This window comes from Phyllobates terribilis, unplaced genomic scaffold (assembly GCF_046119375.1).
Source record: "Phyllobates terribilis strain yellow unplaced genomic scaffold, ASM4611937v1 Scaffold_1__5_contigs__length_1240528914, whole genome shotgun sequence".
Taxonomy (NCBI): Eukaryota; Metazoa; Chordata; class Amphibia; order Anura; family Dendrobatidae; genus Phyllobates; species Phyllobates terribilis.
In genome coordinates, this window is record NW_027362761.1 from 818,692,804 (window position 1) to 818,764,892 (window position 72,089).

Sequence of the window (72,089 nt, forward strand, 5' to 3'; positions counted from 1 at the left end):
CTGTTGTAGGCCAGATAACTAGAACTGTGGTTTTGCAGTTCCACGGTTCAAATCTCTGTAATATCCTGCTTTTGGCATTTTTTCCTTAAAAAGAAAACAGTAATAGTGTCTCCCTGACTGTTCAGACACAAATATATCTGTTTAAAAGATTCTGGTGTAGGCCACATAACTATAACTGTGGTTTTGCAGTTCCACGGTTCAAATCTCTGTATTATCCTGCTTTTGGCATTTTTTCTGTAAAAAAAAACAGTAATAGTGTCTCCCTGACTGTTCAGACACAAATATATCTGTTTAAAAGATTTTGGTGTACGCCACATAACTATAACTGTGGTTTTGCAATTCCACGGTTCAAATCTCTGTTTTATCCAGCTTTTGGCCGTTTTTCCATAAAAAAAAAAACAGTAATAGTGTCTCCCTGACTGTTCAGACACAAATATATCTGTTTAAAAGATTCTGGTGTAGGCCAGATAACTAGAACTGTGGTTTTGCAGTTCCACGGTTCAAATCTCTGTAATATCCTGCTTTTGGCATTTTTTCCTTAAAAAAAAAAACAGTAATAGTGTCTCCCTGACTGTTCAGGCACAAATATATCTGTTTAAAAGATTCTGGTGTAGGCCAGATAACTAGGACTGTGATTTTGCAAATCCACAGTTGAAATCTCTGTATGATCCTGATTTGGCCCTTTTTCCATAAAAAAAACAGTAATAGTGTCTCCCTGACTGTTCAGACACAAATATATCTGTTTAAAAGAATCTGGTGTAGACCAGATAACTAGTACTGTGGTTTTGCAGTTCCATGGTTCAAATCTCTGTATTATCCTGCTTTTTTCCTTTTTTTCATAAAAAAAAACAGTAATAGTGTCTCCCTGAAGGTCCAGACACAAATATATCTGTTTTAAAGAATCTGGTGTAGGCCAGATAACTAGAACTGTGGTTTTGCTGTTTCACGGTTCAAATCTCTGTATTATCCTGCTTTTGGACGTTTTTCAGTAAAAAAAACAGCAATAGTGTCTCGCTGACTGTTCAGCCACAAATATATCTGTTTAAAAGATTCTGGTGTAGGCCAGATTACTAGAACTGTGGTTTTGCAATTTCACAGTTCAAATCTCTGTATTATCCTGCTTTTGGCCTTTTTTTCCGTAAAAAAACAGTAATAGTGTCTCCCTGACTGCTCAGACACAAATATATCTGTTTAAAAGATTCTGGTGTAGGCCAGATAACTAGAACTGTGGTTTTGCAGTTCCACTGTGCAAATCTCTGTATTGTCCTGCTTTTGGCATTTTTTCCATTAAAAAAAACAGTATTAGTGTCTCCCTGACTGTTCAGACACAAATATATCTGTTTAAAGATTCTGGTGTAGGCCAGATAACTAGAACTGTGATTTTGCAGTTCCTCAGTTGAAATCTCTGTATGATCCTGATTTGGCCCTTTTTCCATAAAAAAAACAGTAATAGTGTCTCCCTGACTGTTCAGACACAAATATATCTGTTTAAAAGAATCTGGTGTAGGCCAGATAACTAGTACTGTGGTTTTGCAGTTCCATGGTTCAAATCTCTGTATTATCCTGCTTTTGGAATTTTGTTACGTAAAAAAAAAACTGTAATAGTGTCTCCCTGACTGTTTAGACACAGGTATATCTGTTTAAAAGATTCTGGTGTAGGCCAGATAACTAGAACTGTGGTTTTGCAGTTCAACGGTTCACATCTCTGTATTATCCTGCTTTTGGAATTTTTTCCGTAAAAAAAATCAGTAATAGTGTCTCCCTGACTGTTCAGACACAAATATATCTGTTTAAAAGATTCTGGTGTGAGGCCAGATAACTAGAACTGTGGTTTTGCAGTTCCACGGTTCAAATCGCTGTATTATCCTGCTTTTGGCCTTTTTTCCGTAAAAAAAATCAGTAATAGTGTCTCCCTGACTGTTCAGACACAAATATATCTGTTTAAAAGATTCTGGTGTAGGCCACATAACTAAAACTGTGGTTTTGCAGTTTCACGGTTCAAATCTCTGTATGATCCTGCTTTTGGCCTTTTTTCCATAAAAAAAAACAGTAATAGTGTCTCCCTGACTGTTCAGAGACAAATATATCTGTTTAAAAGAATCTGGTGCAGGCCAGATAACTAGAACTGTGGTTTTGCAGTTCCACCGTTCAAATTTCTGTATTATTCTGCTTTTGGAACTTTTTCCGTAAAAAAAAACTGTAATAGTGTCTCCCTGACTGATTAGAGACAGATATATCTGTTTAAAAGATTCTGTTGTAGGCCAGATAACTAGAACTGTGGTTTTGCAGTTCCACGGTTCAAATCTCTGTAATATCCTGCTTTTGGCATTTTTTCCTTAAAAAGAAAACAGTAATAGTGTCTCCCTGACTGTTCAGACACAAATATATCTGTTTAAAAGATTCTGGTGTAGGCCACATAGCTATAACTGTGGTTTTGCAGTTCCACGGTTCAAATCTCTGTATTATCCTGCTTTTGGCATTTTTTCCGTAAAAAAAAACAGTAATAGTGTCTCCCTGACTGTTCAGACACAAATATATCTGTTTAAAAGGTTCTGGTGTAGGCCAGATAACTATAACTGTGGTTTTGCAACTGCACGGTTCAAATCTCTGTATTATCCTGCTTTCGGCCTTTTTTCCATAAAAAAGACAGTAATAGTGTCTCCCTGACTGTTCAGACACAAATATATCTGTTTAAAAGATTTTAGTGTAAGCAACATAACTATAACTGTGGTTTTGCAATTCCACGGTTCAAATCTCTGTTTTATCCAGCTTTTGGCCGTTTTTCCATAAAAAAAAACAGTAATAGTGTCTCCCTGACTGTTTAGACACAAATATATCTGTTTAAAAGATTCTGGTGTAGGCCAGATAACTAGAACTGTGGTTTTGCAGTTCCACGGTTCAAATCTCTGTATTATCCTGCTTTTGGCATTTTTTCCGTAAAAAAAATCAGTAATAGTGTCTCCCTGACTGTTCAGACACAAATATATCTGTTTAAAAGATTCTGGTGTAGGCCAGATAACTAGAACTGTGGTTTTGCAGTTCCACGGTTCAAATCTCTGTATTATCCTGCTTTTGGCATTTTTTCCGTAGAAAAAAGAAACAGTAATAGTGTCTCCCTGACTGATTAGACACAGATATATCTGTTTAAAAGATTCTGTTGTAGGCCAGATAGCTAGAACTGTGGTTTTGCAGTTCCACGGTTCAAATCTCTGTAATATCCTGCTTTTGGCATTTTTTCCTTAAAAAAAAAACAGTAATAGTGCCTCCCTGACTGTTCAGGCACAAATATATCTGTTTAAAAGATTCTGGTGTAGGCCACATAACTATAACTGTGGTTTTGCAGTTCCACGGTTCAAAGCTCTGTATTATCCTGCTTTTGGCGTTTTTTACGTAAAAAAAAACAGTAATAGTGTCTCCCTGACTGTTCAGACACAAATATATCTGTTTAAAAGATTCTGGTGTAGGCCAGATAACTATAACTGTGGTTTTGTAGTTCCACGGTTCAAATCTCTGTATTATCCTGCTTTTGGAATTTTTTTCCGTAAAAAAAAACAGTAATAGTGTCTCCCTGACTGTTCAGACACAAATATATATGTTTAAAAGATTCTGGTGTAGGCCAGATAACTAGAACTGTGGTTTTGCAACTGCACGGTTCAAATCTCTGTATTATCCTGCTTTCGGCCTTTTTTCCGTAAAAAAAGACTGTAACAGTGTCTCCCTGACTGTTCAGACACAAATATATCTGTTTAAAAGATTCTGGTGTAGGCCACTTAACTATAACTGTGGTTTTGCAGTTCCACGGTTCAAATCTCTGTATTATCCAGCATTTGGCCTCTTTTCCATAAAAAAAAACAGTAATAGTGTCTCGCTGACTGTTCAGACACAAATATATCTGTTTAAAAGATTCTGTTGTAGGCCAGAAAACTAGAACTGTGGTTTTGCAGTTCCACGGTTCAAATCTCTGTAATATCCAGCTTTTGGCCATTTTTCCATAAAAAAAACAGTAATAGTGTCTCCCTGACCGTTCAGACACAAATATATCTGTTTAAAAGATTCTGGTGTAGACCACATAACTATAACTGTGGTTTTGCAATTCCACAGTTCAAATCTCTGTATTATCCTGCTTTTGGCATTTTTTCTGTAAAAAAAAAACAGTAATAGTGTCTCCCTGACTGTTCAGACACAAATATATCTGTTTAAAAGATTTTGGTGTACGCCACATAACTATAACTGTGGTTTTGCAATTCCACGGTTCAAATCTCTGTTTTATCCAGCTTTTTGCCATTTTTCCATAAAAAAAAAAACAGTAATAGTGTCTCCCTGACTGTTCAGACACAAATATATCTGTTTAAAAGATTCTGGTGTGGGCCAGATAACTAGAACTGTGGTTGTGCAGTTCCAAGTTTCAAATCTCTGTATTATCCTGCTTTTGGCATTTTTTCCGTAAAAAAAATCAGTAATAGTGTCTCCCTGACTGTTCAGACACAAATATATCTGTTTAAAAGATTCTGGTGTAGGCCAGATAACTAGAACTGTGGTTTTGCAGTTCCACGGTTCAAATCTCTGTAATATCCTGCTTTTGGCATTTTTTCCATAAAAAAAAAACAGTAATAGTGTCTCCCTGACTGTTCAGGCACAAATATATCTGTTTAAAAGATTCTGGTGTAGGCCACATAACTATAACTGTAGTTTTGCAGTTCCATGGTTCAAATCTCTGTATTATCTTGCTTTTGGCATTTTTTCCGTAAAAAAAACAGTAATAGTGTCTCCCTGACTGTTCAGACATAAATATATCTGTTTAAAAGATTCTGGTGTAGGCCAGATAACTATAACTGTGGTTTTGCATTTCCACTGTTCAAATCTCTGTATTATCCTGCTTTTGGAATTTTTTTCCGTAAAAAAAAACAGTAATAGTGTCTCCCTGACTGTTCAGACACAAATATATCTGTTTAAAAGATTGTGGTGTAGGCCAGATAACTAGAACTGTGGTTTTGCAATTCCACGGTTCAAATCTCTATATTATCCTGCTTTTGGCAATTTTTTAGTAAAAAAAAACAGTAATAGTGTCTCCCTCACTGTTCAGACACAAATATATCTGTTTAAAAGATTCTGGTGTAGGCCAGACAATTAGAACTGTGGTTTTCCTCTTCCACGGTTCTAATCTAATTTTTATTACCCTTTTTCCATTGATGGTGCGAGTGTAAGCTATTTTGCTTCATTTACAATGTGCAAGGCGCGTGGCAAGGGACGTGGAACTGAACGTTCTGGTGTGGTGCGTGCAGAGGACGGGGCCGTGGCCAAGGTGAAAATGTGCCACAACCAACAGCCACATCTTCTCGCGCCCACTTCTTGACCAAATTACTAGGGAAGCACACTACAACACCAGTATTGCGAATTAATCAGTTTGAACAGGTTATTAATTGGATAGCAGATAATACTTCCAGTTACCTGGGCACCACCACCTCCGGTTTGTCTTCCACACGGTCAAGTTTTAGTAGCCGTGAGTCTCGACCGCATACTCCTTCTCACCCTGTTGCTCCTTCCTCCCACCATGCCGAGTGTCGTCAGACAGCAACTGATCCCACACTTGGACACTCTGAAGAGCTGTTCACTGATCCATTTCCATATTTCTGCCTCTTGCCTGCTCCGCTTGAAGTGGTGGAAGAAGCGATTCTATGTAGCGATGCCCGAATATTTGAACAGCCACAGCCACAGGAAGTCGACGCTGGCAAGGTGGACGATGATGAGACACAATTGCCACGAAGTGAGGAGGAGGATAGTGGTGCGCAAGTGGAAGAGGAGGAGGTGGCGGATGATCTAGTAACTGACCCAACGTGGCAGGAGAACACGCAGAGCGAGGCCAGCAGCACACAGGGGGAGGGAGGCAGAGTACCCCAACAGGCAGGAAGAAGCAGTGTGGTGGCCGCACACAGAAGGCGTGAAACAGTTCCCCGTAACACCAACACGAGGGACGTTGCCAGTACAACCTGTAGGACTTCCAGAGTCTGGAATGTTTTTAAAGACTCTGCTGATAACCCCAAAAAGGCCATTTGTACCACCTGCCATGCCAGCATCAGCAGGGGTGACAAAACTACCAGCCTAACCACCACCAGCATGATCAGGCACATGTCAGCAAAGCACCCGACTTTGTGGGCATACCCCAGGGTCCACGACCAGTGTCAGCGGGTGTCACCACTGCTTCTTCCGCTGTTGTGCGTTTAAGAGAACCCCCTGTTGTGCGTGCAAGGCGATCCCCTGTCCATACTGCATGCAAAGATGCCCCCTCCTCTCAGTCTTCACTTGTTATGGCAGTTTCTCAAGAAACAGCATCAACATCCACGTCCACATCCCACCGCAGCGTTCAATTGTCCATATCCCAGAGCTTTGAATGAAAGTGCAAATTCGCAGCCAACGCACCACAGGCCACAGTCCTAAATTCGCACATTTCACGACTGCTTGTGTTGGAAATGCTGCCTTTTAGGCTGGTGGAGACAGAATCCTTCCGCAACCTTATGGCGGTGGCCATCCCTTGGTACTCGGTTCCAGCCAACACTATCATCCCCGGACTACACAAGCACGTGTCCCAAAACATCTGCCGTGCCCTCAACAACGCAGTTACTGGGAGAGTCCATCTGACAACGGACACATGGACAAGTGCTTGTGGCCAGGGACAGTACATCTCCCTGATGGCACACTGGGTAAACATAGTGGAAGCGGGGACCCAGTTAGACCTTGGCATGGAACACATCCTCCCCACACCGAGGATTGCGGGACCTATGTCAGTCAGAGTTGCCCCCACAGTGTACAGCTCCTGCGCATCATCCTCCTCCTACTCATGTTCAGCCTCCATCTCAGATATCACCACATCAGTTACAAGCTGGAAGCACTGCAGTACTGCCTCAGCCAAGCGGCAACAGGCTGCGCTGAAACTCATAAGCTTAGGTGATAAACCTCACACTGCTTGTGAGTTGCGGACAGCTGTGAAAGAGCAGGCAGATCTGTGGCTGAGACCGCTGAACCTATAACCAGGCATGGTCGTGTGTGACAGTGGCCGTAACCTGGTGGCGGCTCTGAGGCAAGGCGAGATCACACACGTGCCTGGCTTATGTACTTAACCTCGTGTTTCAGTGATTTCTTAAATCGTACCCCAAGTTGCCAGATCTGCTTGTCAAAGTATGCCGCCTGTCAGCTCATTTTCGGAAGTCGGCTGCAGCTTCCGCCGCCCTTGCTGTGTTGCAGCAGCGTTTGCAGCTTCCGGCACACCGACTGGTGTGTGATGTCCCCACACGTTGGAACTCTACCCTCCACATGTTGCAAAGGATTTGTGAGCAGAAGGGAGCAGTTGTGGAGTACCAGCTGCAACAAGGCCGTCGATATTCAGGCCAGACTCCACACATAAGACCTCAGGAGTGGACCTGGATGTCTGACATATGTACCATCCTGACAAACTTTGAGGAGTCCACCAAGATGGTGAGTGCCAATGACACCATCATTAGCGTCAGCATCCCACTTGTCTGTCTTTTGCAATGCTCTTTGCAGAGAATTAAAGAGGAGGCATTGCAGCCAGAATATGATGAGATGGATCAAGAAGCCGTAATGGGCGATTACACACAGCCCAGCCTCATCTCATCTCAACGTGCATTGGGGGACAATGAGTGAGAGGAGGAGGAGGAGGAGGAAGAACAGGAGCTGGTATCATGCGCTGTAGACGGTAGTACCTGTACAACTGTCATACCATTGGTTCAGCGTGGGTGGCCTGAGTACACTGGAGAGGAGGAGGAGGAGGAGAGCATGGTCAGTCGTCATCTTGGTGAGGACACGGAAGTCTTGCCCGTTACCAGTCTGGCACGCATGGCAGACTTTATGTTACGCTGCCTTAACCGTGACCCTCGCGTTGTCAAAATGTTGGGTGACAGTCATTACTGGTTGGTGACACTTTTAGACCCCTGCTACAAGGAGAACTTTCACTCTCTTATTCCTGAGGTGGAGAGGTCTACAAAAATGTGGCAGTACCAGAAGGCCCTTGCTGCAGAACTGTTAAAAAAATTCCCATCTGAACACGCTAGCAGCAGAGGTCACAGTTCGTTGACCAACCAAGGCGTACAGAGGAGAGACGCAACTCCATTCCAGCAGAGGCAGGAGAACACTGTCAACATTCTGGGACAGTTTTCTGAGACCCGCCCAGCTTACAGGCCCTGAGGCGCAGGGTACTCTCACCAGGAGTGGAAAGTTTCAAAAGATGTCGAGGGAGTACCTTGCCGACCGTACCAGCGTCCTCCTTGATTCCTCTGTGCCTTTTAATCATTGGGTATCCAAGCTGGACACTTGGAATGAACTCGCTTTGTATGCCATGGAAATCCTGACCTGCCTGCCGCTAGCGTGTTATCTGAGCGTGTTTTTAGTGCCGCTGGGGGAATTATAACTGATAAGTGCACTCACCTGTCAACTGACAATGCTGACAAGCTGGCCCTTATCAAAATGAACAAGGGCTGTATTGGGCCAGACTTCTCATCACCACCAAATGACAGCAGAGTAACATAAAGTCAAATCCACTGTGTTATTTCGGGAGGTGTTTTCCCATGCACCGCTTCACACCCACACATGGGTATACGCTTCCTCATTTCGGCTGTATTTTGCTCTTCTCCTTATCCTCAGCCTCCACTACCACTATACCACCAGGGTGACCGTGGTCCATGTTGCCAGCATTGCAAGTTCCTCCGTCCTAATTTTTGGCAGCTTTTGCTTGGTATGCATAAGGAAAGACTATGGGAGACCCACTCCCCAATAATGGGAATAATGTTTTTAATATGCTGTACTGCATGGCTCTTGTTTGCCAGCATTGCAAGTTCCTCCGTCCTAATTTTTGGCAGCTTTTGCTTGGAAGGCATAGACAGAGACTATGGGAGACCCACTCCCCAATAATGGGAATAATGTTTTTAATATGCTGTACTGCATGGCTCTTGTTTGCCAGCATTGCAAGTTCCTCCGTCCTAATTTTTGGCAGCTTTTACTTGGAACGCATAGGCAAAGACTATGGGAGACCCTCTCCCCAATACTGGGAATAATGTTTTTAATATGCTGTACTGCATGGCTCTTGTAAGGGGCATTAAAACCATCTTGTTAAACCACTCTGAACTCCACAGCTCTTCCAAGGGGCATTAAAACCGTCTTGTTAAGCTACTGTGACCTCCACCACTCTTCCAAGGGGCATTAAAACCATCTTATTAAGCTACTGTGACCTCCACCACTCTTCCAAGGGGCATTAAAACCATCTTGTTAAGCAACTGTGACCTCCACCACTCTTCCAAGGAACCTTCATACCGTCTTGTTCAGCTACTGTGACCTCCACGTCTCTTCCAAGGGGCATTGATATTGTCTTTTTATTCCACTGCGACCTCCACCACTCTTCCAAAAGGCATTAAAACTGTCTTGTTCAGCTACTGTGACCCCCACCATTCTTCCAAGGGGCATTTATATTGTCTTTTTATTCCACTGTGACCTCCACCACTCTGCCAAGGGGCATTAAAACTGTCTTGTTAAGCTACTGGGACCTCCACCACTCTTCCAAGGGGCATTAAAACCATCTTGTTAAGCTGCTGTGACCTCCACCACTCTTCCAAGGGGCATTGATATTGTCTTTTTATTCCACTGTGACCTCCACCACTCTTCCAAGGGGAATTAAAACCATCTTGTTAAGCTACTGTGACCTCCACCACTCTTCCAAGGGGCATTAAAACCGTCTTGTTAAACCACTCTGAACTCCACAGCTCTTCCAAGGGGCATTAAAACTGTCTTGTTAAGCTACTGTGACCTCCACCACTCTTCCAAGGGGCATTGATATTGTCTTTTTATTCCACTATCACCTCCACCACTCTTCTAAGGGGCATTAAAACTGTCTTGTTTAGCTACTGTGACCTCCACCACTCTTCCAAGGGGCATTAAAACCATCTTATTAAGCTACTGTGACCTCCACCACTCTTCCAAGGGGCATTAAAACCATCTTGTTAAGCTACTGTGACCTCCACGTCTCTTCCAAGGGGCATTAAAACCGTCCTGTTAAACCACTCTGAACTCCACAGCTCTTCCAAGGGGCATTGAAATTTTGTTTCTTATTAACTCTAACCTCCAAGACTCTTCCAACGGGCATTGCATTTCCTCCTAATTTTAGTCAGCTTTTGCCTTTCAATGCATAGGTGAACACTATGGGAGACCCACTCCCCAATAATGGGTAGAAGGTTTTTAGTACGCTGTAATCCACGTCTGTTTCAAGGGGCATTGCACTTCCTCATAATTTTTGCAAAGCCTTCCATTCACTGCTTAGGCCAACAATGTACAGGAGACCCAGTTGCTATAAATGGAAAAAACGGTTTAGTTAAGGCCCTCTGACCTCCATGTCAGTTCCAAGGGGCATTGGAGTGCCTCGAAATTTTTGGTAGGCATTTCACTCCCTGTATGCCCTATAACTGTGTAGCCAAACTGCTCCTTTTGGTACAGAAACATATCCTACAAGACATGTGTGGTTGACTGGCCGGATATTGATGTGAATGGTCCCTGTTCCTCCTGCTCTTTCTCCTTTGCCACCACCTCATCCATCATTTATCACCTGAAGCTTTGTTTTAACGGGAGTCAAAGAACTGGAATAGTAGCAGGAAAACATCCAGCAATCCTCGGAGGAGGTAGGATATGCGCCAAAACGGTGACCACCTCAGGCCTAGCCACTACTACATACATGCGCTTGCATTCCAAGGAACAGAAAGCTAAGGAGATGGATGGCCTCATGATCATGAATAATTTACTCGCTGTGTAGGAGGCCGACCACTGCTGATGTCTACCTTCTGAACTTTGTGTTGAAGCCTGATTGACCCAGGACCCGCAATCCTCTATGTCTGGAGGACATGTTGCATCCCAGTGTCCAACTGTGCCCCGGCTTCCACAATATTAAGCCAGTGTGACGGCGTCAGTCAGATGGACCATCCCTGGCCACATTCACTTGTCCACATGTTTGTGGTTAGGCTGTTCTTCAAATAGGGGCGGCTTGGGACCGTTTATCGACACCCGGCTGCCCCCAGGCGGCTGGGGACCGTGTGTGGGCACTCGGCCGCGGGGCGGCTAGGGACCGAGTTTGGACACCCAGCCGCCGCCTCGCGGCTGGGGGCCAAGCGTGGACACCCGGCCGCCGGGCGGCAGGGGACTGAGTATGGATACCAGGCCATCGACGCAGCCATGACGTGGTGGCCAGATTCCGCCTCCACATTCCTAAAAGGCCCAATTTCAAGTGCAAGAAAGCAGTATGGTATTGCAGCCTGGGTGTGGGTGGGTGGCAGGCTGCATACTTGCGCTTGCATTGCAAGGAATGGGGGAGGTACAATTGAACACTGCCCTGGGACAAGGACTTGCACGGGGATAGTTGCAAGTCTGCATGTTCTGATGCGGCAAGGATCACTTCTGATGGGCACACTTTTAGGCAGTGACCTGGGAGTCAGAGATGCTTCCAGGGGTTTTCCCCATGCTGTTACCATGTCTTTTCAGCACTGTATGCATGTGTCACACAGCACATGGCCAGATAAGGTTGTAAAATGGTAAAATGACATTTCCCGGTGAATGCATTTGTCACGGTTGAAAGCAATACAAAAGTGCAAAAACGCATAAAAAATGCTACTTGTGAACATAGCCGAAGGTGTGAAGGAGTATTTTTGTTTTTGGTTATTTATTTTACCTTATACAGAAGTCTTTATCATGGAAAGGATGTTGCTTAACATATTTTACAGGAAAGCAGTTTCAGTTTCGTTTTTGAACGTTTTATTGTGAGCCCGTAAAAGTGGCTTAATACCTCTGTGTGACGCCCTCCCTTAGCAAATGGGGGAACACTCGGAGCCGGGCCTTGAAGATGTTGTGGGGATGCAGTTGTGGCCTAGACCCGTTCCGTGCCCAGGGCTGTCACATGAAAAATGGGCTTCTGGATGAGTGGTTGTTCGACTACGCCACCTGTGGTTTCTGGTGAAGGCCACCAGCGCTGCAACAGCCCTCTGAGGCTGATGTTGTGGCAGCTTGGTTGGTACTACTCCTCACAGGCGGAGTAGGCCTCAGGGCAGTGATTGATGAACTGTGTGGAGGAATGGTGGGTGCAGTGCCGCGCAGGAATAAGCAAACGGAGGCGGTGAATGAAGTCATCCGGGTCTTTACTCACTTTAGATGCACTTTCAGCCGCAAAGCTTCTCTCTGCTACACACGGCGTACTGCGGCCACCAGGAAGGGGGTTCGGCACTTCCCAGGTAGATCAGGAGCACCTATCAAGACCCCGCTGGTGTGTTCCTCTCCTTAGTAAGTTCTCCCACTGAGTCTTCTCCTGACGGTGTGTGGTATGAATGTGGTATAAGGCCGGTTCCCACAGGCTAAATGCAGGTTGAGAGATACAGGTGGCGACTCCGCTCTGTCCGTATCCCCCTGGGATCCACAAAGCCTCCGGGCTTTTCTGACTGAGACGTGAAGTGACAAAGTCAGATATTGGGGGCCGGTTACCCCTTTTGCAGCAGGAATCCCTCTGGCTAGGCCAGAGTGAAGAATACAGGTGGCTACTCCACTCCATCTGTATCCCCCTGGGATCATTTTGCCTGTGGAGCCTATCTCCTCTGCTCCCCTCCAAGGCCTTCTTAGAACAGGACCCTGACTGGGCAGAGACACTTGTTAACTTTGTCCCACTCCTCGTCTCATGGCCAGAGAATGAGGACCGTGAATCTTCAGCCAGCTACAGACTCTTGCTGGACCCTGACAGAAGACCACAATCAAAAGACCTTGAACTTAAGATGGCCATATATTATATATGATTCTATAAGTGCTTCCTGTAAGTGTTTCCTCCACCCTCACCCACTGCTTGGTTACCCCTATCTTTGGTTCCCCCACTCCACCCTCACCCACTACTTGGTTCCCCCTATCTTTGGTTCCCCCCATCTCCTCTATCCCGAGCCGGAGCAGCACCCTGGTGCATTTAGGCCCCCTACAGGACAGGAGTGGTGTAGTGTTGAGTGTGAAGTGAGGTCCTGAGTGATGCTCCATCCTTACCTGGAAGAGGAGATACCACACCTCTATCTGAGGTGCAGTACCCCTGTGGCGACTGAACCCTCAGCGGCGCCACATCTGACCAATTTGTTGACTGCAGTGACCTGGGGGTCAGAAATGCTTCCTGGGGCGATCCCCATGCTGTCCCCATGTCATTTGAGCACTGTCACTATCGTTTTGGGCACTTTTTAGGCTTTCTACAGACTGCCGGGAGTGCCGCCGCAAAAATGCTCGGGTCTCCCATAGACTAACATTGGGCTCATTGCTCGGGTCGAGCACCCGAGTATCACAGTGAGCTCGGCCCGAGCTTCGAGCACCCGAGCATTTTAGTGCTCCCTCAACACTAGTAAGGACAAAGAACCTGAACCCAAGGATTCATTGCTTGCTGAAGTTTCAGTTCAATCAATATGTTACCAGCAGAAGATTATCTTTAGGTGACTTGGTGTCACATGCCAAGCAGTCCAGACAGTCTGTGTAACCCAGACCCTACCACTGATTAATAGCTTGTTGACAAATCAGTGTACACAGGAAGATGCCAATCTAGGGTGTGGGTGGGATTATACATAAATCAGCATTCTGAGAACTACAACATCATCAAATCCCTTAGTTAGATTTGAGCCCAGGACCCCAGTGTTGCAAAGCAATAGTGCTAACCACTGAGCCACCACGCTGCCCTTTAAGTACACTTACTCCTGAAAATTGTCATCCCTTTCTGTTAAAAAGCACTGTGGCATAATTATATTTTTAATGACAAATTAAAATAACACAACTCTTGAATAGAAAGTAAATATTTTATTATGATTTTTACATATTCCATGGAATACATTTGAAGCTGCAAATATAAGTTTCTACTTTCAGATAACACTTCATTAGATTTTAACAAGATGAAGACGTTGTCACTCTGGGCATTAAGTTATCCATAGATATGCAGACAGCTTTCAGAAACAGACATCATTTCTTGTTCTTGCTAATGGTTATGGCTCAGAAAAGTTCATCAAAATACAGAAAAATGGTTGATTTGCCATTGATATGTAATTCTTCATATTGTCAAGTTTCTTTGTCATGCAGAAGTCATTTGGAAAATGTTTTGTATTTACTGTCTGTATCCTAAGGAAAACTCTGTAAATCCTTGTATAATTTAATGAGGAAAAATATCCGTATACTGAGGTTATCTATTGAGGTTACATACATAATACATATTTATTTCTAATTTCTGTCAGCTCTCACAGTAATAGAAGAACCTATAATACACTCAAAAAAGTAAAAGGAGATACCTGAGTTGGACAATCACATAAGACTGATCCAATGAATATTTAACAGTATGGTTAACAGAGAAATTTTATTGAATGATCAAAGCTTTTGACCTTTCATAAGTGTTAAACTTATGGCAATTCAACAATTAAAACAAACATATTAACATATTATAAAACCCATGATAAAATGTGTTCACTCTCCTTGCTTTTCATCTATTGATTATAATATTGTTGATACTGTTGAGCGTAGAGCTGATAGAGATGGTTTCTGTAGTGATAATCATCCTCATACTTTCCATAATTATCGCCTTTTACTCCTCTAGGATCAATTTCATTCTCATGATAATAATAGCCATGTTCATCATAGTACCCATTATTCTCAGGTTCATATACATGAGCAGTGCCGGCAGCACCACCGTTGCTACCTTCCTCTGCACCTAGGTTATCATAATCACTGCTCTTAGGGAGTTCAGTGGGATTGACAGCTGTTTCCTTAAGTTGTTGAGTTGCAGGTTCAATGGTACCAGCTTGTGTGGGCTGCACTTCGGTACTGCTCTCCTGGGCTGTGTTTGACTGTCCGTCATCAGTTGTGGTCTCATTCTGGCTTGCAGTGCTATCTTCTACCTATTAAGGGAAGAAAACAGGACAGAGTATAATCAAAATGCACAATCTGGTTGAGTCAGTATGAAAGTCTTCTGCTAGTTGTCAGTTGTCAGCGCGTAGGTAGAAACCTATCAATCCAGGGCAGCAGGGCAAGAGAAGCTGCTGGAGACCCACCTGTCTGACTTGTCTCCAGTGTGACTCACTCCCCGGTGACTTTTAAAATATGTTTTTCTCGGAAACATCATTTCAGAGCATTTTAGAGTCAAACATACCTGGCTGAGATCATGCAGCCAGTGTCTGATAGGTGCCGCCTGTGGATTGGGCAGCGTGTATCAGCTGTCAGGTTCATTTTATGTAATAATTACAGACATCTTTTCTAGCATATCTAAGGTACTATCTACAATAGATTAGCCTGAGTTTTTTTGTCAGACACAGACAGCCAGAGAATCGCATTGCTGAGACTGATGGAGAGATGATTACGGCAGTCCCTACTTTTGTCGTTACATCAATCAGAAATGTTGTCAATGCTCACAGGCTTAAATAGCAAGGAGCAGGGTTCTTTTTGATCCTGGTCTTGAAGCACTTAAAGTAGGAGAAGCTGCTTTCCCCACTCGGAATCATGGTGCAACTACTGCTGTCGTTTTGCATTAAAGAAGCACTACCATTTTTATGTTAAAACTGTGCACATGTATATGAAGTGTAGTGTGGATGTGTTAAAATACTCATCTAACGCCCTCTTCTCAGGGACCGAACTCTGTTTTTCTCAGTGAAATGATAGACTAGCCAGATGACTCTATGCTCTATGCGTGAGCCAGAAGTCTCTTTTAGGACAGACACACTGCCGTGTTTCTAATGGGAAGATTGCATCGTAAACCTCGTACTGGATGTCTGCACTCTTGACAGCTGCATAGAAATACATCATGCTATCAGGCTCAGGTCAGAAGAGGTGTTAGCCAGTCCGTTTAGTGCAATTCGATCACCCCAGGAGTTATACGGAAGTCTATTTCTGCCCTTACAATGTAAATCTATGGAGCCTCGTTTTGACCTCATTGGGATTCCATTGTAAATGCCACTTCCGGATCACGCAGAGCTTAGTGTGACCTGGAGAGTCTGAAGATCGGTGACGTTACTGAGAAGAGGAGAATAACGGCGCTGGATACTGGAGAAGGCCGAGGTAGGTGAGTATATTAACACACTGACACTACACTACATGCATATATACAGATTTAATAAAAAAAACATTGGAGAGCTGCTATAAGGAGTTAAAAGCTATTATAGTAAAAATGTCATAAAAATAACGCACGAACGTAATAGGGTATGTGCACACAATGTCTTTTTCATTTGGATTCCGGTTAAAAAAAAATGGCAAAAAGAATGAACATATGCACAGCAAATGACCTGCTCTACATATATTCCGTCTTTTGCCACTTCTTTTAAATGCTTAAGGCTTTGAAAGGTGTGAAGAGGCTAAAAGAAGTGTCTTGTACATTGTTCTGACCTTTATGTGATATATGGAATTTAAGAGAAAACAGCACCTCAAAAAACGTCTTAAAAAGCATCAGAAAAAACATTTCAGGAAAAACTGTGATGGCGTTTTCCTGAAGCATCTTTTTCTTCAAAACAATGCAGGTATACTGTATTGTCGTCTACAATGTCAACGGTAAAAGGAAATGGCACACTTTTCATATAGTCAGTTAACGCATAGATGCATGTGGAAACATAATAAATGTTTCATAATAAACATAATAAATATTAATGTTCATGAAAAGAAAAAATAATGCTATATTCTTCTAAAAAGTTTCCATTAGTATTAATTTAGCAGTACCCCACAATATTCCACAGCATTACTAGGAATGCTATTGAGAGGTCACGTGTGGCACCCTTGTCAACAACATTCATGTATAGTAACATAGCAACATAGTTTTTAAGGTTGAAGGAAGACTAAGTCCATCTAGTTCAACCCATAGCCTAACATGTTGATCCAGAGGAAGGCAAAAAAAAACCATGTGGCAAACACTAAGCTCCACATTGGGAAAAAAAATTCCTTCCCCACTCCATACGACAATCAGACTGGTTCCCTGGATCAACGCCCTATCAAGGAATCTAGTATTTATAACCTGTAATATTATACTTTTCATTACAACATCATGCGGCAGAGAGTTCCATAGTCTCACTGCTCTTACAGTAAAGAATCCTCGTCTGTGATTATGATTAAACCTTCTTTCCTCCAGACGTAGAAGATGCCCCCTTGTCCCCGTCTCAGGCCTCAGAGTAAAAAGATCAGTAGAAAGGTCTTTGTACTGTCCCCTCATATACTTGTACATAGTAATAAGATCACCCCTAAGCCTTCTTTTTTCCACAGTAAATAACCCCAAGTGTAATAACCTGTCTTGGTATTGCAGACCCTCCAGTCCTCTAATAACCTTGGTCGCTCTTCTCTGCACCCGCTCTAGTTCAGCTATGTCTTTCTTATACACCGGAGACCAGAACTGTACACAGTATTCTAACTGTGGTCGCACTAATGACTTGTATAGAGGTAAAATTATGTTCTCCTCGTGAGCATCTATGCCTCTTTTAATGCATCCCATTATTTTATTTGCCTTTGCAGCGGTTGCCTGACACTGGCCACTAAACGTAAGCCTGTCGTCCACCAATACACCCAGGTCTTTTTCAGTGACAGTTTTGCCCAGTGTTTTACAATTAAGCATATAATTATACATTTTATTTTCTCTGCCCAAGTGCATTACCTTACATTTATCCCCATTAAAGCTCATTTGCCATTTATCAGCCCAAGCTTCTAGTTTACATAGATCCTCCTGTAATATAAAATTGTCCTCCTCTGTATTGATTACCCTGCAGAGTTTAGTGTCATCTGCAAATATTGAAATATTACTCTGTATGCCCCCTACAAGGTCATTAATAAATATGTTAAAAGAAGGGGGCCCAATACTGACCCCTGTGGTACCCCACTGTTAACTGAGACCCAGTCTGAGTGTTTTCCATTAATAACCACCCTTTGTTTTCTATCACTGAGCCAATTCTTAACCCACATACATATATTTTCCCCTATCCCCATTGTTCTCATTTTATGTATCAACCTTTTGTGTGGAACCGTATCAAAAGCTTTTGAAAAGTTTATATACACAACATCCACTGCATTTCCTTGGTCCAGTCCAGAACTTGCCTCCTCATAAAAACTGATCAGATGAGTTTGACAGGAACGGTCCCTCGTAAACCCATGTTGATATTGGGTCATGAGGTTATTCTTCTTCAGATACTCTATTATAGCATCTCTTAGGAAACCCTCCAGGATCTTACCCACAGTAGAGGTTAAGCTTACCGGCCTATAATTTCCAAGTTCAGTTTTTGTCCCCTTTTTGAATATTGGCACCACATTTGCTATACGCCAGTCCTGTGGTACAGACCCTGTTATTATGGAATCTTTAAAGATTAAAAATAATGGTCTATCTATGACGTTACTTAATTCCTGCAGTACTCGTGGGTGTATCCAATCCGGGCCCGGGGATTTGTCAACTTTAGTGATTTTTAGACGCTGCCGTACTTCCTGCTGGGTTAAGCAAGTGACATTTAATGGAGAATTTTTGTTATCACTAATCATGTTTTCTGTCATGCGATTTTCTTGTGTAAATACGGTTGAAAAAAAATCATTTAGCATATTGGCTTTTTCCTCATCCTCATCCACCATTTCACCCAGACTATTTTTAAGGGGGCCAACACTATCATTTTTTAGTTTTTTACTATTTATGTAGTTAAAGAATATTTTGGGGTTATTTTTACTTTCTCTGGCAATTATTCTCTCTGCCTCAATCTTTTCTGCCTTGATTTGTTTTTTACATAATTTATTTAATTTTCTATATTTATTTAATGCCTCATCACTACCTACTTGCTTTAGTTCTCTAAATGCTTTCTTTTTGTCACTTATTGCGCCCCTTACAGCTCTATTTAGCCATAGTGGTTTCCTCCTATTTCTGGCATGTTTATTCCCAAAGGGTATATATTGTGCACAGGTCCTATTCAGGATGTTAATAAATGTCTCCCATTTGCTTTGTGTAGCTTTATGTTTCAGGATATCGTCCCAGTTTATTGCACTAAGATCATCTCTCAACCATTGGAAATTAGCCTTCCTGAAGTTTAGTGTCCTTGTAACCCCTCTACTACACATCTTATTAAAGGTTACATGAAAACGTATTATTTTGTGATCACTATTACCCAAGTGACCCCCAACTGGTATATTTGATATGCGGTCTGGCCTATTGGTTAATATTAGGTCTAGCAGTGCCCCCCTTCTTGTTGGGTCCTGAACCAGTTGTGAAAGGTAATTGTCTCTCATAGTTGTCAAAAACCTATTACCTTTGCTTGAACTACATGTTTCTGTCCCCCAATGTATTTCAGGGTAGTTGAAGTCTCCCATAATAATGACTTCTCCTTGAGTCGCTGCTTCATCTATTTGCTTTACGAGGATATTCTCCGCTACTTCCATTATTTTTGGAGACTTATAACAAACCCCTATCAGTAATTTATTATTTTTTCCCCCTCCCCTTATCTCCACCCACAGGGACTCTACATTTTCATTAGATTCACATATATCCTCCCGCAAGACAGGTTTTAAGGATGATTTTACATATAAACACCCCCCCCCTCGCTTGTTTGTACGGTCATTTCTGAACAGACTATAGCCCTGTAAATTAACTGCCCACTCATGGCTCTCGTCCAGCCACGTCTCAGATATCCCTACCATGTCATAAATATTTTCCAACAAATGTGGTATGATGTGATGTAAATCCTTACCCTACCGCCACCTGCTGCTTTACTGTTATCGATGTTTTTATTATAAATAGTGTTTGACGTGGTCCTAAGGAGAATAAATACGAATGTGTGGGACAAAAACCTAGACTACAATTATACATTAAGACAATGGGGAAAAGTTAATAGAAGTAGTACAAGAGGAAAATGGCCAGCTAATCAAAGCAGCAGAAGCAGCAGACCAGATTCTTTCAGAAGCCTTTTGAAGAGGAAGCAAGCAACCAATTTAGTTGTTATTGGTAACTGCCTGCCGAATAAATATAATGATGGTTTGTCACCTCTGGAGCAGAGGTTCCTCCGTTCTCCTCCTCGGCACCTTCAGAGTCAGCTTCTTCCTCTGCCCCATTTCCTTCTGATTCCTCTGCTCCTGTTTCTTCTGATGCAGCATTGTTTCCATTTTCACCAGCATCCACGGATTCCTCCTGCTGTAATAAGATAAATTAATAACCTGATATTATAGTACAAAAATGTGAATGTCTTTATTTTACAGCTTTACTCCTGCTAACATCTGCCTTTCTCCAATTATTTATTGCGGATTCTGTCGTCATTACTAGAAAAGTCATCTGGAATGTATTCAGCCATGACTGTGGATCTCGGCCTTTTGTTGTGTTTGAGGTTAACCTCTATGGTGGTTTAGAAGTGAGAATACATTGCTGGGAAAAGATCCTTATAATGAGTCATAAAACCACAGGATTTGAAAACAGGATGGAAGATTGCACACTATTTTGTTATGTATTCTTGACAAACAAATTTAGTAAATTGAAATTTTCATTTAAAAAACTTTATCATGGGTAGGAGTAGACAAATTCATACTTTAAAACAGGGAAGTCAAACTCAAATATACAGAGGGCCACAATAAAAACTATTTTATAAAAAAAAATAATTATTTTGGCATTTCTGTATTCTGAGAGCTATAACTTTTTTATTTTTCCACTAATGGAGCTGTTTGGCAGCTTGTTTTTTGCAGGACATGATGGCGTTTTCAGTGATACCATTTTTATTTACAATCGTCTTTTTGATCGCATTTTATACCACTTTTTGTTTGGCGGTGTGATAAAAAAGCATCGTTTTTTGCCCCGGTTTTTTTTTTTTTTCTACGGTGCTCACTGAAGGGGTTAAATAGTGTGACAGTTTTATGGGTCTGGTCATTCCAGACATGGCGATACCAAACAGGTGTATTTTTTATTATTTTTTTTTTATTTACATAAAGTTACAAATTTATTTATATATATTTTATATTATTATTATTTTCTGATTTTATTTTTTTTATATTTTTGTAATTTTTTTTTTTACTTTTTTATTCTTTTTTGCTTAGTCTCACTGAGGCTTTCATTTTTAGCAGTCTGATTGCAGTTACTCTCAGTTCTGCACTGACACAAGTTAGTTAGATTATGCACTGCGCATGATCTAACTAACTTGCTAGTGCCTGGTGATCCGGATGTCATCATGACAACATCGGGTCACCATGGCAATGATGACGTTGCGGGAGCACCCATCGGAGTGTAGGGGGGCTCTCGCTAGCGATCGCAGCATTTAGGGGGTTAAGGTGCTGGAAGTGGTGCGGGCACCTCTCCTGGCACTGAGTGCCGGGTGCCAGCTATCAGAATCAGCTGACATCCGGCAACAATCGCGTGCTCTGTGTGTGTAAAATTGCCTGGATGTACTCAGTATGTCCAAGATTGGGAAGCACTTCCCAACCAGGAAGTAGTGAGTACCTCTAAGGTTGGGAAGGGGTTAAAATACGAGCATTTTTATGTGTTCTTGGGAGTGTTTTTTTATGTCTTTTTACATGTGTTTTTTCCATTCATTTAAATAGATGAGAAAAGTAGTAAAAACGCTGAAAGGATTGTCGTAAGGGCAGATTTGAAAAACAAAATGCTTTGATCGTTCAAATCCGCAAGGAAAAAATAAGCAGCATGTGCATGAGAGTTCATAAATCTCATTTACTTTGCTTTTACTGTAAAATACTGTGTTCTTTCTGTGACAAAAAAAAAGCATCAAAAGCAACATGGGAACAAACCCTTGAAATTCTTGGTATATGTAATTTTGGACATTGAATAAAACCCTCCTTGTTTACATTCAGAGGATAGAACTCTTCCCAGTGTGATGATTACACAGGTGAACACCTTATTATTACACACAACTCTGGTAACTATACTGTGATCATCAGACCATTACCCTGTACAAGAAAACAATGAAGGTTTCCTTTCATAGGTTTGTAGCAAAGACTTTGATGAAACTGAGATGAATTAATATACACGAAGTATATTAAAAATATTAAATTGACGGTTACTCTTTTACACTTATTTTGTGTGCAGATTTCTATTTCATAAATCAATGGTACACATGAAAATAAGAAACTTTGTAATATATCTTATCAGAGGGATTTGCTTCTTTCTCTGACAGAATTGATCAGTTATTATCAAAATTCTCAATTCTGAGTTAAAATCTTTATTCATTGAAGACAGACTTTCCCATTACTGAGATAGGAGATGAGAGCTGCTACTGATAGGATTCTACGTAGATGGAGGGGGAGGATCTAGAAGTATTTCCCCTCCCCCATCCTCCACCTCCTGTTAGAACTCTCCTGTTAGGTTTTTTTTAGTTTGCTGGTCACATGACCATTTTTGCCTATTTAATCCGGCTCCGCCCTCCTGGTCTTGCTGGACTTCATTGTATTTACTACTCTTGAGCTAGCTTGGTGCACTGTTGCCGTTCTCTGTTAGTTTTGCTAGGTCTTCTGACCTCTATGCTTTTTGTTGTGTGTTTGTCTTTGAATGCTACTATTTCTGCTAGGAGGTGTCCAACTTATCCCAGTCCCTAGTTCATAGAATCATAGAATCATAGAATCATAGAATGGTAGAGTTGGAAGGGACCTCCTGGGTCATCTGGTCCAACCCCCTGCTCAAAGCAGGATTCACTAAATCATCTCAGACAGATGTCTGTCCAGCCTCTGTTTGAAGACGTCCATTGAAGGGGAACTCACCACCTCTCGTGGCAGCCTGTTCCACTCATTAATCACCCTAACTGTCAAAAAGTTTTTTCTAATATCTAATCTGTGTCTCCTCTCCTAGTTCTTGTAGGGATCCCTCCCTCACATCTATAGGTCTTCATACAGACTAGCCGAGGACTTTAGCGGGTCTGATCGCAGGATCAGGTTCCCCGTTACATCGTAGGGATCTAGTTTAGTTCTATTGTAGGGACAGTTCTCCTGTCTTTCCTTAGTCCCTGTAGCAGATCATAACACCTCCTATCTAGATAGAATCTTTTCAGTAGTATCTGCCAAGTTTGTACCAAGTTTGTATCATACTTTGTTGGATAGGTGATACCTTGTTGATCGATGGGTCTAAATGTTGTGATCCCCATAACCAAGTCCCAAGAACAGGTATTTCCTTCTCTGTCTAGAGATAATTGATTAAAGTGATCTGCTATCTTCAAAACAGAAGTCCAAAAAACAATGAATGCAATGGTGGTGCAAATGTTCATCTGTCTCTACATTCAGAGAAGGCATTATTTTTTTAATTAAGTGAAGGTTATCCCCTAACCTATGGTTTTCAAAATCTCTGCTACTAGTCAATTAAAGTAAACTTTCATTGTTACTTTCACAGGATAAAAATGAAACTCGTTAACGAAAAAACATGTTTAATATTGACTAAAACATGTTTTATATAGACATGTGAAGGAGACCTTAAGGATCCATTCACATGTATCAATTATAGTGCAGCAGTCAGCTGCAGAATTACTATGCTGCATAAAGTGTGGCAAAAAAGAACAAAACAGTAGCAAATATGTGTAGATGTATGCTCTTAAAGCCACAACGCTTCTAATTACAAAACAATTTCATTGGCAGTGGGGGCACATTATTATGCACTCTCCATCATTAGCTTTCTACTGTAACTTCTATGCGTAAGTTACTATTGTATAATGTGAACCCATAGGTGTATCTAGGGGAGGCAGCTGGGGCATGTGCTTTGAGCACAGCCTTCAGGGGGGGCACAGTCGGGCCGCCTAATACAGTGGTTTGAAGTGTCTCCCCCAGCGGCTGCATTCTGCCGCTCCCTGGACTGGGAGTCGGCCGTTCTCTGAGCAGAACATGCAGCGTGCTGACTCCCAGTGCTCAATTGCACTCGCGTCTTTCAGATGTCAGTACAATTGAAGCCCTGACTGCCGGGTCAGAGCGACGTCAGCAGTGTGATCTGTTCATATCATCACGCTGCTGATGTCACTCACCGGTGCCCAGAGGTGGTAAGTGCTCCACATTAATGGAGCTGAAGAGGGTGGGGGAGATTTATAGTGTGGGGGCTATTTACAGAGGTGGGGGCTATTGACAGAGGGTGAAGGATATTAACAGTGTGGGGGGCTATTTACAGAGGGTAGGTGCTATATACAGACTATGGGGGTTATTTACAGAGTGTGGGGGCAATTTACAGAGGGTGGGGGATTTAGAGTGTGTGGGGCTATTTATAGAGGGTGGGGGCTGTTTACAGAATATGGGGTCTATTTATAGTATGAGGAGGCTATTTACAGTGAGTGGGGTTATTTACAGAGCGTGGGGGCTATTTACAGTGTGCAAGGGCTATTTACAGAGGGTGGAGGCTATTTACAAAGGGTCAGGGGGATTTACAGTGTATGGGGATATTTACAGAGGGTCGGGGGGATTTACAGTGTGAGGCTATTTACAGTGTGTGAATGCTATTTACAGAGGGTGGGAAGATTTACAGTTTGGGGGCTATTTACAGAAGGTGGGGGAGATTTATACCGTGTGGGGCTATTTACAGAGGATGGGGGCTATTTACAGTGTGTGGGGCTATTTACCGAGTGTGGGGACTATTTACAGTATGTGGGGCTATTAACAGTTAACAGTGTATGGGGGCTATTTACAGAGTGTGTGGGGGCTATTTACAGTGTGTAGGGAGATTTACTGTAAATTTGAGGACACAAGTTTGGGGAGCAAGAAAAGGACCGGTGCAGACACAATATGGGGAGCGGGAGAAATTTGAAGACACAATATGAGGAGCAAGGGGTTAGTTGGGGGCATGTATGGGGGTATAAATGCAGACACAGTATGGGGAGCTGGGGTAATGGGTGCGGACACAGTATGGGGAGTGAGGGTGATGGGTGCGGACACAGTATGGCGAGTCGGGGAATGTATGAGGAGGCAGTATGGAAAGTGAGAGTGTAAATGTATGAGGAGGGAGGGGGAAATGTGTGAGGAGACTATTGAGGGGAATAGTGTGAGGAGACAGTATGGTGGGAGAAAAGTGTGAGTGGGCATAGAATAGAGACTGAGTAGTGTGGAGGGGGTGGGGGTAGCATGGCGGACAGTGTAAGCGCACAGCCAGGAAGGAATAGTAAGCCAAGGAGGGGGAGTGTGGTGAGGGGGCACAGTACAGAGACTGGGCCCTATAGGAGGGATACAGTGTGACAGGGCAGTGTGAAGAGGGGGCCCAGTATGAAAAGGAAAGGGCAGTGTGTAGAGCATGTACCATAAGAAAATGTAAAAATAGAAGTTCCAGCGGAGATCCAAAAGTTAAAAAAGATTAAGTTTGTTCACAAGTAGTTAAAATACACAGCAGCAACACGACCGGCTAGTGTGAATACCAACGCGTTTCGACCACCTAAGGGGTCTTACTCATGGCTTCAGTACTGCACGCTGTCAGGATTCTCTGGTGCCGGCAATACATACATGCAGTCACGTGCCGACTAGACATGTGCGGCCTCACTCAATGAAAATGAATTGAGCGATGCCGGACAAGTCTAGTCAGAATGGGGCCAGAAGTATACAAATCACATACTTTTGCAATTGAGAATCCTAAAAGAATTCAGAAGCCTCCAGTCACATAGAGTGACTACAGACTTTCATCTCAAACCTGGATAAGCCCTTTAATTATAAAATGAAGCCATGTAGCATGACAATCCTAACAGCGTGTAATATACTCACTGTCCGGATTCAGCTCTGCCTGCTGGTTCCAGCAGTCATCTCATGGCCACTTCTCTCATGTGCGATTTTCATATTTACGGGCACGTGACAACTATCTTTTCTTCCTGCTTCTCTGTTTTTCACTGAACATTGAGAGAATTAGGGAGAGCAGCTCGTCGGCACATGACAAAGTGGACAAATCGCATATGTGCTTGGGGCGGGGGTGTGCCAAACTGAATTCTTGCCCTGGGTGCTAGAAAACCTAGATACACCTCTGTGTGAACTCTAAGGTACATTTAAGTAGACAAAATTTCATGCACCTTCATTCAGTTGGAGGAAACAAACCTACATTTTTGAATGTTTTGTAGTATTTTAGCGGGATGTTGAAAATGCAAATACTTTCATTGCAAAGTAATAAATTATAGATTGATGATGACACTATCTATGGTTGTTCCAATTTTCTTTTATATGATTTAAAATCTTCTGGGAATTACAGTCTTGAATGGAGATGTAAGTATGATTTAGGCTGTATGCCTACAATTAATTTTTGGTGAGTTTTTGACACTGCGTATTTTTGCTGCATCAAAAACGCAGTCCCTTACAGTACCAGCAAAGTGAATGGGATTTATAGAAATCTAATTCCCAGTGTGCTTCTTTTTTACTAAGTGTTAACTGATCTGCTAGTTTCAGATCTGCAACATGTCAATTTCCCTTGTGGGTACACTGAGTTTTTATGTGCAGGTTTTTCTCATAGACTTGCATTGCATGCGGAAAATCGTCACATGAAAAACACATGTGCATTTCTGTAGCACTAATATGTTATTCGCACATGACTATGTCAATAAAATATTGGCAAAGCCAAATAACACAAAGCATCAAAACAAAGCAGCTTTTTTTAAAACATGACACACCAACAAGACACAAAAAACGAAGCGTCAAAAACGCAGTAAAAATGCATGTAAAAATCACACTCAAAAACATAATTTACTTATTACGTGCACAAATAGTGCAGAATATCTTCAACATCAAAAACTCACCAAAAGCTATTCAAGGAAATGTAGCCTTAAGAGGAGCCGCTACTTTAACACTACTGGCATGCCTGTTTTTGTAAATGCTTGTATTTCCCATGAAATAACCATTTGGGAGTGCCTTTTCTCACCACTCTGGTGAATGCCTGCACCATTTCTCTGTCTTCCTCCTAAATGTTTATGAATAAATTGACAACTGGGTGTTATCATCCACCATGTGTCTTTACACAGTCTGCCACTGTGAGCTGTTTGTGCCATGTCAGAGAGTGTAGAGACATACCCCCAACTCATCAACCCCAGTTATAAATTTATTGATAAATTTCTAAGATGAAAAAGCAGATGAACAGTACAATGCAAAAGTATTGGAAAAATGCTCTAGAACTGTAATTTCATTGAGAATGCAAGTAGTCACTAAAACAGACATGTTAACTGTGGTGATAGGCAGGCCTGTATTTGCTACTAGGGCGGCAGGTTGCAGGTGACGGCACAAAAAGAGAGGGAAATTTTTTATTTTTTTTTATTTCTCCCCTCCTCTGTTGATAAATCCGCTATCTGTTTGGAGGAGGGGGAAGCGCGCTACTTTGTATTCACGTCTTTAAGACGCAAGTACAAATAAACCATGGACACAGGGAGCTGATTGACCCCGGAAGTACTAGCACCTGCACTTTCGGGGTCAGAAGTACCAATCAGCTCCTTGCTCTGAGGTGCTGTGGCATCCAAACGCTGCTGACGTACCTGCAGAGCGATGAAGTCATCTCACCGCGCTGGAGACGTCACAGCAGGGCGCTGCAGAGGACAACAGACACCTGGGCTCAGAGGAGGACAGGAGCCATGAGGAGAACAGGTGGAATAAAGCCACTGGAGCCAGTGGCAGGACAGACACAGGAGCAGGTAAACTCTCATAATGTCATGCACAGTGTAGAAAACACACAGGAGCAGGTAAACTCTCATAATGTCACGCACAGTGTAGGAAAGACAAAGTGCAACACGAATCGATGAGGGGAAGGGATCCGAGACACTAAGGACAGAGGGGGGTGGAGACCTCCTAGCCTGATCTGATATCACCCTATCCTTCCCTACCATCCCTATATTGGTTGCACACCAATCGCCGAGCAGGAACCTAAAACCCTGTCTCTCCCTAGACCTAGGGTCTGACTAGGGAACGTTGGGGATGAGCACTAGACAGTCCCCATTAACATTAAAGACTGCAAGGGGAGGCAGACATGGGCTAAGTAGCTTAGCTTGAGTCAACTTTAGAGAGATTGCACACACGTCCTCTAAGCACCAGAGAGGATGTAAAAACTGCACTTGCTCCAAGCCTTCACAAGGGGTCATATGAATATCACCGGCGCCTCCCTATTGCAAAGAGAAGGTATTTATACACCCAGGCCAGGGTGCTAATTAGCAAGAGGAAAGAGGAAGGTAGTCACTGGGTCCTAGAGTGAGACAGATCTAAGAAGGTGTCTGTAATGCCAAATGGAGAGATCTCCTGCAGCCAACTGCAGAGCGACTGTCTGTTACATCTTACACACCATCACACATAGAGCTGAAGATTCAGGGATTTAGGGGAGCTATTTCTGTAGACTGAGTTATAGGGGGGCTATCACTGCAGGCTAAGGGTTAGGGGGGCTATTTCTATAGACTGGGGGATAGGATATGTGGTTCTTTTACTGTAGACTGGAGGTTAGGCGGGGGATCAATTTAGGCTGTGGGTTAGGGGGGCTATCACTGTAGGCTGGGGTTTAGGGGAGCTATTTATGTAGACTGGGGGTTAGTGGGGATCACTGTAGGCTGGGGGGTAGGAGTGCTATTACTGTAGACTGGGATTTAGGAGGGCTATTATTGCAGACTGGGGGTTAGGAGATGCTTTTATTGTGGACTGGGGGTTATGGGGCCATCACTGTAGGCTGTGGAAAGGGGGGATCACTGTAGGCTGGGAGGAGGGGGACTATCACTGTAGACTAGGGTTTAAGGGGCTATTACTGTAGACTGGGGGTTAGGGGGCTATTACTGTAGACTGGAGGTTAGAGTGGCTTACAGAATGAGGGAGTAGTGCAAGGGACAAAATGGATGGGGGACAGTGTAAGGACTCAGTATGGTGGGGGATCATTGTAGGCTAGGGGGTAGGTGGGGCTATCAGTGTAGGCTGTGATTAGGGGGTATTTTTGTAGACCTAGGGTTGGAAGGGGCTATTACTGTAGACTGGTGGCTATGGGGGCTTTTACTGTAGACTTGGTTGGGGGCTATTACTGTAGACTGAGGGTTAGAGGCTATCACTGAAGGCTGAGGTTAGGGTTTTTTTTTGTTAACTTGGGGTTAGGGGGCTATTACTGTAGACTGGGGTTTAGGGGGGCTATTATTGTGGACTTGGGGTTAGGGGGGTTATTACTGTAGACTGGGAGTTAGACTAGAGGTTAGAGTGGCTTACAGAGTGAGAGAATAGTGTAAGGGACAAAATGGATGGGAGACAGCGTAAGGACCCAGTATGGTGGGGGACCAGTGTGGGCAGGTCAGTATGGAGAAAGGGCAGCATGGAGGCCCAGTATGAAGAGGGGTAGCATAGGGGACTCAGTATGAAAAGTGGGGTAGTGTGAAGGGCTGCAGTATGGAGAGGATGCAGCGTGGGGGTCTCATTGTGGAGAGGTGGCACCATGAGGGGTCTCATTATGGAGAAGGGGCAGCATGAGTAGATCAGTATGGAGAAAAGGCAGCATGGGGGGTCAGTATAGAGAGGGGCAGTGTGAGGCCACAGAATTGTGAGGGGCAGCTTGGATGGAGTGGGGACAGCATGAGAGGGACATTGTGAAGAGGGGGCAGCATGATGTGGGGACAGTGTGGAGATCATAGTTCATAATTGAGGAAGGTGTGGTGGATTTGTATAATTGATAAGGGTAGACAGTGTAGTGTTTTAGTTTATAAGGGGACAGTGTGATGGTCATAGTACACAAGGGTGGACAGCATGGTGGTCACAGTATATAAAGGCGGATGGTGTGGTGGGAATATTTTATAGGAGATGATAGTGTGCAGGCCATATACCAGAGGGACAGTGTGGGGTAATATTTTTTTGTAGGGACCACAGTGAGGAGCAATTAATTTTTTCAGGGGTACAGCATAGGGTTTATTTATGGCACAGCATGAGTGGCTATTTTTATTCTGGAACATTATAATGACACTGTTATCTTTAAGGGCACCATGTCGGGATGTGCTACAGAAGACCGGAGAAGATGGAAGTCTGCAGAAATGAGCAGTGGATGTGAAGTCCTTATGAAGTCAGATACATAAGAAGACTGCGATCGGTGAGTATATTATCACACAAACATTACACTACACTAGCACAAGTTTAAGGGAAAAAAATTACTGGAACGCTTTTTTAATATTTGTAGAAAAATCTACTTTTATTTATTATGCAAATGAGGGCGCTTCGGTGCACAATTGGCATAGCTTATGCTTTGTACCCCCTCTTTTTGTATATTAAGGCCAATCTTTTGTCTTTATTGACAGTGCTCTGTTGGTAAAAGTGAGTGCTGTCTAAAATCAGCTTGCAAGTCTGTGCTTGCACACTGACACTGGATGAGAGCAGCAGCATGCTCCAAGTGTCAGTGTGGGTGCACACAATGTGTCTGCAGGCTCATTCTGATGCCTGGTTCTTGTCTCTGACTGCTCTTTGAACAGCTTTAGTAAAGTGGTGGGGTGTTGAACTAGAATACATCATGTGCACATAACAAGGCCATCTCCTCCTCACTGAAGCAATTTGCTTGTTACTCTTCTAGGGTATCAAGTGGCAGCCACAGGATTGCAAGAATTTGGCATCAGTATGCGCCCACAGGCACAGTGCGTGAGCTGGCAGGACTCACAAGTCTGCAGTCACAGACTTGTCATTCTAGACCGGCCAACCCCTTTAAGCTAAGCTACGTCCCCTATATAAATATGTATGCAGTTTAATTGGCATTTTGGGGGCTGACAGACTCCCTTTAGGTAAGCAGAAACGTTATTTCACCCTACAAACAAACATTTTACTTGTGCATTGGGTGATTGACAGTTTGTTTAGATAGACCATTCGGTTTCTGATTATTGGTAGCATTGGACATGCACCTCAAAGAGTAACTAAACTTTGGGGAGTTTTTTATGTTTATACCCAATAAATAAATCTGAGAAGATTGGTAGGAAATCTGACAAAAGTAATAATAAATTAAAAATCTATGAAAATTAACAAATGAAAGTCAGTCATTGCTTTTCAACCCCGCTTCCACAGGATTTTTAAAAAAAATTAAACTCATAAAATAGGCCTGGACAGAAATGATGGTACTCTTAACTTAATATTTTGTAGAACAACCTTTTGAGGCAATCACCGCAATCAAATGATTCCTGTAACTGTCAATGAGACTTCTGCAGCTCTCGACAGGTATTTTGGCCCACTCCTCATGAGCAAATTGCTGCAGTTGTCTCGTGTTTGAAGGTTGCTTTTTCCAGACGGCATGTTTCAGCTCTTTCCAAAGATGCTCAATAGGATTTAGGTCAGGGCTCATAGAAGGCCACTTCAGAATAGTCCAGTGTTTTCCTCTTAGCCATTCTTGCCATTCTTGGGTGTTTTTAGCTGTATGTTTTGGGTCATTATCCTGTTGCAAGACTCATGACCTGCGACTGAGACCAAGCTTTCTGACACTGGGCTGCACATTTCTCTCTAGAATCCCTTGATAGTCTTGATATTTCATTGTACCCTGCACAGATTCAAGACACCATGTGCCTGATGCAGCAATGCAGCCCCAGAACATTAGAGCCATGTTTCACAGTAGGGACAGTATTCTTTTCTTGATATGCTTCATTTTTCCGTCTGTGAACATAGAGCTGTTGTGCCTTGCCAAAAACTTCCATTTTTGTTTCATCTGTCCATAAGACATGCTCCCAGAAGCTTTGTGGCTTGTCAACATGTAGTTTGGCAAATTCCAGTCTGGCTTTTTTATGATTTTTTTTCAACAATAGTGTTCTCCTTGGTCATCTACCATGAAGTCCATTTTGGATCAAACAACGACGGATGGTATGATCTGACACTGATGTTCCTTGAGCTTGAAGTTCACCTTTAATCTCTTTAGAAATTATCCTAGGCTCTTTTGCTACCATTCGTATTATCCGTCTCTTTAATTTGTCATCAATTTTCCTCCTGCGGCCACGTCCAGGGAGGTTGGCTACAGTCCCATGGATCTTAAATTTCTGAATAATATGCGCAACTGTAGTCACAGGAACATTAAGCTGCTTGGAGATGGTCTTATTACCTTTACCTTTAACATGCTTGTCTATAATTTTCTTTCTAATCTCCTGAGACAATTATTTCCTTTGCTTCCTCTGGTCCATGTGGAGTGTGGTATACACCATGTCACCAGACAGCACAGTGAGCATCTGTAGCCCTATATACAGGCCCACTGACTGATCACAAGATTGTAGACACCTGTGATGCTAATTAGTGGACACAACTTTATTTAACATGTCCCTTTTGTCACATTATTTTCAGGGGTACCATCATTTCTGTCCAGGCCTTTTTCATGAGTTAAATTTTTTTAAAAATTCTGTGGAATTTTTGACCACGTGTGTATGTGCAGCAAGTTCAGATGTTCATTCTTTTTAGCATTTAATTAGCGCTTTTTCAGGCAGGTTACATAGTAGATATGCCTTTAATAGATGTTTTGTGCACATATTCATAGTTTGATTTGTCAGTAGTGGGAGGGACCAGTTAAAGTGCCTAGGACAGGATGAAAGCTATATACAGCCCTGGTGACAGATCTCCTTATAGTCATCAGCAGTAGTACTTTGCTTTGTGAAAAGAGAATATTGTCAATGATTTATTTAAGAAAGTTATTTATACATGTATATTTGCATATTAAACAATAACAAAGTAAAAATAGATTGCATATACATACCTCGTCAGAGCTATCTTCATTTTCTTCTGAAGAATCGCTTGCCTGGAAAATAAATTATAATATGTGCAACTATAAAAATAGCCCATATAAAAAAATATGTTTAAAAGCAGTTTTATGACAACCCCTTGAAAAAATAAGAGGGTATGATCTTCTTCTCGAGAAAAAAAGGTTCATTCTCCCGAGGAGAGAGGCCTTCTTTACCATGAGAACTATTAGGGTCTGTTCAGACGATCAGTAAATGCTGTGGATTGGACGCAGCACACTTGCGCTTCGTGAATTCCGCAGCGGCCAGATGTTAGAGCATAGTGAATGGGATTTGTACAAATCCCATGTCCACTATGTGTTCCTGTGTTCCTGCGGCTTACCCGTGGAGACGGACATGCGGCCCGTCTTCACAGACCGCAGCATGTCAATTTGTCTTGCAGAGACGCTGGTCTCCGCAAGAGAAATTCTACCAGTGCAATGGCTAGGATGCGGTGAATCCGCATGTGTTCAATGAACACATGCGGCTTCACCTGCGTGCAGCGCTTTGAACGCAGCATCAAGTATGCTGCATTCAAAGCGCTTCCATTCCTGATGGTGTGCACATACCTTTAGGCCGGGGTCGAACAAGCATAGATTATCTCATGTGAGAGAATTGATCAAATATGCTAATGACATTCGGCTCAAACTTTGACAGTTTACTGTGATCCAATTCTCTTACATGTCAAATTTGGAGCACTCCTTTCCCTAACAATGTCATTTTCATGGCGACACGTGTGGGGTTTCGCTTCCCTATCCACTCCTGATCCTTACTACAGACTCAGGCTTGATATTTCTCTGTTTATGCACAGGCTGCCAGCACTATTTTACATAGTGTATATATCTCTCTTTGCTACATGCCCTGACAAACATCAATTGTCTCTGCATGTTTGTTTGATGCTTTGCTTGTTGCTTTATGGTGTATTTACATGTGTCAGCTCTATCAGTACCCAGGTGTTTTTTGTCATCCAGGCTAGTATTTCTTGTTGGTACTATATCTGATGTCCTGTGCATTGTTTTGCTTTATTGTACGATATGCCTATATGCACTAACACTTTAAATATTCTTGCATGCATTGTATTTACCTTCATTCTTTTGGTTGATTTAATTTTCATGTCCATTTGGCATTGACATTCTCTCGGCAATATATTGTGTCTCCACGTATTTTCATTAGCCTGTTGTCTGTCTTTAGGGTGGTTTGGGTTATCACAACCCTATTATGGGATCTGTGATTAGTACTTTCTGTTTTTAAATGTTTTTATGGTTGCTGTTTTGTCTTGGCCCTTGTGTACCAATAAAGGCTGTTTGCATTTTATTTAGCGGTCCCCTTGTGTTGCATTTTTCCTTCTTTTGTTTTTCAAATTTGGAGCACAGGTGTGGAGAAGATGCAGAATTGAATCTCTCCATCTTCTCCATTGTCTCAGTCCGTGGATGTCAAACTGCACTAGGATGACATCCGAGTGCAGCATGACGTTCAACATGCACCCAGAGTCACTCGCAGCATGCTGCGATTTTTTTCACAGACCAATACAGTCTGTAGAAAAAAATCACAGATTTGTACTGCCCCATAGTATAACATTGGTCCGAGTGCTATCCTATAAAACATGGGATAGCACACCTCCGAGTTATATACTCGTGTGAACGAGCCCTTATTCTATAAAACATTCTCCCTCAGGAGCTGGTCACAGTGAGAACCATTGATGGTTTCAAAAAAGGCTTTAATGCTTTTTTTTTATAAGAAAATAACATAAATACTTACTTATATACAGTAAATGTTTAAAATTCTTTTACTGCATGTTGATCCAGTCGATTTACACTCAGAATCAGGATAAAATGTGCTCTTCAGGGCAGACTGAATCATGAATTATGGATGTACTGTATACACTATTCTCCTTTCCTATCCCTCAGTTGAACTTGATGGACATGTGTCTTATTTTATCAGATAATTACCCTTTTTGCTATTAAAGTTGAATCGGTCATCAGGTTTTTGTACCCTGGACTAATATAATTTATATCATGTCACTGTAACATTGAATAAATCCATATCTTTGCTTTAGCAATTTGTGTTTCCATTTTAAAAAGACCCAAAGTGCATGTGGATTGACCCTATACTTAGAGTTCCTCAGTGTCTGTCCCCGCCATCCAGGGCCTACCATTTCCGACTGTCGGGTCACTCTTCTCTCAGTCACCTCCTGCCCTGTCCGAGGATCTTGCGCAAGCACTATAGCTTCCAAGGAGACTCATGAGCAGTAAGGTCCTAGGGATGACAGCACTTGTGCGAGATCTAAGGAAGGGGAGCAGGTCACCGAGAGGAGAGTATCCTGTCAGGCCGGAGAGCTGTGAGTGCAGAGCAAAGTTCCTTGGCACTTGCTGCTCATTAGCATAAAAATCTATCAAGGGATTTCACTGAAATGGAGAAATGGATTGCTAAACCAAAGCTATGGATTTATTCAGCATTACAGGAACTTAGCATAGATTATATTAATGTGGGTACAAAAACCTACTGACAGGATTCCTTTAAGATGGTACATGCCAATAATTTCAGACCATTATAACCAGCACTGATCAGATGAATGAAACCAGACAAGTGCTTGATGGTCTCGTGTTGGCTACATTGTCATCAATTGACTATAATGGGCCAGTCATGTGGTCTGTGGAAACAAATGGGCATAGCTGAGGGTAGACACACTGAAACAGCAATTTTCCAGTGACTCTGCCACTGTGTTGTTAGGAAAGGTTAAATAAATAAACTCAAAGGCTCCTATTCCTCAAAGTGATTGTGCCAGAATTCTGGCGTAAATCACTTTTAAAAGCCACAACATTTTTACACAATACAGAATGGCGCAAAAATTTTGCAACTTTTGTAGGTGTCATGCCAAACTGGGCAAAGCTGTGGTGGGATGGAATGGCGGCGTGATGCCACAGCTCTTCATGGCAAGCTGAAGCGTACCTTACGCAAGAAATCTTACTTCAGTCTCTAACTGGAGTAAGATTTGTCGAGAAGCGTATGGCACTTTTCAGATATGACTCTTCAATCATGAATCATGTTCTTTTGATTTCAGCATGTCGGTCTTAATGAATCGGGGCCAAAATGTGTACGCCTGTTTAATACCATTGTCTATTTCATTTTATTAATGCATAGACTTAAATATAGAATAAAGTCATCAGCTCCTGCTTTATATGGAATCACAATCTAGTATCCCTATTTTAAATGGAATCACAAATACCCACTACGGCAGATTTAATAAAAAATGCATTTGATTTTCTCCTAACACTGGCATTTTCCTTTCAGACCAAGGTGTAAGCTAGGTAAAAAAATCCCTGCTGATAAACGTAGCTTTGATCTGAATATAATTGTACAGCAGTGGTGAATAATAGACACTTTAAACAAATAGGAGGGCATGCTCTTACCTTAGCATAAGTTATGTATTTTGGAGGAGCCTGAAAGTACACCCGTCTGAAAAAGTTGTTGCTGTATCTATGTCTTAATGCCTGAAGAAAACATACAGTTGAAGGAATTTTTTTTATTTGATAGTACATTAAAAATACACGTTTTACTGTATTTTGTAAAGGGATGTCCCCCTTTAATTGGTCTATGTATATAAATCACATGGTGGACAGACTACTAGATAATTGAACTCAACACAATAGGAGTTTCTCCTGGTAAATAACTGAGGGTGCGATAGAGTTACATTTCTACTGTTCAGCTGGTCTCATATACTGAGGTCAGATTCATGACAGTTCAAATATAATGATACAAACATCAGAAGGCTATGGAGAGAAATGGTCATATATCAAACCATATTACCTACCCAAATTATATAGGAGGCCAAGCAACTGTTTGGGTCAAATAAAGGTCTACTGCATCAAAAAAGGCTCTGCTTTTAAAATGGATTTTGTGTGCCTGTAAAATACACTCTATCACATTTTTAGTGGGCTATGTATTCACTTTAATGATAACTCACTGTGCGACTTCCAAACTACAGGAGGTGAATGTGGTGTTCCCTATAATTATGTAATTGTAGGTATTCTCTGCCAAAACATATATAGTCAGTGATCCCACACATACGCACGCTTACAGCATTCGTTCCACTAGCCTAAAAATAACGTCTCCTGTTCACTGCAAAAAATTTACATTTCAACACCGAGAAGGAGAAGTTATGGAATTATGGAAATCATAGGATGGATAAGCATAGCGGACCATAACTCCGACAACCATTAATAACCTCAGTGATAGCATGCGTGATGCGGAAATGTCTGTATTTCTGTGCATGGTGTTTATACATGATACTGAATACATTGAGATGGTTTGAAAACTTTGCTTTTCATCATTTGCATTTCAGTATCGATCCTATAGTTTCCATAATTCCGCAACATTTTCTTGATGGCTACACTCAACTTACCTGAGCCTCTATAATATAGGAATGTGGTGGTCCTACACACTGGATATACCTAAAACCTAAAACTCACCCTCACCAGCTGAGTATATCATTTATACAGGTACAAATATATATATATATATATATATATATATATATATATATATATATATACAGTATATAAGTGTGTGTTTTTATGAAACTATATATATACAGTATATATACACATGTATAAATATATATATACATATATATATACTGTACTGTACATATGTGTACATATATGTAAATCTAAAATACAATACAATGTATAAGATACAGCACTGCACATGGAAATATATGTAACTCTAACGCACCCAATGTGCTGTGTAATAGTTATATCTTTAGTGGAATGAAGGCGTTTTTATGAGTTGAAATTGAAACATAATTAACATATTAATGTTTTTACGATTCCTCAGAAAAAAATACATAAATTGCTTACCCCCTTTTCATCAGAATCATCTCCTTTCCATTTTCTTTGGAAACGGTTTATCTTAAAAAAAATAAACAATTTTTTCATATTAACCTCATTTTTCCTGCATTACTTTTGCAGCTTTACAACTATTTGCAATTGAGTAGTTTATTCGGGGTAACAATTAGACTACCGTTTTCAATCCTGATAATCGCCACTAGAGTTGCAATCAAAATGAATCACCCCTTCTTTGCAAATTAGGTTTATTAACAAAATCTATAAGCTTTCTCAAGAAAGCAAAGAAACAAGCACAATTTAAATCGCAGCAGAAAGACGGTAAATTTTGCTAATAAATCTTATATTTGCAATATTGAGGTGGCAATAATTATAATTGCAACTGCATATTTAACTTGAAGGGGCCGAATGAAATTAGAAAAACATGTATAGTACTTTTTCCGGAACATTTTAAACCTACCAAGGACAATTAATTTAAAAAAAAAAAAAACATTTTCACATTTGTAGAAAAGTGTTCATGGGGAGGAATGTCACCATGATGCAATATCCACTATCAGCGTCTCAGTAAAATATATTTTATTATTTTGTTAAATCAATTGTGTATTCATTGTAAAATGCTGAATGTGTATAAAACATTTTGGACTCTGTTCTTGGCATAGAAATGTGATGTCTGCCCCTCTGCTTAAGGGGGCCATATGAAAGGAAAAGAAACGCCATTCAAGGACAGTTGGTATTTTATCAGAGGGAAGTTGACGTAAAGTAACATCCCAAAAGTATAAGCAAATTAGGAAACTGCATAATAGTGAAATGCTTGAATGTAATATAATACATTTTTGCTTTTCTTTTTTTTAAAACTAAATAGTAATGATATATGATAGCACCAGCCATATAAATAATTTCCCACTTAAAATTACTTACGTAAAATGCATTGCTGAGACCCCAAAGAACGATAAATATGAGTGCTGCCTTCATTTTTCCTGTCAATGGAACATAGATACATATGGGTGGAATGATTATGTTATGGAAGACATAAATAGGCAGTTTTGGAAAACCATTAAAATTTCTAGAGTATAATTAGAAATCCACTTTGTAAAGTTGATAGCCTAATAAGGACTAATGAAACTCATTTTCTGATATTTGCCTATATGGATCAAATACTCATGTTGTGTTACATGATTTGCTTAGAAATCCCATATACAGTTGTGCTCAAAAGTTTACATACCCCGACAGAATTTTTACTTTCTTCGACTTGGAAAGCTGCGCTTGGACGTTCCAACATGGCAACGATCCAAAACACAAGGCCAATTCGACCAATCATTGACTACAGCAGAACAAAGTGAAGGTTCTTGAGTCGCCATCTCAGTCTCCTGACCTCAATATCATTGAGCCACTCTGGGGAGATCTCAAGCGCGCAGTTTATGCGAGACAGCCCAGGAATTTACAGGAACTGGAGGCTTTTTGCCAAGAAGAATGGGCAGCTTTACTATCTGAGAAAATAACCTCATCCACAACTACTACAAAAGACTTCAAGCTGTCATTGATGTTAGAGGGGGCAATACACGGTATTAAGAACTGGGGTATGTGAACTTTTGATTAGGGTCATTTGGATGTTTTTGGTTGTCATTAAGATTTAAAAAGAGAAAACACATTAGTTTGACAATAAATGGCTTCACTAATAACCATTAGTGGAGAAAAAGTTTTTTGTTATCATTCATATTCTCTGAAACAAGGCCAAGAAAGGAAAAATTCTGCCGGGATATGTAAACTTTTCAGCACAACTGTATAAGGGTATATTTAACATAGCACATGAGGCTCCTATGGGTTCCTTGGAGAAACAGGGCCTAGTCCAGGCTGTCTGCATCCTTAATTTTAGTAGGTTGTGAGAATCTGTATAGAGATCTCCCCATTGGCCATAAAACATTAGCAATCAGGGCTGTGGGACATTAAACCAAACAACATGGTGTGACAAAGAGAATGGAAAAAAAAAGAATCAAGTTTCAGATGGCTAGATGAATAATGGTGACAACCAACACCAAATAGGTCCCCATTATAGTCTTTGATATGGGGCTACCTTAGCTTTAGAAACAATATTAAATTTCATGTATCCAGTATTAATAAATATTGGACACTTCATAGCTTAATATCAGTAGTGACAAAAAAACTTAGTGTCAGTGATCACAAAAAAAGTTTAAACAAAATCTATTTCTATTGAGCATGGTATTCATCTTACCATATAAAATGTATCACATATTTTCTTTCTTAGAAGAGTAATCAGTAATTGTTATAAAATACACTACCATTTAAATTGTGAACTAAAAAGTAAGAAAGTACATACTGCTGTAACAAGATGGCAGGACTATGTTTCCCCACTGTGGTGATACACTTGATTTTCATAGCTCTATGCTTAAAGTGTTGCATTTTAGAATAGGTTTTTGGACTGTAAAGTTTGCAGCAGCCGCATAATGAAAATTGTGGTTGTCCCATATGGATTGCATACATAATTTCTTTCATTCAAGTTTGGGTGTATTTCTCTTAAAATTGTAGGTATGCCCGCTCTTTAGCTTGAGATAAGAAGTTTATATTCCAACAGCCCTTGTTCTATAAAAGCCTTCAAAGCTTTTTCTTCAGTGGTCCATTGTAATTTTAATAACATAAAACATCCAAGTATGTAATAAACACATTAGTTGTTCAATAAAAAGGCTAACACTTTTTAGACATAAGATTTTCAGTCTCTAGAGCGAATAGAGATCCCTAAAAAGGCCAAACATTAGAAGACATTGTAGAATGTCAAAAGAGTAGGACACGTTGGGTATCCAAAGTCTATTCAATTCAAATATTTACTCATAGTTCAGCTTAAATTCACAGTAAAAATCTATATAAGGCTGAAATATGTAACAGATGAAAGACAAACAGAAGTGTATATATTTTAGAAAAGGTACAAAGTTCCTTCTTACCGTTTCAAAGTGTTCTGAAGCTAAGAGTGAAGAGCACAGATTTAGCCTGATGGGTATGTTGGACATGTTGCAATATAAACTCCTTCTTTGTTTGTCTCGAGCCAATCAAACCACAGGAGTGACATCACCAAGTGCGTTTTCTCCATAAGAACCTGTAATATCAACACTTATGATGGCCACACAGTTTACAGAAAAACGTCCCTACAATGCCAGCATGTTTGTTTCGTTCCATATAATTGAAGGTCTAAGTTTACTGGAAGGGTTTGGTCACCAATGCCAACATATAATGATGTTTCAGAGTATAGTACAGTGCAATAAAAAAGCCTTTCATCTAGTTTTTCCCTCCAAAACTATTTTTAAGCAAGGAGCTTTTTAGAACCAAGTTTATAAAAGGGTTATCATTGTATGTTGAATCCTAAATACTCAGATTCTCAGGCAAATAGCCCATTTCATAGAAGTAATATAAGCAGCATATTTTTTATGTATTTTACATGTTTTACATGGATTTTGTTACTATAGGTTTCCTTACATATGATATTAGTTTTTTGATAAATCTACCAATTAAAAATGCTTCAAAATGAATCATGTTCATTTGAAATACATTTACTTCCTTTATTGTTTAACTTTCTTGGCTGCCTTTAACCACTTAAGGGTGCAACCTAGTTTGGTACATTAGGATATGTCAATAAATTTCATAGCTCATTATTCATAACTTTTTCTCTTAGCATAACCATATAAGTGCTTGTACTGTATTTTGTTGGACAAAATGTATTTTTAAATGGCACTATTTTAAAATGCATTTAATGTACCATTGTACACCTTCGTATGCCTACAAGGAATTTTCTGTGTTGGAAGGGGACGCAGTAATTTCATTGCTGTTTCCTGGTTTTATTCCTCGTGTTCACCGTACAGTATAAATAACATGATAACTTTTCTCCATGGGTCATTAGGATTATGATGAAACCTCTCCTCAGTCTTAATGAGGGGGTGTGCTGGGGTCAGCACACCCCCTCATGCCCCCACCGTGCCCCATTTTGCTCCAGCTCCACCCATTTTGTCAGAGCTTGGAGAAACTGCCGAGAAAACGCCAACAGATGCAAGATTTAAGTGCAACTTCAAGTTGTGCCTAAACTTTGCATCTTTTTAAAGCTTTAAGCCAGAATTCTGGTGTATAAGCTTTGATGAATCGATCCCTTTATTTATTTAAATAATTTGTTTTTATGTTGCAGCATTTGTATTTGTGTGACATTGTATGAGGGCTTTATTTTTTTGATTTGTAGTTCTTGTTGATGCCATTTTGAAGTACGTATGACTTTTTTGATCATCTTTTATTATGTATGTTTAGAGGCCTTGTAAGGAAGTGGACAAGAGAGAAGAACAGAGTAGTTGAAGTTGATGCCTAGCAGAGTAATTGCAAGCAAACGCCATGATCTGCTGCTAAAAGGCAAAAGTTAAAGTAATGAAAGTATTGCAGTAGTAGGAACCTAATAGTGGGAACCTATGTTCTCAAAGGAGGAGATTAAAAGACGACACTAGATCAGGTGACACCTGTGTCGCAGTTACTAATTATAAAAGGCCTGGCCGTGCTGAGAAGAGGCAGTTCGCGCCAGAACCTACACCAGGACAGGTCATGTGGCTGCAAGGGGAGTTCAGCCACCATCGCCACAGAAGGGCCCGTTAGCGGCTAGATGACGGAGAATATACGGCATAGAAATGTAGGTAAAGTACAATGCCAGAGATTTCACTTACATCTTACATTACATGAGCGATATCTATTGTAAATTCTACAATAGCTCAGAAATGGGCAAATCCTCTCAGTATACAGTGCGTGACCTGTGGGGATTCAAAAGTTTTCATTTTACACCGGACAGTATAGTCCTCCATACAGTATTATGGAACCACATAGTCATCCATACAGTATTATGGGCACCACATAGTGCTCCATACAGTATTATGGGTACCATATAGTCCTCCATACAGTATAATGGGCCTCATATAGAGCTCCATACAGTATAATGAACCCCATATACAACTTCATACATAATAATGGATCCCATATAATGCTCCATACAGAAAAATGGGCCCCATATAATGCCTCATACAGAATAATGGACCCTATATGATGCTCCATACAGAATAATGGGCTTCATATAATGCTCCATACAGAATAATGGACCCCATATTATTCTCTATACAGAATAATGGACCTCATATAATGCTCCATACGGAATAATTGACCCCATATAATGCTCCATACAGAATAATGGGCCCCATATAGTGCTCCATACAGAATGGGCCTTATACAATGCTCCAAACAGAATGGGCCCCATATATAGCTCCATAAAGTATGAGCCCCATATTTTGCTCTATACAGTATTATGGGCACTACATAGTCCTCCATACAGTATAATGTGCTCCATATAGTCCTCCATACAGTATAATGAGCCCCATATATTGCTCCATACAGAATAATGGGCCTCATATAATGCTCCATACAGAATAATGGGCTTCATATAATGCTCCTAACAGAATAATGGATCCCATATAATGCTCCATACAAAATAATGGACCCCTTATAATGCTTCATACAGAAAAATGGACCTCCTATAATGCTTCATACAGAATAATGTACCCCATAAAATGCTCCTTACAGAATAATGAACCCTATATAATTCTCCATACAGAATAATGGACCCTATATAAAGCTCCATAAAGAATAATGGACCCTATATAATTCTCCATACAGAATAATGGAACCCATATAATGCTCCATACATAATACTTGAACCTATATAATGCTCCATACATAATAATGGACCCCATATAATGCTCAAAACAGAATAATGGACCCCATATAATGCTCCATACAGAATAATGGACCCTATATAATGCTCCATACAGAATAATGGACCCCATATAATGCTCCATCCAGAATAATGTACCCTGTATAATAATCCATACAGAATAATAGATACCATATAATGCTCCATACAGAATAATGGGCCCCATATAGTGCTCCATACATAATAATTGGCCCATACAATTACTCCATACAGAATGAACCCCATATATAGCTCCACACAGTATGAGCCCTATATATTGCTCCATACGGTATTATGGGCACCACATAGTCCTCCATACAATATAATGGGTTTCATATAGTCCTCCATACAGTATATTGAGTCCCATATATTGCTCCATACAGAATAATGGGCCTCATATAATGCTCTATATAGAATAATGGGCTTCATATAATGCTCCATGCAGAGTAATGGACCCAATATAATACTACATACAGAATAATGGGCCCCATATAATGCTCCATACAGAATAATGGACTCTATATAATGCTCCACACAGAATAATGGGTCCCATATATTGCCCCATACAGTATTGGCAACATATAATGCTCCATTCAGTGTGGGCCCCATATAATGCTCTTATAGTATGGGACCCATATATTGCTCCATACAGTATGAGCCCCATATATTGCTCCAATTAGTATAGACCCAATATAATGTTCCATACAGTATGGGCCCTGTGAAGACCTGGGGTCTTCCGTGGGCATAATACTACTCAGACAACACAGGGTGAGGGTAAAACAGTGTGCCAATACTTTATTGAACCACCAAACAGACAATAAACACATAGAACAGTCCCAGCAAATAACAAAGATGGTGCAACATTACACAGTCTCACCCTTCAGCTGGCCCGCCAGGAAAAGAGCAACTGTGACTTTGGGACTTCCTGGGCCAACTACCTCAACCAGTAGCCCCCCCACTTTTGGAGGGCCCCCACAGAGAGGAGGTAGCGGCAAACTTAGGAAGCTGACAGTCCATCGAGGTATAAGGCCAGGAGACCCAAGGCCCAAGAGTTTCCATGGCACCAAATGACTGACTGGTCCCAATATGGCTTCTCCGCACGTCTCCATGGGTTCCAGGTGACTGGAGGGTCCCACCGGGCAACCCCAAACAACATATCCATGGGACAAGGGAACTCATTGTCCCAACCTGGTTTCTCCAAATGTATTCATGCGTTCTCTGATGGTCAATGGAGCAGATCTGTATCCTTCCAGTCAGGGCCATGTACCCTTAGGCTGGAATCCAGTAGAATCCAAAATTTGTGTCTCTCTGGATAAAGCCATGCTACCAAACTACTATCCTGAAGAGTCAATCTGATCTTTCATTCTCCTTGCAGCAGGATATAAAACCGTTTTTATATTTACATATGTGACTAAGGTCATCATTCACAGGTCAGGGGGAAAGATCCAGGGCACTGGTCTCATTGTTTGAGCATTTAATCAATTTACATAGTTGGCATCCCCCTGCTCTTTAAATCAACAACTAGCTGGCTTAGTACAATATGTAATCAGCATATTAACAAACACTATTGTTTCCAGACCAAGAGAAGTCAACATTCAGGTTTATATAAATACTAGTATGTCCTTCTTGACCAGCCAAAGAAAAACACATACATTCAAAAGTCAACACAAACACAATAGTGTATTTATCTTGGTCTGAAAAATCTAGACGTTTGGCTAATTAAGATTAGAAGCTGTGTCATCACAGGCTCCATACATTGCTCCATGCAGTATGGTCCCCATATATTGCCCCATACAGTATGGACCCAATATAATGTTCCATACAGTATGAGCCCCATAAATTGCTCAATACATAAAAAAATCAAATTCACCTCTCCTCGCTGGCCGCAGCTCCTGTATCTTCACGGTCTTCCGGCTCTCTGCACTACTCAGCACAGAGGGTGCGCTGTACTGACATCATCGCGCTGTTACGGATCCGGGTGGTGGAACCTCTGTGCCATGGTGCAAGGAGGGACCCAGAGGGGCGTAATTAAGTATCAACTCAGACCGACCCTGGTCGTACGGTGGCTAACGACTCAGTGACCAGGGAGGGACCGAGCAGAGGGACCAGGTGCTACTCAGGGGGATGACCTTGTAAGAGAGCAGGTGGCTCCCACGGGTCAGCAGACTTGGACTGACCGGTATAGCGGATGGACACAACAGGCAGGCAGAAGTCTCTGGATAGTAGACAGGTGGTCATGACACGTGATGGCTGAGCAGGTTGAAGTCTCTAGGTAACAGACAGGTGGTCATGACAAGTGACAGCAGGAGCCTCCAGGTAGGCTATGGCAAGTGATGGCCAAGCAGGCTGAAGTCTCTAGGTTAGCAGGCGGGTGGTCACGGCAAGTGACAGCAGGAGCCTCCAGGTAGGCTATCAGGTAACAGGCAGGCAACAGGCGAGTGCTCCCAGGTGAGCGGGCTAGCAGTCACGGCAGGTAGCAGGCAGGTAACAGGCAGGGTTAGGGGCTCAGTGACAAGCAGGATGGTCACCGGAAGGAGTCTTCCATCCACGGAGGCGACGGACAATGGTTCAGCCAGAGGTTTGGTGGGAATTCGGTATCTCTCTACCAGGGACTGGGAAATGAGGTTTCCAGCAGTTCCAGAATCCAGATGAGCAATTTCAAAGAGACGGTTCTCTCCCGAGGAGATAGAGACAGACAAGGTCAGGGAGGGAGAGGGCTTACTTTTGCCTAGGACGACCTCTCCGAGCGGTCCTAGTCACTGAAGTTTCCCGGCCTCTCCGGGCAGGAACGGATCAGGTGCTCATTACTGCCACAATAGAAACAGCTCCCCTTGGCTCGGCGTGACTCTTGGTGAGATTTGACCATCTTGGTCTGGTCGATCTGCATGGGTTCGGGCGAGTGCGCCTGGGGAGTGACTGTTTGAGAGGCAGGTCTCTGGAAAGTAGGAGCAAGACGGGGGGAACTTTCTCTCCTGAGTGGTCTCTTTGGTGCGTTCTTGGAACCTGATGTTAATCCGGGTACCAAGTGACACCAGGTCATCCAGAGTGGTAGGAATGTCCCGACCGGCTAGCTCATCCTTAATCTGACCGGAAAGGCCCTCCCAGAAGACGGACACCAGAGCCTCATTATCCCAGGTAAGCTCAGAAGCGAGGGTACGGAACCGTATGGCATATTGGCCCACGGTGAGACTCCCTTGGTGGAGACGTAGCAAAGAGGAGGCCGAAGAGGTTTTTCGCCCTGGTTCATCGAAGACTCTCCGGAAAGCAGCAAGGAAAGATGACAGGTTGAACACCAGGGGATCCCCTCTCTCCCACAGGGAATTCAGCCATGCCAGTGCTTCCCCAGTGAGATGGGACATGATGAATGCCACTTTGGCCCGGTCGGAGATCAACTGATGTGCCAAAAGTTCAAAGTGCAGGGTGCACTGGTTTATGAAACCTCGAGCTAAGGCGGGGTCGCCAACAAAACGAGGAGGTGCAGAAAGCCGGGGACCGGGGCTGGATGCCATGGTATTGATGGGCAGCGGCACTGCCGGAGCGGGAGTCGTACGACTCGAGGTGGACGCAGGAGGGACAGGCAGTGTGCCCAGGCGGGAGTTGACACTCCGCAGGAAGTTCAGGATGGTTTCCTGCTGGGATCTCTGACGGGACACCTCCTGGTATAGGTCAGAGAGAGAGGGAGCTTGGGTGCCACCGGGTTCCATGGCCCGAGCAAATTGTTACGGATCCGGGTGGTGGAACCTCTGTGCCGCGATGAAAGGAGGGACCCAGAGGGGCGTAACTAAGTATCAACTCAGACCGACCCTGGTCGTACGGCGGCTAACGACTCAGTGACCAGGGAGGGACCGAGCAGAGGGACCAGGTGCTACTCTGGGGACGACCTTGTAAGAGAGCAGGTGGCTCCCACGGGCCTGCAGACTGGGAATGACTGGTATAGCGGATGGACACAACAGGCAGGCAGAAGTCTCTGGATAGTAGACAGGTGGTCACGACACGTGATGGCAGAGCAGGTTGAAGTCTCTAGGTAACAGACAGGTGGTCACGGCAAGTGACAGCAGGAGCCTCCAGGTAGGCTATCAGGTAACAGGCAGGTAACAGGCGAGTGCTCCCAGGTGAGCGGGCTAGCAGGCACGTCAGGTAGCAGGCAGGTAACAGGCAGGTGCTTCCTGGTAAGCAGGTGGACTTGCCCATAGACAGACTGGTGGGTAGAACGGAAGGCAGACTGTCGGGCTGGAGAGAAGTCAGACTGGCGGACAGTAACAGTAGTCAGGCTGGCAACTGGACCTGAGGGCTGAAGCAGAGGTAAGTATGCTGTGCATCAACTTTTGCTCGGGCACCTCCATTTTGGAGGAAGTGCCTTATATATGGGAGGACCCTCGGCTATTGGCCGGGGACTCCTTAGGACGGCGCGCGCGGCCCCTTTAAGAGAGAGGGAGCGCGCGCGCACCCTAAGCACAGTGCCCGGGAAGCTGCGCGCGCCGGCAGCAGCAGGAAGAGGAGCGCAGGAGGACGCGCGGGGAGTGGGGAGGTGAGAGAGACGGCGTCCTAGCAATCTTGCAGGCACAGGAGCTGCCAAAACCAAAGTGTGAGATCTGGCTTGGCTGGGCGATCCCGGTCAGACGCCTCTCACACAGCCAAACTAGGTCTTACACTTTGCACTGACGAGGAGCAGTACCCCGAAACACAGTGTCTGCAAATTGAGATTTTGGTTTTGACTTTAATCCTAAGTCATCTGACAAGGCCCGTTAGACAGTCGATATTGACTTTTAGGATTGCTACTTCCTATATGTGACATTAGATTTCTAGTCCTCTTTCTCTCTGAAGACCCACTTTGGAGGTTTAGATGGAAACACCTATGTAAGTGCACAGCTTAGAGCGCAGGATAAATATGATCAAAAATGTTATGTAAAATGTTCCCAATATAAGCTTCAACTCAATCCACAAAAAAGAAAGTCTCCACTCAGGTCTGTTATCTGTCAATGGAAATATGGGGGGCTTCCATGCTACTGGTAGCACAAAAGCTTTGGAAAGCGCTATGGCTCCTCACGCACCAAAAGAAATTCAGAAAATTCTGCGCTCCCAAATCCAAATGCCCCTCTCCCTTCTGAGGCCCACAGTCTGCCTAAACCACATTTAGCATCCACATGTTTGGCATGTCCCCAGAAGCACGAGCTGGGCACAATGTATGGACACTACTGAATATTGGTACTACAATGTATTTGGCACTACAATTTACTGGTCATTCCAATGGCAGATTTGCAATTTTCTCTCAGCAACATCCACTGCTGCTTATATCTAGAAAACAAACAAACAAAGCAGCACACTGTAATGCTAAGTATGCGAACATGAAATATGTGAAATTTGAATAGCATTACTGCTGTAGAAAATAGAAATAAATGAGAAATCTTAGCGCATAAATTGGCCAGTTCATGCGTACCTGGTAGCCATGTTAAGGCGTCTCTCAAAATACTTAGCGTTACTTAGCGTGTGACGCATAGTTAGCGTTACAGTGTGCTGCTTTGTTTTTCATTTATTTCTATTTTCTACAGCAGTAATGCTATTCAAATTTCATATATTTCATGTTCTCATACTTAGCGTTACAGTGTGCTGCTTTGTTTGTTCGTTTTTTATGGAAGTAGCGGCTCCTAGTAAGCACCTGTTCACACCTATTTCTTGTATTGGAAGTGCCGTCAGTTTTTTCTGTTTTTATGTTTAAGCTTTGACTGAGCACTTCTCCTCTATGCCACAGGTGGTTTTAATTGCAGTAGGATCTTGCCTTTTCACACATAATCAGATGGATGTCCCTTGGAGAGGTATTCACATTGGTAGGGTCCTGATATTTTGAGAGATGCCTTAATGTGGCTACCAGGTACACATGAATTGGCCAATTTATGAGCTAAGATTTCTCATTTATTTCTATTTTCTACAGCAGTAATGCTATTCAAATTTCATATATTTCATGTTTGCATACTGTCACGCCAGGTGTGAATGCAAAACAGGGGGAAAGGTAAAGGGAGCCCAGACACTAGGGAAAGGGGAAGTGGTGACCTCCTAAACTGGACTAGCGTCACCCTGTCTTCCCCTATCGTCCCTATACAGCCTCCGCAGCTGTCGCATGCCTCACCGTACTATCCCTGGTGTAAAGCTATAGCAGGGGGTGGAAGGAGATGAGCACTAGTCAACCTCCGCTAGCACTCTTAAGACAAAAAGGGAAGACAACACAGGGGAATTACAACTTAGCTTTTGAAGAAACTCCAACAGGGCACACGGCCTCAAGACTCCAAAGAGGATGTGATGCTACTTCAGCCAAGCTCCAAGTAGGAATGAGTATAACCGGGGACGCCCACCTAGAGAGACCAGGTATATATAAACCCAGGCCTGATGGAGGTAGTCGATGGGTCCTAAAGACAACCTCCTATCTAGTAAGCTATCTGCAATGCCAAACGTGGAGATCTCCTACAGTCCACTGCAGGGCGACTGTCTGTCACCTCCGACACACCCGTGAAAGTACCTTCTCCTCTATGAGTGGCCTCCGGACTCTCAGGTCTGGGTTTCTCAGGAAAAGAGATGTGAAAAGAGCAAACCAATCTGAGAGCGTTCACCTCTGTCGCTGAAACCCACATCCTCTCCTCTGGTCCATAGCCTTTCCAGTACACCAAGTATTGTAGAGAATGATGTTGGAGACGAGAATCTACAATCCTCGAAATCTCAAACTCCAGGTTACCATCAACCATTACTGGGGGCAGTGGTAAAGGTGAGGGCTCAAGAGGTTCTACGTACCTTTTGAGTAGGGACCTGTGGAACACATTAAGGACCTTAAGGGCCGGAGGAAGTTCAAGACGAAGCGCTGTGGGGTTAATGACGGCGGTTATTTTGCAGGGACCAATAAACCTAGGTCCCAGCTTCCAAGAAGGAACTTTCAATCTTATATTCTTGGTAGACAACCACACAAAGTTATTCACATTAAGGTCAGGACCTGGCAAGCGTTTTCTGTCAGCCATACATTTATACCTGTCTCCCATGGTCTTTAAATTACACGGAACACCCTGCCATACCGAGGAGAGCAACGAAGCAAACCGTTCCTCCTCAGGAACTCCTGAAGCTCCACGCCCACTGAAGGTACCAAACTGTGGATGATAACCATATGCACCGAAGAATGGTGACCTGCCAGTGGATTCTTGATGATGATTATTGATGGCAAATTCTGCCAGCAGTAAGTAGGATGCCCAATCCTCCTGATTTTAGGAGACGAAACACCTGAGGTATGTCTCCAAGTTCTGATTGACTCGATTGGTCTATCCATTCAACTGAGGGTGGAAGGCAGAGGAAAAGGACAGCTGCACCCCCAGTCGAGAACATAATGCCTTCCAGAACTTGGAAACAAACTGGGTCCCCCGATCAGACACCACATTAGAAGGAACCCCGTGAAGCTTCACAATCTCATTTATGAACACCTGAGCAAGAGTCTTAGCATTGGGAAGTGCAGGTAAAGCGACGAAGTGAACCATTTTAATGAAACCTATCTACTACTACCAAAACCACCATTTTGCCTGCAGAAATCGGTAGGTCAGTAATAAAATCTATGGACAAGTGTGTCCATAGCCTACTAGGGATAGGGAGAGGAAGAAGAGTACCAGACAGACAGGTGTGAGAAACCTTTGAACGCGTGCAAATACTACAAGCAGCTACGTGTTCAATTACATCCCGATGCAACCCCGGCCACCAATAATGACGAGAGAGGAGGTCCACGGTTGCCTTACCATCTGGATGCCCAGCAATCACAGAGTGATAATGTTCCTTGATTACGTTACGGCACAGATCAGGTGGTACAAATAATTTTCCTGAAGGGCAGGAGGCAGGGGCGTTCCCCTGAGCCTCCAGCACCTCACCTCCAGTTCAGGAAAAAGAGCCAAAATAAATACCCCTTTCTGTAATATGGGGGCAGGGTTCTCATGGTCACCACCACCAAGGAAGCCCCTGGGACAAAGCATCAGCCTTGACGTTTTTGACCTCTGGACGAAAAGTGAAAGCAAAATTGAACCTAGTAAAAAACAGGGACCATATGACTTGTGTAAGGTTGAGACATTTAGCTGACTAGAGATATGACAAGTAATAACAGTAATAGGATGGACAGCCCCCTCCAACCATTGTCGCTATTCCTCGAACGCCAATTTGATCACCAAAAGTTCCCTATTACCCTTGTCATAATTTCTCTCAGCTAAAGACAATTTTTTAGAAAGGAAGGCGCATGGATGCCATTTACCAGGGAACAAACCCTGAGACAACACAGCCCCAATCCTGCAAAACACTGCACCTCCTGAACAGCGAAAACACATTTCTCTAGTTTGGCATAGAGTTTGTTATCCCTTAATATCTGGAGCACCTGCTTAACATGCCCCCGATGGGTGTCAAAATCAGGTGAATAAACCAAAATATCGTCCAGATAGAGCATCACAAACCTCCCCACCAAATGATGAAAAATATAATTTATGAAATGCTGGAATACCGCCGGGGCATTGGTCAAGCCAAAAGGCATAACCAGACTCTCGAAATGACCTTCTGGGGTATTGAACGCTGTCTTCCATTCATCCACTTCTCTGATTCTAACCAGATTGTAGGCTCCCCTTAAATCCAACTTGGAGAAAACCTTAGCTTCCACAACCTGGCTGAACAAATCATGAATCAGAGGAAGAGGGTATGGATCACGTATGGTAATTTGATTTAATTCCCGGAAATCTAAACAGGGACGTAGACCGCCATCTTTTTTCTTCACAAAGAAGAACCCTGCCGCCACGGACGAAGGTGAGGGTCTAATATGTCCCTTTTCCGGACTTTTCTCAATGAAATCCTTCATGGCTTGTCTCTCAGGGCCAGAAAGATTATACAGTCTGGACTTGGGTAGTTTAGCTCCGGGGGTCAGATTAATAGGACAGTCATAAGCAAGATGAGGAGGCAAATCCTGACACCCCTTTTCAGAAAAAACGTCCTCAAAACCAGACAGAAAAGCAGGCAGAAACTCCGTAGAGACAGCAGCAATGGAAACATTCAGACAGTTCTCATGGCAGTAATCTCCCCATTCAATAATCTCCCCGGCTTGCCAATCCACCAATGGATTATGTTTAACAAGCCATAGGATACCTAAAACAATAGGAGTAGGGAGATCCTCCAAAACATAGCAAGGATTGATTTCACAATGAACTGACCCCACCCTCAGTTTCACATTATGTACAATCTGAGTAAATGCTTTCTGCGCAAGTGGCGCCGAATCAATGTCAAAGATGGAAATAGGTTCAGCTAAAGCACAGCAAGCGAGACCATGAGTTTTCACAAACTCAGCATCAACCATGCTGACACTGGCTCCACTGTCAACAAACAGATTTTTTTTCGATTTTACTCTTTAGCACCACCTCTGCAGTCAGGACCAAGCGGAAACTGCAGATTGGCCACAAATGTGCCCCTTGTTTATTCAACTCCAGACGACCGAGAGTTAATTGAGTCTCTTTTTGCTTACGGATTGAAGGACAGGTCCCAACAAAGTGTCCCTTTTTCCCACAAAAAAAACATACGCCTTTTTTCTTGCGAATCTCCGGGGAGATGTATGATATAGAGACACCCCCTAACTGCATAGGTTCCTCCACTTCCCCCAGCACTGGTTCACTCCCAGACCGCTTCCTTGGCAAAGGTACACAACCCCGACAAGTAGGCCCCAGAGAAGGAGGTCGAACCCGTCTGTTCCGAAGGCACCTATCCAGACGTATGGCCAAAGACATGGCAGCCTCCAAGGACTGAGGGGTATCATATACAGCCAAGGCATCTTTCAACCTTTCCGTTAGCCCCTCACAAAATTGACTTTTAAGAGTCATTCCATTCCATTTCCATGGACTCATTCCATTTGGAATCCGTTGCCCATCTACAGAATTCTGAACTGTATGTTTCCACTGACCGAATCCCCTGCTGAAGGTGACGTAGCTTAGACTCAGCAAAGGCGACTCGGTCAGGGTCATCATAGATGAGGGCAAGAGCTCCAAAAAAACCTCCACAGATTGGAGGCAAACCGAATCCTGCGGTAATGAAAACTCCCATGACTGAGGATCGCCCTGCAGTAGAGAGATCACAATACCAATCTGTTGCTCCTCATTACTGGAGGAGTAGGGACGAAGTTTGAAGTACAATTTACATGCCTCCTTAAACACAAAAAACTTGTCCCTACCTCCTGAAAACCTGTCTGGAAGGGCAAACTTCGGCTCTGGCTGGACAGGCCTACCAGCAGAGACCCCACATTGGTGACCTGCAGCCGCTGAAACTGCTGTTGCACTTCATTCACAGCGGAGGTCATTCACCTCCAGAGACAGCCCGTGCAGCCGCTCTGTGTTATGCTCGCGCCCGGACTGACTGGCGTGAGTGTGATTAGTGATCCCACTGTACCATGAACCGAGGAGTGCCTGGAGGGGCGTAACTAAGTATCAACTCGATCCGACCAAAATCGCACTGCTGCTTAGTCGACTCCGTGGACCAAGGAGGAACCGAGCAGAGGGAGCAGGTGCGACTCCTGGTCAGACCCCGGCCACAGTTGTTGGGGAATGCAGGAACAGGCAGGTTAGACAGGCATACAGGCAGGTGGTTATTGGCAAGTACGGCTGGTACGCAGACAGGAGGGTTCTGGCAAGTACGGCTGGTATGCAGACAGGTGGGCACTGGCAAGCACGGCTGGTATTCAGACAGGTGGGCACTGGCAAGCACGGCTGGTATGCAGACAGGTGGGCACTGGCAAGCACGGCTGGGATGCAGACAGGGAGATACTAGCAGGTTGGAGCACAGGCTGGATAGGGTCCAGTACAGACTGGGAGACAGGTACAGAGCCGCAGATGCGGTAGTCAAGCAGAGTAAATCTAAACCACCGGAGCGGAGGACAAGGCAGAGCAGAGAGGAACTGCTGGTGCGGTGAGCAAGCTGAGCGGAGTGAAAACCACAGGTGCGGGGGGCAAGGCAAAGCAGAGCGGAACCACCTGAGCGGTGGACAAGGCAGAGCAGAGAGAAATCGCAGGTGCGGTGGACAAGGCAGAGCAGAGCGGAACCGCTGGTGCGGTGAGCAAGGCAGAGCAGAGAGAAGCTGCCGGAGCGGTGGGCAAGGCAGAGCAGTGAGAAGTCGCCGGAGCGGTGGGCAAGTCAGAGCAGAGAGAAGCCGCCGGAGCAGTGGGCAAGTCAGAGCAGAGAGAAACCGCTGGTGCGGTGAGCAAAGCAGAGCAGAAAGAAGCCGCCGGAGTGGTGGGCAAGTCAGAGCAGAGAGAAGGTGCAGGAGCGGTGGGTAAGGCAGAGCAGAGGGAAGCCGCCGGAGCGGTGGGCAAGTCAGAGCACAGAGAAACCGCCGGAGCAGTGGGTAAGGCAGAGCAGAGGGAAACCGCTGGAGTGGTGGGCAAGACAGAGCGGAGCGAAACCGCAGATGCGGTGGACAAGGCAGAGAGAACAGGGCTCTGTTCACATGGAACAGACTGGAAAATACAGGAAGATACGGAGGAAGGGAAAAGGGACAAGTAGAACCAGATACACACAAGGTACTTCCTATGAAGTAGCGAGTGGACACAAAACTCACAAACAGAAGTACAGCGACAACAAGTTGGAGTTAGGTGCAGGTTCAGATACTGCAGAAAAAGGGAAGGTACGGACATAGAGACAAACGGGTAACAGGCTAGGATACAGTTCAGACAGGAACTGCAACTGCAAAGAGATACAAGAACAGGCCTGGGTATACAGCCCCCAGAGATGGCGGAACAGATTAGAAGTCAGAGATAACAGGCCTGGGTATACAGCCCCCAGAGATGGCGGAAACGGACAAGAAGTCACAGATAACAGGTCTGGGTATGCAGCCCCCAGAGATGGCAGAAACAGACAAGAAGCAGAGATAACAGAACAGGACCTGGCAATATAGTTGCAAAGACAAACTGAGTGAAGGTGTTGCTCAGGCACCTCCTTCTGGGTGGAGGGGGTTTAAATATCCAGTGACTCACAGCAATAGGCTGGAGACGCATTAGGGGTGCGCCCACAGCAGCTATAAGAATCAGGAAGTAACCGGGCCGCCGTAACCAGTCAGTCAAGAGACATGCACACAGCATGAACTGGAGCACGGTTTGCAGGCTGGACTGACAGGTAAGATTGGGGTCTTGCATAGTGGGAGGTGGTGCACTATGCAAGCACGCCGCCAGGGATGTTACACTCTGCAAGCTCTGCAACCAATCCCATACCAAGGGAGAAAGGAAAAAAAAGGTACACACACAAAAACACACAGAAAAAAAAAGGAACCCAAAGTGTCAGATTTGTGTCTTTTTTATTTTCCAAAAAACGTGCTTGGCCAGTTATAATGTCACACCAGGTGTGAATGCAATACAGGGGGGAAAGGTAAAGGGAGCCCAGACACTAGGGAAAGGGGAAGTGGTGACCTCCTAAACTGGACTAGCGTCACCCTGTCTTCCCCTATCGTCCCTATACAGCCTCGCCCTACTATCCCTGACGTAAAGGCTATAGCTAGGGGTGGAAGGAGATGAGCACTAGTCAACCTCTGCTAGCACTCTAAAGACAAAAAGGGAAGACAACACAGGGGAATTACAACTTAGCTTTAGAAGAAACTCCAACAGGGCACAAGGCTTCAAGACTCCAAAGAGGATGTGATGCTACTTCAGCCAAGCTCCAAGTAGGAATGAGTATAACCGGCGACGCCCACCTAGAGAGACCAGGTATATATACACCCAGGCCAGAGGGAGGTAGTCGTTGGGTCCTAAAGACAACCTCCTATCTAGTAAGCTGTCTGCAATGACAAACGTGGAGATCTCCTACAGTCCACTGCAGGATGACTGTCTGTCACCTCCGACACACCAGTGACACATACTTAGCTTTACAGTGTGCTGCTTTGTTTGTTAGTTTTTTATGGAGGTACCGGCTCCTAGTTAGCACCTGTTCACACCTATTTCTTGTATTGGAAGTGCGGTCAGTTTTTTCTGTTTCTGTTTCTAGAAAACAACTATGGAGTCAAAATCATCACTACACATGTAGATAAATTAGCAGAGGGGTATAATTTCTAGCATGGGGTCACTTGAGGAGGATTCTGCTTTTCTAGCACTTAGGGGTTCTGTATATGGAGTTCACAAACTATTCTACGAAAATTTGTTCTCCAAGAGTCAAATAGAACTTTGTCCCTCCAGAATCTCGACGTGTAGCTACGTATGCAGTGCTGTACAGCCACATATGTGGCATTGCCGCATTCAACAGAAATTGTGTGACAAATGTTGGTGCAATTTATACCCATTAGTGATAATGAAAAATCTGGGATAAAACAAAATTTTTGTGGTAAAAACAAAATTATTTTTAATTCCTCGCCCAATGATATAAAATTCTGTGGCATACCCATGGTGTCAATGTAAGGGGTGTGGACTGGACTGTTGCGCTCCTACCCCTGAGGACACCAATATCATCATGTGTATTATGTCTTGCGTTTTTGTAAATGTTGTGTCATGTGACATCTAATATGTATAGTGTATAAGTAATGTAAAGGTAATGCATAATGTAGGTAGCACATAGTGTAGTATATAGTGTATATAGTACAGTATAAGTGTAGGGTAATACATAGATTAGGGCTTAGGACACAAGGAAGGAAGTATAAGATAGTTGACTGTAGTTAGGTAGCAACATTAGGGTAAGGTAGAGTTAATGTTTGGGGCTAACCTATAGTGGGAGGGGGTTATTGTCAGGGCAAGTGACTGCTTCCTGTAGATAGTTAGATAGGGACAAATTCAAATTCAAGTATAAAGTGTCTGTGAGCAATACTGCTGTTGTGGGTAAAATACAGAAAAGGAGACTAAGGCTGCGTTCACACATTGCGTATTTCCCTGCGTTTTTTTACGCTGCGTATTTTCCTGCTTTTTTTACCTGCGTTTTTTTAAGCAGGTAAAAAAAGCACCTCCATTCACACACTGCGTAAAAAAGCGCAGCAAAAAACGCAGTGTGAAAATGAAGGGTGACATGTGTAATGTCACACTTCATTTCAGTGTGACATGTGTACTGTCTGTGTCTGTGTGTCGTGTATGTTTGTGTGTCGCGTGTGTGTCCCTAGCAGTGTATGTACAGACTATGGATACTCACCTACCCAATGGATGAGAGACGCGTCTGCTCCGTCCCGCGCTTGCAGCATCTGCCGTGAAGCGATCAGTAGACTGTCAGCTGACCGGCTTGTAATCAGCTGACCGGCCGGTTACAAGCCGGTTAGCTAACAGCTGATCGGCTCACCGGCAGATGCTGGAAGTGCGGGATTGGAGCGGACCGGATCGGACGCCTCTCCCCTGACATCGAGTAGGTGAGTATCCATCCTGCGCCTCCGTAAAAAAGCGATGGAATTACGCAGTGTGTGAACACCACTGCGTAATTCCATCGCTTATAATGGGCACAATAGAGAGAAAGCGCAGGACGCAGCTGCGTAAAGAATTGACATGCCAATTCTTTACGCAGCTGCGCTTTCCCGCTGCGTAAAATTACACAGTGTCTGAACGGCAAAGTGAATTTCCCATTTACTTTGCTGGCAGGCACAAAGCACATTGCGTATTTTCAAAAAGCGCGCGCAAAAAAGCGCGCTAAAATACGCAATGTGTGAACGCAGCCTAAGGGACAAGGGAGTTGCACGACCTTGAAGTGATCAAAGAGACAGAGTGGCCTTCCACAGAAAAAGGGATCCTTAGATAGGATGGCTTGTCACGAGAAACCCTGAGTTTGCAAAACACCAAAGGTAATGGACCGAAATAGGCCTGAGTTCATGGGGCTAGTGGTGGTCCCGAGAGGTAGATCCAGGGTGCCAGTAGTGGAAGAAATAGGATGTGGAGCCACTGAGCAGGTAGAAAAACTTGCTGATCAGGACTGTGGCGACAAGCTAGGCTGTGATGCAGTAGGGAGAAACAGTGTGCTTCACCAATCCTGGTGTAGACTACAGTGGAAGGATACTGTGTATATGAAAATGCTTTACACTGTGAAGGAATTGTCCATAAGACTTTGTACCGGCTATCCCTTGAATATAACCCTTACCAAGTTACCGTTTAGTAAAGACTGTTTTTAGAATGGATTTCTCCTTTATTGAATGCCAAAACCTGTGGTCATGGCTGGCCAACACAATCAGCTACAAGCAAGCAACCTGCCCTGGAGCAAGTCCCTCACAGCACCAACACCAACACCCTGTCAGGACCCACTCTTTCATGTAGCGTGCTGTGGCGTAACACGAGAAAACAAGTGCCACGTCCATGACTATCGTCCCACGCTACATCAATATGATCACTGCACCCTTAGATTAATTTATTGAGAGGTGTGGTTTGTAAAATTGGGTCACTTATGGGGGTGGTTCAGCTGTTCTGGCACCTCTGAGGCTCTACCAGTGGGTCATGACACACGCAAGCTATAGCAGCAAATTCTGCACTATTATCTTTCCCTTCTGAGCTGTGCCTCAAAAGTATTTGCCAATTAAATGTAGGATATTGGCGCATTCAGGAGAAATTGCACAACAAACTGAGAGGTCCATTTTTTCACATTAGTCCTTATAAAAATAAAAACTTGGGGATAAAATAACATTTTAGTGGTAAAAATTTAATATTTTTTTCTGCACTGCCCAATGGTAAATGATTCTGTGAGTCACTAGTGGTGTCATCATGCTCCCTGCAACCCTGAATGAATTCATTAGGGGTGTAATTTGTGAAATGGTGTCACTTACAGAGGGTCCTGCTATTCTGGCACCTCAGGGGCTCTGAAATGTGACATGGCAAACCATTCCAGCAAAATCTGAAACTCAGTATGGTGCTTCTTCCCTTCTGAGCTTTGCACTGAGTAGTGGCGCTCTCAGGAGAAATGTGTAACAAATAGTACTGTTCATTTTATCCTATTATCCCTTTTGAAAAATAAAAACTTTTTAAAAGCCACATTTTAGTGGAGAAAGTAGTAATTTTCCATTTACTCAGCCCAATGCTATACAATTCTGTGAATCGCCTGAGGATTAAAATTGCTAACTACACCATTAGATGTATTCTCAAAAGCTGTAGTTTCCAAAATGGGGTCACTTGTGAGAGTTTCTGCTGTTTTGGCATGTCAGGGGCTCTTCAAATGTGACATGGCATCCACAATCTATTTCAGCCAAAATTGCCCTCCAGAATTTAATTGGTGCACCTTCCTTTCCAAGCCTTGAAGTGTGCCCAAACATTAGTTTTCCATCACATATGGGGTAAGGGTGTACTCAGGAGAGATTGCATAGCAAATTTCATGGTCCATTTTCTTCTGTTAACCTTGTGAAAATGAAAACTTTGGGGCAAAACTAACATATTTGCGGGAAAACCTATTTTTTCCATTTTTACTGCTCAATGTTATAAAATGCTGTGAAGCGACTGCAGGGTCAAGGTGCTCATCACACCGCTATATAAGTTCCATGAGGGGTGTTCTTTCCAAAATGGGGTTAACTGTGGGGTGTTTTCATTGTTTAGGTACCTCAAGGGCTCTGCAAATGCAACATGGCGCCCACTGTCTATTCCAGCCAATTTTGTACTACAAAAGTCAAATGGTGCTTTTTCCCTTCCGAGCCTTTTCTAATGCCCAAACAGTAGTTTTCCACCACATATGGGCAATTTGTGTACTCAGAAGAATATGCAAAAAAAATTGTATGGTTCATTTTCTATTGTTACCCTTGTGAAAATTAAAAAATGGGGCAAAACCAATATTTTTGGGGACAAATGTATTTTTATATTTTCACTGCTCAAAGTTAAAAGATTCTATGAAGCATCTGTGGTTCAAGGTCCTCACCATACATCTAAATAAATTCCTTGAGGGATGTAATTTCCAAAATGGGGTCACTTTTGGGGTTTTCCACTGTTTAGGCACACCAGGGACTCTGCAAACATGACATGGCGTCTACTATCTATTCCAGTCTATTTGCACTCCTAAAGTCAAATGGTGCCCTTTTCCTTCTGAGCCCTGCTATGCACCCAAATAGTAGTTTTCCACCACATATGGGGTATTGGTGTACTCAGGAGATATTGAACAACAAATTGTATGGTCCATTTTCTCCTGTTACCCTAATAAAAATGAAAAATTTGGGGCAAAAGCAACATTTTTGTGGAAAAAGAAAAATGTTAATTTATTTCTTTCATATTGCTTTAATTCCTGTGAAGCACCTAAGGGGTTAATACACTTCTTGAATGTGGTTTTGAGCACTTTGAGGGGTGCAATTTTTAAAATGGTGTCACTTTTGGGTATTTTCTGTCACATAGGCCCCTCAAAGTCACTTCAAATGTGTTGTATTCCCTATGAAAGTTGGTTTTGTAAATTTAATTGGAAAAATTAGAAATTGAAGATAATAATAATAATAATAATAATAATAATAATAAACTTTTAACCCTTTTAACTTCCTAAAATTATGTTTAAAAAATTATGCTGATGTAAAATAGACATGTGGTAAATGTAATTTATTATCTATTTTGTTTGGTATAGCCATCTGGTTTAAAGGCATGAAAAGTTAAAATTTTGAAAATTACAAAATTTTCAAAATTTTCAATATTTTCATGAAAAAATGCAAGTCATCTGGACGGAAATTTACCACTGACTTGAAGTACAATCTGTCATGAAAAAAACAGTCTCAGAAACACTGGGATATGTTGTTACCTAATAAAGTGACACTGGTCAAAATTGTAAAATTTGACCTGGTCAGGAATGTGAAAACAGGCTCAGGGGTGAATTGGTTAAGAGACCCTCTAACAGCAAAATAAACACCTTTACTATTAAATGAAGGTAGAGATACCAAATACGCTATGTGGCCAACATACAAACATATACATGCACTAAGTGTCAGAACACTGCGATTAATAAATAAATGAACTCCAGTATTGCAATAAATGTTAACCAAGTGAAATACTTAGTTAAGGGAAGTGAGACACAAGTGGTAGGGACCTTCCATGTAGGAGATACACCTTAATGTAGTTGGATGGCTTTTGCACTTTTTGATAAAAAAAAATCGTATTACCTTTTGTTTTAAATGTTTACTTCAATAGTAGAATTCATATATTCATTAATTGCAGCGTGCTGATGCATCGAGTATGTACCAATAACTGGATAGACACAGCACCCATTCTATTTTAAAGTGGATGCCGCAAGAAGGACTGCAGAGGAATGGAGGCTAAATAATTTTTTTTTTTAATTCACCAAATGTTTAACTCACCCTATAAATCTTTAAAATTACTGTCCAGTCAGGAGACAACAAAACTTTAGTCTTCCTTCACTAGATAATTACCTACATTGCTATTCAAATTACCGGATATACTTGAGTATAAGCCGACCCGAGTATAAGCCAAGGTACCTAATTTTACCACAAAAAACTGGGAAAACATATTGACTCAAGTATAAGCCTAGGGTGGGAAATGCAGCAGCTACTGGTAAATTTCCCCATCCTGGTACACATTGCTCCCTCATCCCCAAGCTTGGTATGTATGGCCCCCTCATCCCTAATCCTGGTATGCATGGCTCCATCATCCCCACTCCTGGTATGTATGGCACCTTCATCTCCAGTCCTGGTATGTTTGGCACCCTCATCTCCAATCCTGGTATGTATGGCCCCATCATCCCTAATCCTGGTATGCATGGCCCCCCTCATCTCCAATCCTGGTATGCATGGCCCCCCTCAACTCTAATCCTGGTATGCATGGCCTCCGCATACCCAATCCGGGTATTCATGGCCTCCTCATCCCCAATCCTGATATGCATGGCCTCCTCATCCCCAATTCTCATATGCATGGCCTCCACATTCCCCAATCCTGGTATGCATGGCCTCCTCATCCCCCAATCCTGGTATGCATGGCCTCCTCATCCCCCATTCTTGGTATGTATGGCCCCATTACTTCACACATAAAAAATAAACACTTATACTCATGTTACTTCCTCACCTCTGCTCCACTGCTGCATTCTGTTCTGCTGCAGCAGCTCATGTCAGCATCTGAGCAGCGCATGGCGTCACTGCCATGAGTTTTCAGATGCTGATGTGAGCTGCCGGCATATTCACTCCTCTCCACGCCGGCACTGTCAGCAGGAGCTGCGGCTCAGCAATCCTGTGTGTCCGTGACGCACCCCCTGGGCCGTGGGGTACTCGATAGCCAGGCCGGTCATTGCTAGGGGAGATGTCACAGTGGCGGTGACCCGGTCTGTGACCCAGGGCCGTCAATAAAAGGGGATTTATAGTAAAGAAAGAGATTATAGTTTTTATGAAATGTTCGTGACGCCACCTGTGGTATGCGGATATTTGGAGCCGCCGCTGCGGAGCAGGTCCTCTGGAGCTGTGGTTAATGCAGCAGAGATGGTTTAGCTCTCCACAGGTAGAGCTAAGCTCCAGGGCAGTGTAGATGTTGTATGAGGTAGATGTGACTGGTGCTGTGTAGCGCAGGCAGGTGATGGCGCAGCAATTAATTCACAGAGACAGTGGGGTGCAGTCTTCAGGGTTTTACTCACGATTTTTAGACTCCAAGTAACCAGGGCCAGAGTAACTTCCCACGGCGTCCTGTGTTTACTCAGTGAGGGGTTCAGCAAACTCCCAGGTGCCTCCGGAGTACGTAACGGGACCTCTTTCTATGTGTTCCTTCTGGTCGTCTCCCTGCACCTCACACCCAGTGTCCCAAGCCAGTGACCGCGGACCTTGTCGGGTGACGTCTTCTCTGTCCCCTGGATCCTCTATGGCCACCTTTTTGGAGATTTAGATGTGGCTTTTGGCTGCAGCACCTGAAATGCAGAACCCTCCGGTTATCTAGTTGAGACTTGAAGAACTCTGCTAGTTTAGGGGCCGGTCCCCTCTCTGCCGCCTGATCCTTCCACGTTTCTGCAGACTCGGGCGCATGGGTGGAATCCGCACTGCCCGTGCCCCTAGGATCCTTTCTGTCTTACTGGAGCCTTTCTTCCTCTCCTCTCTTCAGTCTGTCCTGGACCTCTTTCACTAGGCCCTCCTCTTGAGCAAAGCTCCTGCTGAGCTCCTGCTCCCCACACTCTCCTCCTCTGACTGAAGTGAAGTCCCAAGATGGCTTCCCCTTTTTATATCCTCCTTCTCAAGTGCTCCCCTGATCTGCTTCCTCCACCCACACCCACTACATGGTTCCCCCTCTCTTGGTTCCCCCCACTCCAGCCAGGGTCAGGGCTCAGCAGCGCAGCAATGCATCTTGCCCCTCCTGCTGGTCGGGAGTAGTGTAGTGTTGGATGCAGGTGTTTGGGTCCCGGGCAGTACTTCATCCTTACCTTAGAGTGGGATACCACACCTCTGGGTGAGATGCAGTACCTCTGTGGAGACTGAACCCGCAGGGGCGTCACACCCGCTACTAAAGAGAATGAATATTCATACTTCTCCACACCCCTTGGAGTGGAGAAGAGGGAATATTCATTTCCCTTTAGCAGCGGGCACACGTGGTAGCTGCAGCAGCTGGCTACAGCGTGCGCCCCGCTCCTCCGCCGCCGCAACTCCCCCCCCAATATCCACCAACAGAATTTCTATATACTCAAGTACTATAATTAGCTGAATTTCATTTCTGCAAAAATAAAACTGCTTTGTTTCCTAGTTATGAGGAATTACAAACTGTTTCTCAAAATGTGCAATACATGTTAAAGGGTTGTCCGGTCCTAAGTTACAAGTCTACCGTCACTCTATGTGACTGCAGACCTTTGAATCCTCATATCACGCGCACTGAGCACTGTGAGGATTCTCAGGTGCTAGCACCAGTGGCAGTCATGTGACCGCAAGTATGCGATATGCATATTTCCAGCTACATTCCGTTTAGACTAATTTCAGCCTTGCTCAATGCACTTGCATTCAACGAGGAAGGGCCCATCTTGTTGGAAAGTTGCTAAGAGTATGCATATCGCATATTTGCAGTCACATGACCACCGCCTGCAGCAACAGCACCGGAGAATCCTCACAGCTCACCGTGCGCACGATATGAGGTTTCACAAGTCTGTAGTCATGTAGAGTGACTGCAGACTTGTAGTTTAGGGCCAGACAACTCATTTAACTAAATACTATGCAAAGTAAGTATGCAAATCACATATAAATGAACACATAATAACTACTCAAACCACTTAAGCTGTGTATAGGATTGCATCGCAAACTGATTTTTTTCTCCAGGTGTAGGAAAAACTAGATTCACTTTTGATAGGACACAGTGCCATCAAAAAAGTGTTGTCTTTATAAGTCAATCCTTTTAAATATCCTCAAAGTGCTAGTTTAGAAACTGTGTGAGGTCAGGCACTGATGTTAGATGAGGGGGACGGGCTTGCAATATCCTTTCTAGTTTATCTCAAAGGTATTAGATGGGAGTTGAGGTTAAGGCTCTGGGAGTGAAGTTCTTCCACACCAAACTTACCCAACCATGCCTTCATTGACATTGCTTTGGGCACTGGGGCACATTCATGCTGGAAAAAAAAGGCCTTCCCCAAACTGCTGCCACAAAGTTGGGACAATTGTCCAAATTGCCTTGAAATGTTGAAATATTAACATTTCTCTTCACTGGAACTAAGGGGCATAGACCTCTGAAAAATAAAACCCATATCATTCCCCCAACTATTCCAAACTTTACAGTTGACACAACGCAGTCAGTAAGGTAAACTTCTCCCGACATTTGCCAAAGCCAGACTCCTTCATCAGACTGCCAGATAGAGAAGTGTGATTCATCACTTTACATAAAATATTTCCACTGCTCCAGAATCCAGTGTCAGGCTACTTTACACCACTCCGTCCGATGTTTTATGGTTGATAATATAAAGTTTACATGCAACTGATTAGTCATAGACACTGTAGAGATCTGAGGTTGTGGGTTGTAAGTAATCACCTATGCAGGTTAACAATGCAACAATATTTTATTAATCACCTCCATGGTAATGCAGCAATTCCAAGTAAATGGCCAAAATACAGTTCTCTCAGTCCTTAAGTTCTCAACCTGGGATCAGTAGTTCTACTGGCTTTGTATCAGGTGATACCCACTGTCTCCCAACTTTTGGTTGGCCCACAGATTTCGTATCTCCAGCCAGTATAGTCTGTAGCCACAGTCCATCATCCTCCAGACGACAAATAAAACGATGAAAGCACACACATCCAGAAGCAGCAGTTGTTCAATAAAGTTTAAATCCAAATGACATATCCACAACTGAACCATGTTTATACACTTTAGTTGATAACAGATCTTCAACTCTCCATAAGTCATCCATCTATCAGCTCCAGGTCCACAGCCACAGATCCTAACCCTCCGGCATCCTTCCACCAACCCTTGACTAAAACATGTCTCTCCTCTACTTCCCTGGGGTCAGCCCCCTCCCAGCTCAGAAGTGCTGACACCCTTCCCCTTAAGCATTTACTGGTCACTAAAACAATGAAGAATATTCTAGAAGCCTTCATCTGAGACTACCTGTAAGACCCCCTGTGGTGATGGCTCCACTCTGTCTCAATCTACACTCACCTAATGAGATTATTGGCTGGTGAAACAATGGACTCCGGAGATAAAGATGAGATTAGTGGAATGCTGGACATTTTACAAGTGAATCTTACATACTGACAAGTAAGCAGAACTATATAAAACATAACAAGTAAATCACTAATAACACACAATAATAATATTGACAAAAATGGTGGTCCGTGCTGGAAAAGTATCATAGTCTTTAGTAAGTGGGCAGCTCCTCACATACCTCCCCCACTTTTTCAGCACGGACATGATTGTAAGAGGTCTCGCCCTTATGAGAACAAAACTTTGTATCATCCAGTTTCCTCAAAGCATATTCCATGTCACCCTTGTGAATATACTCCACCCTCCCCATTCCACCCTGATATACGTCAGTGTAATAGACATCTCCAGCTTCTCTCATATGGTCTTTCAGATCCTGCCACCTTCCCGATGGGGGAAGCCCTGAGACGAGGACTCTGTATTTAGTTTGCTGGATCAGGGGCCTGTCTCTTCCACGTGGTCCTTCATGTCCTCCCCCTGATCCCCGGTTTGTCGTGGGACACTCCACACGTGCCCGATTAGAACCAAACTTGTATCCATTGCAACCAACCCCAGAGTGCTCACACACAGTTAGGGGGATGGTCACTTGGCGGCCTGATAAATAGTGTTCTGGGGGGACAATATCTGGGCTGACCAGAGTGCTGGTAGAACCAGTGTCCCGAAGTCCCTGTCCCTCCTCCCTGATGTCATTTCCCTCCCCCAGGTCACATTCCTTCATGGTAGCAGTTATTGTATTTTGTGTATTACTCACCACAGGTAAGGGGTTAGTCTGCAGATAGTGCCGCTCTCTCTCGGCTGAAGCAGTGAGAACTAGTCTTTGGCTTTGGGTTGCGACATTGGCCCAGTGGCACACTAATGCTCGTCCTAGGTTGTGATGCAGGCTAGAACGTTCCCAGCATTCCCTGGCAAAATGCCCCATGCGGCCACAGTTATGGCAGTTTAGCCCTCCTCACCCCAACACAGACCAAACTTGGAGGCTTGGGAAACCTCCCCCTCTTTGTAAAGTCCAAAATCCCGACAGTTACTCATCTGTCTGGTCCATGGGTCTCGATGGCCTCCCTGTAAGATTCTGTTCCTGACTCACTGGGGCTGTACTTTCACGTAGCCCTGGTCGATTAGCAGACCAATCATCAGCCAATCTTGCAGCCTCATCCAGGCTGAGTGGTTTTCTATCTGCCACCCATTCTTTTAAATTACCTGGGAGCTTTGACATAAATTGTTCCAGCATGACTATATCCATTACATGTTCTGCTTCCTGAGCCCTTAGTCCTTCTATCCACCGAGTGCATGCCATACGTAGTATGTTAGCAAACTCCCGGTGCGTGTGTGCAGCGGGCTTGTCAGTCTCCCGAAACTTCCTCCGGTAGGTTTCCGGCGTTATGGCATACCTCTCTAATAATGCGCTGTGAATGGTAGAGTAACATCTCTGATCCCTAGAAGACTAGTTATTAAAAGCTTCTCTTGCTTTTCCGGTCAGGCCAATGCTCAAAAATCTTGGCCAGTCACTGACTGACACCTCATGCAGGAGGCAGAGGTTCTCAAATAGCCGGAGATGTTAATCAATATCTGAGGTGTCCTCATTAAACTGTGGTATATGTAGGCCCCTCTCTCGTGTTATCCACTGTCATCTGCGATGGGGCAGGTGGGGGTAGTGCTACATGCACACCCAGAAATTTGTTTAACACTGCCGCCGGCTCCATCTCCGTGGCCCGCTCTCCTAGCGCGTCCAGCATCCTCCTCAACTCAGTAGGTCCATCCTCCGTCATCTTTCTGCCAAGTCACTGCTCAGTATCTTTCTCTGGTATGCTTTCCAGAGATAGATGATCCCACCGCTTGCCACCACTTGTAGAGATCTGAGGTTGTGGGTTGTAAGTAATCACCTAGGCAGGTTAACAATGCAACAATATTTTATTAATCACCTCCATGGTAATGCAGCAATTCCAAGTAAATGGCCAAAATACAGTTCTCTCAGTCCTTAAGTTTTCAACCTGGGATCAGTAGTTCCACTGGCTTTGTATCAGGTGATACCCACTGTCTCCCAACTTTTGGTTGGCCCACAGATTTCGTATCTCCAGCCAGTATAGTCTGTACAGTCCATCATCCTCCAGATGGCAGATAAAACAATGAAAGCACACGTATCCAGTAGCAGCAGTCCATCCATCCATCAGCTCCAGATCCACAGCCACAGATCCTAACCCTCCGTCATCCTTCCACCAACCCTTAACTAAAACATGTCTCTCCTCTACTTCCCTGGGGTCAGCCCCCTCCCAGCTCAAAAGTGCTGACACCCTTCCCCTTAAGCATTTACTGGTCGCTAAAACAATGAAGAATATTCTAGAAGCCTTCATCTGAGACTGCCTGTAAAACCCCCTATGGTGACGGCTCCACTGTGTCTCAATGTACACTCACCTATTAAGATTATTGGCTGTTGAAACAATGGACTCCGGAGATAAAGATGAGATTAGTGGAATGCTGGACATTTTGTAAGTGAATCTTACATACTGACAAGTAAGCAGAACTATATAAAACATAACAAGTGAATCACTAATAACACACAATAATAATATTGACGAAAATGGTGGTCCGTGCTGGAAAAGTATCATAGTCTTTAGTAAGTGGGCAGCTCCTCACAGACACCCATGTGATGAAGCTCCTGGCACGCAGTTTTTGTACTCATGGTAATGCCAGAAGAGGTTTGAAACTGCAGTTATTGAATCAGCAGAGCCATGGTGGTGACTTTTATGCACTATGCACGATGCGCTATACATTCAGCATAGGGTGACCAGCCCTGAAATTTTACATGATCTTCTACTTCATGGTTCATTTGCTGCGATTCTTTAATGGTTCCACTTTTTAATCATACCACTCACAGTTGATCGTGGAATATTTAGAAGAGAAGAAATTTCATGAACAGCCTTGTTTCAATGACGGCATCCTATTACAGAACCTCACTTAAATTCAATGAGCTCTTTACAATGACCTGATCTTTCACATATGTTTGTAAAGGCAGACTGCATGTCTAGCGTTTGGATTTCATATACCTTTAGCCATGAGATTTAATTAAAAATCTGAATTGAGTGATTAAGACTTGGGTCCCAATGTTTGCCCATATACTGTATATTTCATTGTGTTGATAATGATATGAATGATGAAATTAATTGCTGCAAAACCAGTGTTTAGAGTAAAAACTGAAAGAGTTCAGGACTTTTTGTAGTTTGTAACATGGAAAATGTAAAATATAAATCAAATGTCATAATAAATATATTTAACAAAGGTGGTTTAAATAGTAGGTCATTTTTAATGGCACATTGCTTTTAAACATTTGTAAGAAAATCAAACACTATCTACTTACACAGAATGATTCAAAGTGAGTTTATAAAAAGAAACATGAACTCCCATGTGCACAAGATGTAAATTATAAAGAGCTCAGCAGCAGGCAAACATTATTGGGTGCTTTTATTGAAATTGATTAGGGATGAGCGAACCTGTGGAAGTTCGGGTTCTGGTACCTGTCCAAAGTTCAAGTTTGGGTACCAGAACTGTACCCGAACTTGAACCAGAACCCAAACGTTGGAGGTGGAAAATTTCTCTTTCTGTTTCTCTCTCTCTCCTCCCCGGACTTCCGAACGATAAAGAGAGAAGTCCGTGTTCGCAGTTCAGCACCTGACACTAGGTATTCAGTATGAACCCCGAACTTTACAATTCGTTCATCTCTAAAATTGATATATTTTATGCATAGTGTGTTATATAGTTAATATAGGCTTACAAAATGATGCTCTACCATCTACCTGGTCCACTGTGCTTCAATTAAACTAGGGTTGAAGCACTGTTTGCTTATTGATAAAACTGAAGAGACGGTTAAGTGAACAAGTTAAGTATGTATCTCATTTGCTTCAATCTTATCTGTAATTACAGTGTCTGCTATGTACCAACTACCGTGTTCTGCGCTCTCACCTCCATGTATGGTGGACTCCGTGGAATGATTGGAGACATTAGAAGTGCATGAATTACTGGATTCATTGAAACTAGAATCATTAGCATCACTTGAATTACTATATTTACCATGTTCAATGGTTTGAGTTGAGTTTTCTTGACTCCAAGAATCACTTGAAAGCCTGATGGATTCACTAAGTCCATCAGAGACTGGGGTAGTGAAAACACAGTTTTGAACATTCAGCTCAGAAGTTTCTTGGGAGTTACTAGATTCTTTGAAAATAATTGGTTTATAAGGGACATCACTGATGGAGTCCTCTGACTTGACATCAGTGACATCACTGATGGATTCCTCTGACCTGACATCACTGATGAATTCCTCTGAATTAGAATTGTAGCTAGACTCATTTGAACTGTTCAATTGATTAGACTCGATAGGGTTGTTAGTTTCAGAGGAACCTATGAGGTTGCTTGACTCACTTGAACTAATAGGATATGATTCTCTATAGTCAGTGTGGTCACTATTTTCATTTATTATATCTAAGGTGAAATCTTCTGTACTTTTATTTAAGCTGGCAGACTCGTTCAGTTCTTGTGAGTCATCATTGAAGTCTTCTTGCATGTCCCAATCATAGGATATGTCTGGTGAATGGTATGGGTCATTGGTGGTGCCTTCAAGGTCGATACTTCTTTTCTGTAATTGTTTTATGATGGTTCCTTTTTCTAGTTTGTGTTTTAACATGTCATTTACTTTTGCCTTTCTTGATCTATTGTAAAGATTGTGACTTTGAATGATTTTATTGGTTTCCTCTGGACTATGTTTCTTTCCTACAGTTTTCCTTTTTGGATGTTTTTGAATCAGTTGACTCAGATCTCTACTATATCGGTACTTTAATCTGGAACTCCTGTCTATCTCATTGCTTGATGTCTGTTTTTTAATCCTTGTCTCATTCAATTTTGCTTGCATGTCAGTGTAATTTAATGACGACTGCATTTTGGGAATAATTTTAAGTATCTCTGCAGTATGCGATTGTACTTCTTTGTGCTCAGTTTCTTCTTGGTGAGCTCCATTATTTTCAGTATTGTCAATCGTCTTCAGGCCTTCTTTGCATTTTGGAAATCTTGTGATCTTAAAAACAAATTTGTATGTATACAATTTATCATAAAGACACTAAAATATTGCAAAATAGAACATCAATAGCATATTATATCAGAATTCTTAATATGTTTTGATGGAAAATGGTTCTTTTAGACAGATATAGAGGCACTGGATTCAGTGCTTCCAGTGGAGAATATTCCATACAATAGCATACAATAGAGCTCATGGAGGTACAGTATGGACTAATAGTAGGCTATGTTTTCCATATTACATATTTATACAGCAAAGATCTGTAATACAGTGGTTTTCACAAATTCTTAACGTGCATCTGCCACCATCTTTGGAATGCAATCAATATTAGTCAATGATATATTCTCTTGTGGATATTCAGTTACATCATATCTATTACTTTATTAATAACTCCTTGTGTTATTTTTTTGTTTTTAGTTACTTTCACTACATTAAAAGGGTTGTCCCTTTTGAAAAAATCTGAGTCCGTGTACACAGTTTGTTAAAAAAAAAAATAAATAAATAAAACACGCCCTTACTCACCATCCAAGGAGGCCAACACGGAGCCTCTACCACTTCTCCCGGTGTCCAGTATCTGATACAGCGCTGGCATTGCGTCAACAGTGCAACAGGCAATCAGTGAGCTGAGCTCCTCTGAGCAGGGGGTTCCATCTACACCGGTAGAGCTGATGAGCTCAGTGATTGGCTGCTGCACTGGCGGCATGACACCAAGAACAGTAACAGGAACTCATAGCTGGACCTTGGGACGGTGAGTAAAGTTTGGTTTGGGGTTTTTTTTATAACAAATTGCTCCAGACTACCAAGATATTCTGAAAGAAGACAACCCCTTTAAGTGAATGATTCTAAATGTTGACTTGGAGAAAGAGAGGGCTGGACAGGGGTGGAACTCAGAATTTAGGAATATTTATCAGCAGCTATTTTGTTAGGGTACATAGATTACAACTGCTGTTTAAGCAACTGAAAGAATATTTTAGTCACATACAGAAATGAAAAATTTTGTAAGAAATGCTCTTAAAATGCAATAGGAGTAATTGGGTACTGATCTAATTGTGCAAAATGCTTTGTTTTGCCACTTTGTCAAATATGATCTTGGAAATAAAAAGACAATGTTTATTTATTGACTTTTAATGCTTTACTTACTGGAGATGCAAAAGTGAACCCCAAGATATATCCATAAATGATAAAGATTCTCATTCTTCAAGCCAGAGTCTAAAAAAATGTGTATAATTTACATTAATCACAATGAAACAAGCATATGTTTTA

The 72,089-nt window shown here is 42.9% G+C and overlaps 2 protein-coding genes across 2 annotated transcripts in view; both read right to left on the minus strand.

The window, feature by feature from the left end:
- Positions 1-13,963: 13,963 nt before the first annotated feature.
- Positions 13,964-40,545, minus strand: IBSP (integrin binding sialoprotein). Its single transcript, XM_073655262.1, has 7 exons — positions 40,417-40,545; positions 38,381-38,439; positions 37,478-37,528; positions 36,029-36,109; positions 32,597-32,638; positions 20,015-20,161; positions 13,964-14,933 (listed from the first exon to the last, which is right to left on the minus strand). Exons 2-7 carry the CDS (start codon positions 38,432-38,434, stop codon positions 14,523-14,525), a joined length of 786 nt encoding a protein of 261 aa, XP_073511363.1. The 5' UTR covers positions 38,435-38,439; positions 40,417-40,545; the 3' UTR covers positions 13,964-14,522.
- A 28,513-nt stretch (positions 40,546-69,058) lies between these two features.
- Positions 69,059-72,089, minus strand: part of LOC141171589 (uncharacterized) — an 8,823-nt gene continuing 5,792 nt past the window's right edge. Inside the window, exons 2-3 of the mRNA XM_073655269.1 lie at positions 71,967-72,035; positions 69,059-70,826 (exon numbers count right to left, since the gene is read on the minus strand). Of these exons, the coding sequence (XP_073511370.1) occupies positions 69,636-70,826; positions 71,967-72,020 (1,245 nt within the window). The 5' untranslated portion in view covers positions 72,021-72,035 and the 3' untranslated portion in view covers positions 69,059-69,635. The remainder of the gene's footprint in view (positions 70,827-71,966; positions 72,036-72,089) is intronic.

Excerpts from the sequence above, each read along its gene's own strand:
- IBSP (XM_073655262.1), bottom strand. The coding sequence starts at position 38,434 with ATGAAGGCAGCACTCATATTTATCGTTCTTTGGGGTCTCAGCAATGCA. Across the intron at positions 36,110-37,477 it reads ATGATTCTGATGAAAAGGGG|GCATTAAGACATAGATACAG; the intron begins GTAAGCAATTTA and ends TGTTTTCTTCAG. Across the intron at positions 14,934-20,014 it reads GAGGAACCTCTGCTCCAGAG|GTAGAAGATAGCACTGCAAG; the intron begins GTGACAAACCAT and ends TTCCCTTAATAG.